This window comes from Garra rufa, chromosome 9 (genome assembly GCF_049309525.1).
Source record: "Garra rufa chromosome 9, GarRuf1.0, whole genome shotgun sequence".
In the NCBI taxonomy this organism is placed as follows: domain Eukaryota; kingdom Metazoa; phylum Chordata; class Actinopteri; order Cypriniformes; family Cyprinidae; genus Garra; species Garra rufa.
Window position 1 is genome coordinate 26,953,221 of NC_133369.1, and position 60,948 is coordinate 27,014,168.

The 60,948-nt window shown below is 36.7% G+C and overlaps 1 protein-coding gene across 1 annotated transcript; it reads left to right on the top strand.

Moving 5' to 3' along the window:
• The first annotated feature begins 28,319 nt into the window (after window positions 1-28,319).
• pitpnc1b (phosphatidylinositol transfer protein cytoplasmic 1b) lies at window positions 28,320-50,962 on the top strand. The gene is made up of 10 exons (XM_073847178.1): window positions 28,320-28,753; window positions 30,955-31,103; window positions 37,242-37,330; window positions 37,506-37,513; window positions 37,649-37,720; window positions 40,935-41,027; window positions 45,926-46,081; window positions 46,176-46,239; window positions 46,404-46,490; window positions 49,105-50,962. The coding sequence occupies exons 1-10, from the start codon at window positions 28,706-28,708 to the stop codon at window positions 49,263-49,265; spliced, it is 927 nt and encodes a 308-aa protein (XP_073703279.1). The 5' UTR covers window positions 28,320-28,705; the 3' UTR covers window positions 49,266-50,962.
• The last annotated feature ends 9,986 nt before the right edge of the window (window positions 50,963-60,948 follow it).

The following is a 60,948-nucleotide window of genomic DNA, read 5'->3' on the forward strand; positions in this document are numbered from 1 at the left end:
GCGCGTATCTGTGCAGTGAGAGTGCAAGAAAAGTCGAAGTATGTGCCGTTTCGCTGAGGAACAAGTGGGCTTATGAGCGCTGGCATATGTGCGCGGTGCAGCAATGACAGAAGGGTCAAAGCCCCGCTCACGCCGGCCGTATCCATCCTTCCCCACATATAGCGCATCAAAGTCCCCTCACCCGGAGCCGGCGGTTGCACTGTCAGTGCCATGTCTCCTCGCTCCACGCAGTCAAGTCCGTGCAGAAGCACAGCAGGATTCATTAAACTGTTACTTACTGTGTTTTTCACGCGCCTGTCCCCCCTCTCTCCTTTCGGCCCTCCATTCTCTTCACATCATTCCCCTCGAGGTATCCTTTTTGCGGCTTCTCCGGGGAAAATACACCTAGAAATATATATATTCTACATGTATTCAATTTTCGCGAGCTCTCTCTCTCTCCACCTATCTCCCGCTCCCTCCTCTCTCTCTCGCTCCTCTCTCCCACTCTCTCTCCCTCTCCCTCTTTCTCCGCTCTTTTGTTAAAATTCAGTATATGCGCCTCGTCACCTAGCAACCGTCAACCGTCAACCTCCCTCTCTTGCTCTCGCGCGCGCTCGCCGGCCGCCTCTCTCTCCCGCGCTCTCTCTCCATCACTAGCGACACGTGTTGAATGCTAAACTTAGCGGTGTGGAATAATATTAATAACTGGGTGGCTCGAGGTCTCTTCCTCTCCCCTCTCTCTCTTTCTCTCTCAGCCCTCTTCCTGCCCATACACACGCACACTCGCGCACACACACCTCCTCCTTTCGCTCGCGCATATCATCATGCAATATAAATATTTACTAGAGCCACTCAGTCCTCTGTTGCATGCCCCCCGCAGCCCCCTTCCGTGTCTCTCTCCCCTCCCATCATCCCGTATTGCGAATCAATGGTGCCGTATCGCCACTTCTGCTTCTCCGAGCAAAACGGAGAGGTGTGCGTCCGTCACGCTGTCCGTCCGTGTCACTAGACACGCGTGTATCCATACAGCAAAAAGACAGGAAAAATATACGCACCGACCGTGTGCGTGCGTGCGCGCGCCTGTTCTGGAGAGTGAGTTAGTGTTGCTTATGCCGGAAAAATGATCGGTGGATGGAGTTAAGTAGCCTGAGCTGCAGCAGGCTATCAGTGGAGCATTAACATGTTAATACATGCTTATAATTATTTACTTTGATAATTTAAAGGGGTCATGACGTGAGAAATCTGTGTTTGCTTAATTCATCCTGCAAATTTCAGAACTTTGTATGTAATATGCATTTATGTAATAACCCTCAGAAAACGGCTCCGAGGTGCAAGGTGACTTCACCTGGACGCAGTTTGCATAAACACCCCCTTCAGAGCAAGACATGGACAAATAGTCATATTCTCATCATAGGCCCCGCCCACTGACATTTAGTCAATTAATGGCTGACACATGTGCCGCGTTACCCGTGTTTTTCCAACCTTCTACCCGTGAAAGTTCACTGGAACTGCAGTCAAACCTGTGACTTCCCACCAATGAACTGTACTAGATTGATGTACTCCCAGTTCCGCACGCTGACGCCTCTGAGCCCGCGAAACAACAATGGCAGCCCCTATGGATGTGGTGTTTATGCAAGTGCTACACTGTGAAAAATAGACTTTAGGACAATATAACGTTGCAATCAAATTAATAATAATATAATAATAATAAATGCACTCAGGCAGCTCGGTGCGACTTGCCTGGAATGCTACAAAGTCGTGAGTCATGGTTTGAAGTCGTGATCCAAGTGTCGAGTCCAAAGCAAATGTCAAGCACTTAAGGCATGCAAACACATAAGGATAAAGACTTTGAATATTATTTAGCAAGCCTGTAACCACCTAAATCAACGATTTAAAAAAGCATTTTGGCAAATCCAGGTAATTTACCATAGAAATATGTTTTCTGAAGTTTATAACTGTTATAGTGCCAGACGTGGTCTGATCTTTCGTGAAGTTTTGAGTTTTCTTTTAGGCTTTATAGGTACATTTGGAGATGCCCCTTTTCTAAACGACCCCGTTATAGCTTCCCAAAGAGTAAATTGCAACTTTTTTTTGATAATTATTGACCTCGAAAGTCCAGAGAATTGCACTGCATCTTGATCATTTAACAAAGAATTTGATTGACAGCAGTGGCTCTCTAGAGGCAAAGTTGTCCTGAAATGAAGAGTTTTATCATATAATACAGACATCGCGTGTATGTGCGAAAATCCGCACAATGTACAATCGTTTACGCCAGGGGTGGGAAACCTTGATCCTCGAGGGCCGGTGTCCCTGCAGCGTTTAGCTCCAATCCTAATCAAACACACCTGAACAAGCTAATCAAGGTCTTCAGGATACAGGTTGGTATTTTTTTTTCAGGGTTGGAGCTAAATTTTGCAAGGACACCGGCCCTCGAGAATCAAGATTCCCCACCCCTGGTTTACGCCCTTGAAAAATGCTATATCACCCCCCAGTGGCCGATTTCTTTCAAATTTCTTACAGACTTTTGGGGCAGTGAGTCAAACAGGCCCACTGAGTTTCGTTCCAATCTGCCTCCATTAACCATGTCTAGTAGGTGCTCAAACTTAATCTGCCAATGGTGGCCATGTTTTTATTTTTATTTTATTTTTTGAGAAATGCAAATGTCCTTATAGACACTTGTGCCACTTTGGACCAATACCATGCACATTGATTTTCATGGTGATAGGACAAATGGTTGTGTAGTTATAGCAATTTTTATGTTTTTCCCTCTTACATAAGTGTTCAGAGTTCGGCAAAGATATCTTATTCCGTTCAGGAGTTATAGGCATTTTACTAAAAGTAACATAAAAGTGACATTTGATCATTGTAGCGGCCCCGTCAGGATGACTGGGGCGAGCCTTGGTAACAATCACTGCCGCTATCTTTTTTACACTGGATACAGTACACAGATGCATGTTCGCTTTCTGACATAGTCTACAAACTTTAATCTGTCGTCAATAGGACAAATGAAGTGACGTTTGTTTTGACACGTTTGGTTTAAACAGCTCATTCACGTCTTTGTACAGATATCAGAAGGATCCCAGCGAAGGAACATGTGGATAGTTTATTTATAATGGCATCCCAGATCATGTCAGAGGATTTTTTACAAAACAAGCATCTTGTTTTGTAAACGAGGCACTGGAGAGTTCACAAAGAAGCGGTACTAGATCTGACTGCTGCTGCATTACAAACTGTAAGTAAATGGTTTCATAATGCTTTGTCTGGAAATGACTTTTTATTTTGATTATGTTGTCAAACACTCACATACAACAGTGAGGGGGCGGGGCATTGATACTGTGTCCAATGACTTTAGCCAATCAAAACAGTGGCTGATTTCTGACTGAAGTCTTAAAGGACCCGACCCTTAAAACAGGACGTTTTAGACAGGGTTGGAATGGGGATTGAAAATAATCTTTTTTTCCACATCTTTTTTTTTTTTGTGCAAAAAAACCCTAATTAACATTATACGTAAACCTCAAGTCAAAAAATACATGTCATGACCCCTTTAAATGTTTATTTTGCTGTGTGAGCTCTCTTTTTTGTATCTGTGGTCCTGTAGATGTGGTGACTCGTCAATCGATTAATAAACCAATAACTCAATAGCCCGTGATTAATACTGACACTCTGTGTGTTTCATTTAGTGAGCTCAGATGATAAATGGTCAATGTTTTTTGCAGAAGGTCACTACTTACTGAATCCCAGCGTGACGCAGCGCTATTGATGAAATACCATTCAGCCATTTAAAGCGCAGTCGCTTCCAACCCTGCTCCTGGAGGCCCCCCAACGCTACACATTTTGGATGTCTCCCTCATCTAACATACCCATTTAAAGTCATGGAGTACTCTACTAATGAGCTGACGAGTTTAATCAGGTGTGTTTGATTTGGGAAACGTCCAAAGTGAGTACTGTTGGGGGCCCTCCAGGAACAGGGTTGGGAATCTGTGTTTTAAAGCATAAACTACTGATCCGTTTCCTCATCTCCTCCCAGAATCATGTCTATGCAGGAGTATGGATTGAATGTAACAGTTAAAACACTTGGTCATTCAGAGTCTAAGTGTAATACAATCAGGGCTGGAAATTCCCTTTTATTGTGACATAGGCAAATTTAATGTGAATTCAGGTTCTAGTCAGATTTTCTTGGTTAGATAAACATTATTTACACTACCAGAATAAAAATATATTTTGTATTTTTACATTAACAATGTAATTAATAGGCTATTCTATTCTATTCTATTCTAAAAAAAAAAAAAAAAAAAGTAAAAATCTCATCAGTTTAATGTTTTTAAGCATTTTACATTTATTCCAAAAAAAAAAAAAACTCAAGGCAGTAACAATTTTAAAATATATATTTTATTTTAACAATTATATATTTTATTTATAAACTGATGTTCAGTTGTTCTTTTTCATAATACGCTTTTTCAATTTATCAGTCATCAAAGCTCTGTAAACACTGGTCGCAGATGCAGAGATGTACCTTTAATTTCAACAAATTGATTGCTCACTAAAAAACCTGCAGGTCATTTTTTTCAGACCATTTGAAGTTCGATTTTGACTTGACAAAGTGTTGATATGTAAGTGTGAGTTGTCTACTTACTTTTTTAAATTAGTCTTCCCATTAACGCCATTATATTGTTTTAATTCATACTGTTCAGACTGATTTGCGAACGTGGAGCACGCACAAACACAAGAGACAGGATTTTTTTCATATGAACCCATCATAGCCAATAATATCCAGTCATATCCAACCATTTAGTCACGTGACTTTCCCCCATTCATTCTTAATTACTCCCCATCAAACTCATTCCTACGTTTTAGGGGGTCTGTTAAAACTCAATGGGCTCATGGCAAGCGAGAGAGACACGGATTCCCGCTGTAACATTACCTGCTGGTGTCGCTGTTGGACAGTTTTACTATAGAAAACAAGTAATTTATATGGTTTTTATATGATTTTTGTGATTTTTTATGATTAATATTTGAGTTGTTTTATATTTGTACTATGATTTTTTTATCATCTAATTTTTGAGGAGACACTGCCTCCCTTAGAAACAGTACAAACAACAATTGAATTTTAGGTTTTTGTTGCAATGAAACTCTGACAAATCTTTACGCCTCAATTTAAAAGCAGTGCTCACCAAAAAAAAAAAAGTGTTCTTCTGTGGAAAACAAAAGAAGATATTTTGAAAAATGTCTCTATACAATTAAAGTCAATGGGTCCGATTTTGTTTTGGACCCCATTGAATATAGTTGAAACTAAAAAATAACAAGAAAAAATTGGGTGAACTGTCTATGTAGGGTGATCAGATGTCCCTGTTTTGCGGGGACAGTCCCAGGTTTTGGTGTCCTCTCACTGACTGGAGCTGTCCCCGAAAATGTCCCCGTTTTACAGCATGTTCAAAACAGCCAGGAAATACACTAAAATATTTCACGAGTTCACACTTACATATAATTAGCTGGAGTATAGTAATGCATATTTGGCGTGCTGTCCGGAGAAGGGCTACAAGCTTGGGAGTGGCCCGAACCCAGAGTACCTCCCCCGAATGGGAGTAGTGAGAACTCGTAGTGAGGAGATGGGGTGGTGGAGGGATACTGATAAGCCATCAAATGGATAGAGGTGAGTCAGCTGTATTTAAACCTATGGTGTTGATTGACTTGAGTGAGCTCCTCTTGTGATGGATAGACTAGGTATCTGACACGCTCCTCCTGAACCTTGTTAATGAAACATCATTTAAAAAATAAAAAGACATTTTTGGGGACAGCTCCAGTCGGTGAGAGGACACCAAAACCTGGGACTGTCCCCGCAAAACAGGGACCCTACACAGATAGTTCTCCCAATTTTTTTCTTTAGTTTCAACTTTATTCAATGGGGTCCAAAACAAAATTGGACCCATTGACTTTAATTGTGTAGAGACATTTTTCAAAATATCTACTTTTGTATCACTTTTTTTTTTTTTTTTTTTTTTTTGGTAAACACTGCTTTTAAATTAGGGCGTAAAGATTTTCACTATTTCTGTTCCATTGCAACAAAAACTGAAAATTCGATTGTTGCTTGTACAGTTACTGAGAGAGGCAGTGTCTCCTCAAAAATTAGATGAGAAAAAAAATCATAGTACAAATATAAAACAACTCAAATATTACAAAATATGACAAAAATCTTATAAAAACCATATAAAATCACATGTTTTCTACAGTAAAACCAGCAGGTAAAAGTTTCAGCGGGAATCCGTGTCTCTCTCGCTTGCCCTGAGCCCATTGAGGTTTAACAGACCCCCTAAAACCTGCAGTGAGTTTGATGGGGAGTAATTGAGAATATATGTGGGAAAGTCACATGACTACATGATTGGATCAAAACTCCTGAAGTGTTTCCAGCTAAGTGTGCCTTACGCATCAGATTTTTAGCCAACGTTCCATGGGCGTGTCTGAGGCTGAGAGTACTGCAGTTCTGACTTGAAATGTCTATTAAGTGGCACTATAACTCTAATGCTCTGTGGCGTTTTCAAAAAACGTATCATCTGCACTACACCTAAACCTTCCCGATAGTATGAGCAAAAGAGAATTCGACGTAAAAAAGCAATTGCAAGTATGCTTTTTTTTTTTTTGTCTTTCAGCTCTTTCATCGTAAGTCATGTTTTCACGGGATTCATACCCAAGGATTCTGCATACTAAGTCCAATTCTGTGCTTGCCGAGCTACCGAGCAAGCTTGTTACGTCTGGAAATCAAAACATATGAAGCTGTAGTCATAACTGTGTACGAAAACGATTACAAGTGCTTGCTGTTTTACCGCCTCTAGTGTTCCTTTCTGTTGGAAACTGCAGTGATATGTACTTATTGGTATGTAAAGGATGAAAAAGAAAAAGATGTGACGCGTGACCAAGTATAGTGACCCAAGTCGTCATCGGATTGGTTAGATTATATAGGATTTCCGGGAGACGCGTCGCTTTCTTTAACGTTCCACTTGGAAACAAAAATGTTGTGGCGCCAAACCCCCTTACGAAAGAAGAAAGCCATCATGTTTACAACCGTGATGCCGAGTGCTTATCAGAATCAACTAAACACTGGATTTTAAAAGTAAGTGAAAAATTTTAAGTTCACGGCACAGAATCTTTAAAATATGTCCGCGAGTTTTACACACTGGACTCTTATTGTGGTGACATTTCCACCACCCTAAACATGACGCGGCACAAAGCAAAACGTGATTGGTTGCTTTACATGTCAGTCATATAGCCTCTTGGGCGGGCCTTGGCCATTCAAAGCAGCCAAAGATCCCAGACTCTGGGATCTGGCTACACGAGACTAGAACTGCAGTACAAAACCAATGTCACATAAAACGTATCATATGTACGTTCATCTGTTCCAGGGGGGGAAAAAACAAGCACTCTTCTAGCACAACTAGGTGCACATTTTACATTAAATATGTCACAAAATGAAAATGGTGGTATGTATTTCACGTCTTCCCACAGGTACGTTTTCATCATGAGATCATGTTATTAATATACCATATATTAATATATGGAAGCCACAACGATTAAAAAAACTATAACACACAAAATATAATTTTGTCCCTGTTTTTTAATTCGTAAGAAGTGAGATTTCAGTGATATTTTGACAACTGGACTAAGAAATGTCCCCGTTTTTCATTTTAGAAATCACCTTCCATTTAGGCCATTTAAATGGGCTTGTGCAACCTACCTAATCAACACAATGATTTTTGTGAGAGAGCAAGGGGACCAGTGTTCTAGTTGTCAGGTTGCACATACCCACAAATCATTCATCAGTCTGATTCCCATTGGGCAGCGACAGATGTCAGTTGAATGGTTTGCCACATAAACTGTCAAAGCGAATGAGTGTGATTTTGAAGTGAGGGCATGTTAACAACTTTCATTCAGTGGAATTTATGTTCACACCCTTTGCACCCTCTCTCTCTCTTTCTCTCGCTCTCTCTCTCTTTGTATATGTGTCCTGTTGTTTGAGTTATAGCTCAGAGCACAACAGATGAGTAAACATTGATAGTCACAAGTAAATCCCATCAAATCAGATTGGGGAACGCAAAGGCTACGCTCCCTCCTGCCCTCGCTCTCGATTCCTCTTTTTCTCTCTCTGTTGGCATTTCTTTCATTCTCTCTTCGTCTACTCACCAAGATTGATTAGAGTTGATAAAGAAAAATCCCATTTAATCAAGTAAATAGTAGATGGAGAAACTGAGCAGCGGTCCCAGAGGAACGCGCAGGGCCTTATAGGAATCATATCGAAGGTTCGTACAGGCTGTGGGATAATAATACGGACTACGACATGGCATCTGGCATTAGTGTCGGATAAAACAAGCAGACATGAGGGAGAAGTGCAGAAGAAGCTAATGGGAGAACTAAAGAGAGAGACTGCCTGAGGGAAGATAGAGAGAGTGAGAGCCCTATTCAGCAGCGCCACACAGACTTTCTTTTCGCACTGGGAGACCTCAACGACGATTGAATTTTTTCTCGGTCCGAGCTGTAATAGAAAATAACCAAGTACTTTTGCGCAATAGCTGTCAGCGACCTTCTGAGAAGAATAGGGCTAATCCTTTACGGTGCCCTCGCAGAACGGCTCCATTCAAATCCGCTACATTTCATTCCTTGAATAAATTTTCTTCCTCTTAAAGATTTTTTTTTCCTTCGAGTGAGACTGAACCCTGTCTCTGACTGGGCTTGAGTTAAACACAGACTCGAAATTAAGCTTTCAGCAAAGAAAAAAAAAAAGCATACAGTATGTCACATTCGTTTTCACAGGCGAAAAAATGATGGGCATTGTAATCCTGAGCTAATTAACGTAACAAGCGCAAATGCACATCACCGTTTCAAGTATCTGCATTTGTGAATATCTAACGACTTTGTATGAATAATTCTTTTTTAAGGCTTCTCGCTCGTGTTTGTACGGTATAGTTGGAGGGTTCAGACAGAGCTGATGGAAGCCATGAGAGCCTTCAGTCCCTGAGGTCATTTCTCTGATCACTTATAATTCCATTTAAACAGTATTACTCTCACCGAACAGCTTCATCCACGGCTAATGATGGCATGATGCCTCATGTTTCAAAACCCCTCTTTCTCTTTCTCGAGAGGTATTCGACAGGGTCGGATAGAGATTCGATGAGAAGATTGAAAAGCCCTTCATCATCCAGAACACCGGGGGTTTGGGCTTTATCCCAGTGTGCGCTAAGTTCTCAGATATATCAGTTAAAAGGCCCAACCAATCAGTGCTCTCAGCTGGCAAAAGATGCAGCACTCCAGCCATTATGAAGTGTACATTGTTCTGTCTGCTCTACTTTATCATGTTTAAGGAATATTCAGAGTTCATTAGTAGTTAAGCTTAATCCTCAGCATTTGTGGCATAATGGCGATTATCACAAAAATGAATTTCCACTTGTCTCACTTTTTTCTTTAAAATACACTTTGCCCACTGACAAAGAAATTATCAATCAATAAGTTTAATGATAGGTTTATTTGAACAGTGAGAGACAGAATAACAACAAAAAAATCCAGAAAAACGCATTTCAAAAAAGTTATAAATTGATTTGCATTTTAAACTGACTTTAAAGCAAACCTGGTGGCCAACTACAAGAAACTTCTGACCTCTATGATTGCCAACAAGGGTTTTGCCACCAAGTATTAAAGGGATAGTTCACCCAAAAATTTTATGTTTATCTGCTTACCCCCAGGGCATCCAAGATGTAGGTGACTTTGTTTCTTCATTAGAACACAAACAAAGATTTTTAACCCAAACCGTTGCAGTCTGTTAGTCATTTAATGGCAGTGGATGGACACCAAACCTTTGAAAGTAAAAAAAAAAAAGACATGCACAGATCCAAATCCAAATTTCACCCTGCGGCTCGTGGCGATACATTGATGTCCTAAGACACAAATCGATCGTTTTTTTGTGAGAAACTGAACAGTATTTATATAATTTTTTACCTTTGATATACAGCCATGTCCAACAACTGTCTTGAGCGCGTGCTCAGCATCTGGCGCGTTACATGTGTATACACTCTGGAAGCGATCTGTCAAGTGTATATACGACACTCATTGTTTACACAGTGCACAGAGATTGTGTGTATAGCGGTTATTCAAAATGGTAATTACTTGCGCTTATCCTGATTGTTCAAACTAGTGCTGGGCGATATGGAAAAATCATGTATCACGATATGGATTATTTTATATCACGATAGCGATATATATCACGATATACCAAAATAAAGTATGTTTTCAGTTATTCTCTGAAAAGTTTGACAAAAATATCATTGCATAATTTTTTTGCAACTTTATTTTGATTCGTTATTTGAAGTGACATTTAACTGAACTGTCACAAATGAGAAAAATACATTTTAGTGCAGCAATATAAATATATCAAATGACAACAGATGTGGTGGAGGTAGAGCTACAGTAGCCTTCACATTTTTTATCCACATCATAGTTAAATAGTATTATCAAAATAAACTATTTTTTTTTATTAAAGTGCACAGAAATTTCAAGTTTCTGAGCAGAAAAGCACTCAATTATAAAAAATAAACAAAACATTTTTCAACCTTGTAGTGCAAACTTTTACAAACCAAAATAAAGTATCACGCCTGTTTCACACATACTCCGTCTGCAGTGCGTATACAGTCCGTGTGCGTTACGTATGCGGTGCAGAAGCAGCACGGACTCGTTTTGCTTCCACACAGAACGCGTTTGCAGTCCGTTCCTGATCCGTGGGTGTTTACCACAAACACACCATTTATCCGTTATTTTAATTTCAAATCCAAACGTGCTTTTTCAGCATTGGGATACTCTTTTATCACAGTACACTAATACAATAATACTAGACATATTCACGTTTAAACTCAACGTATTATAAACAACGTAGGCTATTATTCAATGCACTTGACTTCTAGATTTGTATATTAAGCTGCTCAAGCAAGTTGCAACACATTTAAACACAGTAGGGCTGCAACAACGAATCGATAAAATCGATAAAAATCGATTACTAAAAGCGTTGGCAACGAATTTCATAATCGATTCGTTGTGTCGCGCGACGCAGAGACATTTGGTTGTTATTATATATATTTAAAAAAAATTGAGCGCAGAGCGGAGTGGACACATTCGGTCTCTCTCCCGCACTGATGCCAGCAGGGGATGCACTTTTTTCCAGGGGTTTCAGTACAGCGTAATCGATATTGCGTCACCAGGCAGGCGTGGCCTATTTGAGAATTTGCATAGGTCACCGATCATGCGCAGTTAGGGAAAAGCAATTTGCTTCAAATACCTCCACTATTGCAGGGCTTTCGTGCACTTCATATTCATATACAGTATCATGAAATACCTGTCCACGTTCGCAGGGGTTTCGTGCACTTCATAATTATATTCATATACAGTATCTTGAAATACCTGTCCACGATCGTTTATATTCATATACAGTATCTTGAAATACCTGTCCAAGATCGCAGGGGTTTCGTGCACTTCATAATTATATAGATATATAATATATTGAAATACCTGTCCACGAACGCAGGGGTTTCGTGCACTTCATAATTATATGCATATGTCTTGAAATACCTGTCCACGAACGCAGGGGTTTCGTGCACTTCATAATTATATGCATACAGTGTCTTGAAATACCTGTCCACGAACGCAGGGGTTTCGTGCACTTCATAATTATATTCATATACAATATCTTGAAATACCTGGCCACTGGTTTCGTGCACTTCATAATTATATGCATACAGTGTCTTGAAATACCTGTCCACGAACGCAGGGGTTTCGTGCACTTCATAATTATATGCATACAGTGTCTTGAAATACCTGTCCACGAACGCAGGGGTTTCGTGCACTTCATAATTATATGCATACAGTGTCTTGAAATACCTGTCCACGAACGCAGGGGTTTCGTGCACTTCATAATTATATGCATACAGTGTCTTGAAATACCTGTCCACGAACGCAGGGGTTTCGTGCACTTCATAATTATATTCATATACAATATCTTGAAATACCTGTCCACGAACGCAGGGGTTTCGTGCACTTCATAATTATATGCATAGTGTCTTGAAATACCTGTCCACGAACGCAGGGGTTTCGTGCACTTCATAATTATATGCATACAGTGTCTTGAAATACCTGTCCACGAACGCAGGGGTTTCGTGCACTTCATAATTATATTCATATACAATATCTTGAAATACCTGGCCACTGGTTTCGTGCACTTCATAATTATATGCATACAGTGTCTTGAAATACCTGTCCACGAACGCAGGGGTTTCGTGCACTTCATAATTATATGCATACAGTGTCTTGAAATACCTGTCCACGAACGCAGGGGTTTCGTGCACTTCATAATTATATGCATACAGTGTCTTGAAATACCTGTCCACGAACGCAGGGGTTTCGTGCACTTCATAATTATATGCATACAGTGTCTTGAAATACCTGTCCACGAACGCAGGGGTTTCGTGCACTTCATAATTATATTCATATACAATATCTTGAAATACCTGTCCACGAACGCAGGGGTTTCGTGCACTTCATAATTATATGCATACAGTGTCTTGAAATACCTGTCCACGAACGCAGGGGTTTCGTGCACTTCATAATTATATGCATACAGTGTCTTGAAATACCTGTCCACGAACGCAGGGGTTTCGTGCACTTCATAATTATATTCATATACAATATCTTGAAATACCTGTCCACGAACGCAGGGGTTTCGTGCACTTCATAATTATATGCATAGTGTCTTGAAATACCTGTCCACGAACGCAGGGGTTTCGTGCACTTCATAATTATATGCATACAGTGTCTTGAAATACCTGTCCACGAACGCAGGGGTTTCGTGCACTTCATAATTATATGCATACAGTGTCTTGAAATACCTGTCCACGATCGCAGGGGTTTCGTGCACTTCATAATTATATTCATACAGTGTCTTGAAATACCTGTCCACGATCGCAGGGGTTTCGTGCACTTCATAATTATATTCATATACAATATCTTGAAATACCTGGCCAAGATCGCAGGGTTTTCGTGCACTTCATAATTATATTCATATACAGTATTTTGAAATACCTGTCCACAATCACAGGGGTTTCGTGCCCTTCATATTTATATTCATATAACGTTACAGTGTCTTGAAATAACGTTACCTGTCCACGATACCGTTGTAAACCATGATTTATTTTCGTAAATAGACGCTACACGTTTTACATTTCTATAACGGCTGTTTATTTCTTTTCGAAAATCGTTTAAATTTAAGATTTTAAAACATAAAAATAACCTGTATGACTGTGTTGTCCTTCATTATCCATCAGTGCTGATCCTAGGTTTTGAAATGCCCGCGCAAAAAAACTGACTTACTGCGCATGATCGGTGACCTCTCTTAATAATTTTTTTTTAGAAAGGGGCGTTTTCCCAACGCCCTCAGGGACGCCCATTTTACGTCGTGGTAATGAAACCCCTGGAATTTAGTGAGTCCCATGCCAGCAGAGTTCGGCACCTCATAAGCTGTGTTTCCATCCAAAAATGCGAATTTAACTTATGCGCAAAACTGGAACATTTGAGCATAAAGCACCGTTTCTACATTATATATATATGCTGCCCCGATTTATATCAAACATGTTTGATATTTAAGCCTACTTTGGCTAGCGTACTTTCACAGCAGCCAATGCTCGATCGCAAAACAGCTGGTGTACGGGTCGTTGGATAGTGGAGATGGAGAAAACTACTTCTATAGTTTTTGTAACACTGTCTGTCTGTATAATGTGTCGAAAACATACCACAACCGTAAGGAGAAAGAGGAGCTCTGCTGAGGTGAAATCGTCTCAGTTTTGAATAGGGCTGTGACGGTGGCACGTTGTTTTTTTATATATAGCCTACACTTCAGTCAGCTAACAAGCAGCCTAAAAACGCTAAAATAAATCAAAGAAATAATATATTTAATTAAGAAAGTAGCCTAAGAATATTATATAGGTTATTAAACAAACATTCCTTGTAAAAATGTCCGACAGCTCATCAATTTTTGGCCGACTGAATTTCCAGTCCGACTGTCTTTTTTTCTCTTTCTCTTCCTCATTACACAGCTGCTGATTTTAATAGCAAAGTGATTACATTTATTTTCGTTCCTTTAGTTTATAAAGTTAATTTAGAGATATATTTGGAACACTTTTTGTTTGTTAAATTCAAGTTTTTGTTTTTTAAAGTTATACCTAGCAAACAGCGGCAGACAGATCAAAAGCCTGCTTAATTCATCGCGATTTAAATTAAAATCCATTGATATAAAAAACTTAAAACATATCACAATATTAGTTTAATCATTCAATCAATATAAATCCAAAGTTTGTGCGGAGAGAAGCGCGCTTTGCAGCGCATGGAGACGCCAGTGCAATGTGGAATTTCTTTTTTGCTCATAAAGGTAAGAGTAATTTACCACCGGGCCGGAACTGTAAAGGGTCTACCTTAGTTTGTGTGTACTAACAGTATCAACAAAATGTGCTCTTAAAGAAAACAAACAGAATACGCTTGATATCTTTGGTTTAAACAGGAGCGCTTCACAATAATTCACCGAAACCCAGGTAATTGCCTCACAAACACAATATCTATAGAAAGCTTTAAATTATTATTTTACTATAAAACGAAATAATTAATATCGAAAACAAAACTCTTTCATTAGCTAATCCATAAAGATGCATTAGGCATTAATGAGCAGATGGCAGGATCATCAATTTCATCTTTGCAACACTGAATCAGAAAATACTAGTTTATTAATAAGTAATTCCAATATTTTCTTAATTTTTGCCTTGACACATTCATGGTAATTACTTTTGCTGGGGCTTTGAGGCCAGTTTTGCGTGCATTTGAATGCGGAACTCTTCCAGCTGGTCGCTGCTGATGGCAGGACACTAAACACCGCCATGGCAGAATGAATGTAGCAGAAAGTTAGTCAAGTTATCCCGTTCCAGCGTGCAAAGTCACATGACTTTTTTAATGCGCATTGAGGAATTTAATTTGAGAGGCTTCTTGATGGGAAATGCAGCATGTACACCACAGCAAGCCGCTGTCTTGACGGATAGTAATTTTAGTTTATTTAGTCTATATATTTGGCAGATGTAAAGCATACATGTGTATGTTTTTGTGTTAGTCCATTTTTATTTTATTATTATTATTATAACAGTTCAAGGAGCAACATGTTCGTGCACTTTCTAAAGATTTTAGTTCTGTTTTTGAATAAAGGGTTGTAAATCCCTTGTTTTTTTTTATCCGATTCATCGATTAATCGAAAAAATAATCGACAGATTAATCGATTATTAAAATAATCGTTAGTTGCAGCCCTAAAACACAGCATAGGTAGGCTATAGCTTCCTTTTCATATTGAAATTGGGCTATCACAAATATTTTAAATTAAAACTTACCACAGACAAGCAGTCGGCTCTCTGTGCCTTTCTTTCGTATTAAATCTTTATTAAAAACCATATTTTAAAGAACTTTTCTACCTGGACAAGTGCATCTATTATGTTGCCTTGTTTATTTAAAACTGCACTATTTTAAACCTAGCCAAAAAGCCACGTGTTGACTGTGAAACACAGTAGACTGCATTTATATGCATTTATGGTACATTTCCGTGTCAATCCATGTTCATTTTTACAGCGAACAATGCGCTGTCACTTTAATTCAGCGCATGCAGCGCAGCAAAAACAGACTCTGTCCCGAAAGGATCGCTCCACTGCTGCAAACGCACCGCTTCTGGAACGCACTGCCGGACAGCAACCGCGTGCAGTGTGAACGATCTGATCCGTTAACATGGGTGCGGAAAAAAATACGCAACGCATACGCACTGCAGACGGAGTATGTGTGAAACAGGCGTCAGCGTCGGGCGCGGAAACAGTCTTTTGGCAGAGTTTGCACATGACTGTCTTCTGCTCCGTGTCGGAGCTCTTGAAGCCAAAATGCAACAAAATCACTGACGTACCCCCACGTGTCGGTAAAAGTACTTCTTGTCTGCTGCCTGCGTAGCAGTTTCAGTTTGTTGCGACTCGATCCGGGCATTCATCTTCAACCTCTTGCGTCTCCATCTTTAGTCACTCACGAGTTAAAGCATGTCGCAACAACGTAAAGCGTCACGTCGCACAAGACGGAGTTTCTTTGTGAAAAAGTTCGTTCTTATTCTTGATTATCACTTATAGGGTAGAGTATGCATTGCACAGCAACAAGACACTATAATACATTTGTCATAGCCTATTTAATGCAATATTTTCTTTAGTAATTGATAAAATTAGGTTAGAGACGATAGAAACGATAGAAGAGAAATAGGACGATAGACACTTTTCTATCGTCCCCACGATATATATCGTCATATCGCCCAGCACTAGTTCAAACCGATTTAAAGCTAAAAGATTATGATTACTCGCACAAATTTATCTGGAACTGTTGACTTTTCAATACTGTGGTTAAATTAACTTTTCAATACTGTGGTTAAATTAACGAAAAATATAGCAGAAACAGGTGCAGACATTTCCCAACAGCACAGCAGTAATGACTTTATGAAGTACTTTACCTTCAAGATAGACAATATTAGAGATAAAATTTTAACCATACAGCCGCCCGCTACAGTATCGCATCAGATAATGCGTTGTAGATCTCCTGAGGAACAAATCCACTCATTCTCTATTATAGGAGAGGAAGAATTGTATAAAATTGTTAAATCATCTAAACCTACAACATGCATGTTAGACCCTATTCCATCTAAGCTACTAAAGGAGGTACTTCCAGAAGCCATAGATCCTCTTCTGAATATTATTAATTCGTCACTATCATTAGGATATGTCCCCAAAACCTTCAAACTGGCTGTTATTTAGCCACTCATTAAAAAAAACACAACTTGACCCCACTGAATTAATTAACTACAGACCAATTTCGAATCTCCTTTTTCTGTCAAAGATACTAGAAAAGGTAGTATCCTCACAATTATGCTGCTTCTTAGAGAAAAATGGTATCTGTGAGGATTTCCAGTCAGGTTTTAGACCATATCATAGTACTGAGACTGCTCTTATTAGAGTTACAAATGACCTGCTCTTGTCAACCAATCGTGGTTGCATCTCTCTATTAGTGCTACTGGATCTTAGTGCTGCGTTTGATACTATTGACCACAACATTCTTTTAAACAGACTTGAAAATTATGTAGGCATTAATGCTAGTGCACTGGCTTGGTTCGAATCGTACTTATCTGACCGTCATCAGTTTGTGGCAATAAATGAAGAGGTATCATTTAAATCGCAAGTGCAGTATGGAGTACCTCAAGGCTCAGTACTAGGGCCATTACTTTTTACGCTTTACATGTTACCCTTGGGAGATATCATCAGGAAACATGGCGTTAGCTTTCATTGTTACGCTGATGATACTCAGCTCTATATTTCTTCGCAGCCCGGCAAAACATATCAATTCGAAAAACTAACAGAATGCAAAGCTGATATTAAAAACTGGATGGCGAATAACTTCTTACTGTTAAATTCTGAAAAAACAGAGGTGTTAATTATTGGACCTAAAACCTCCACAAGTAATGACCTAAAACACAGTCTAATACTAGATGGCTGCTCTGTAAATTTGTCGTCATCAGTTAGGAACCTAGGCGTCCTATTCGACAGCAATCTCTCCTTTGAAAGCCACATTTTTAGCATTTGCAAAACCGCATTTTACCATCTTAAAAATATATCGAAATTACGACCTATGCTATCAGTGTCAAATGCTGAAACATTAATTAATGCGTTCATGACCTCAAGGGTAGATTATTGTAATGCTTTATTGGGTGGTTGTACTGCACGCTTAATAAACAAACTCCAGCTGGTCCAAAATGCAGCAGCTAGAGTTCTTACTAGAACTAGAAAGTATGACCATATTAGCCCGGTTCTGTCAGCACTGCATTGGCTCCCTATAAAACACAGACCTGCAAACTCATCAGAGGAAAAAAGGTGACAGTGTTGGGGGGGCGGGGGGGGGGGGGGGGTTCAGTATAAATTATATTATACTGAAAAACATTATTTTTTCCTTCTTAGCCTGGACAAGGGTTTCACAAACACACGCACGCAAACGCCATGGAGGGAAACTGAAAAACATTCACAAACTATTTAATATATTTTACAGTTCAAGATAAAACTTAAAAGATGTAGTTATTAAATTATATGAAATATTTAAATATATAGGAATTATCGATTCATATTGAGTGCATTATTTAATTTTTATACCATCAATATTTCACGTATTTGTAGTGAACTATATATAAGTATTTAAATAATTCACCCTTATAGGCTGTTTGTGTGTGAGCTTAATGTCTTTCTGCACTTGCTATAATATATATATATATATATATATATATATATATATATATATATACACACACACACACACTTAAGGGCGGTAAAAGTACTACAATTTATTATACTAGATATTGTATAATAAAAAAAAAGCCGTCTTGAAAAATATAGGGAGTTTAAAAGGCAGCTGCATAATAAATAATCCTCTGCTGCCATCTATTGGTTATATGGATAATTCCATATTATTTTTTAAAAAGACGTTTTCTGCGAAAAGTCATTTTGTCCGATGCAGTTTTTTTATGAATGAAAAATGAGTCCTTGAAGTACATTTTATTTCACAGCTGTAGAGTTGGAAAATAATAAAGGCTTTAAAATATTGTGATAAGATTTTAAAAATGTGTTCATGACTTTGAAGGCAAGTTAGTGATTATCAAGAATACGATTAAGATGTCCTTGAAGAGAAGTATGGCTTGCTAGCTAACGTTAGCCTAAACACGTCATGATAGTGTTTAGCTGTCGGCATTTAAATGTACAACTATGCAGATACGGAGAGTACGGGATTACCAAGCTCCGCATTTAAATGATGTGTTGTTAAATAATAAGAAACTGAATGTTCACGCCGCTAACATTGTTTATAATGTTGCAATTATCATTTTTCTCAGTTTCTGATAAGAACGAGGCAGTAGATCAGTCTCAAGAGTGTCCACCTAATATATATAGCACATATAAAATGAGCTTTAGCGGAAGTTTACGAGCTGCTTATCTTTATGCAGAAGTTCTAAAGAACGCTCCGTGCATACGGTCATTTCAATTTCCATCAGAGTTTCCACATTAGGTCAGGTGTCTCTTGACAGGCGCGAACACAGATGGCAGTGTGTTTCAAGATACTGAAGCAAGCGCTGAGATTGGTCCAGGAAAAATGTCATTTATAAGAATTGTCCAATAATGGCCTACATGGCACGCAAGCCCACCCCCACCTCCATCTCTTGACAGGCGCGAGCTCAGTTGAGATTCCGATCGGCCCAGATGTCAATTAACGCAAACCGGTTCTACACGATTCACGTGAATGACCCAATTGACAATGAAAACGGCGATTGTCGCCGAAAAGCGACAAGTTTGCAGGTATGAAAACATTGTATAGATTTTAAAATCTTGCTAATTACTTATAAAGCCCTCAATGGTTTAGCTCCTCACTACTTGAGCGAGCTCCTATCGCATTATAGTCCCTCACGTCCGCTGCGTTCTCAAAATTCTGGCAATTTGATAATACCTAGAATATCAAAATCAACTGCCGGTGGCAGATCATTTTCTTATCTAGCGCCTAAACTCTGGAACAATCTACCTAACACTGTTCGGGAGGCAGACACACTCTGTCAGTTTAAATCTAGATTAAAGACACATCTCTTTAACCTGGTTTACACATAAAAACATTAACACATTCCTATAATTCAAATCCGTTAAAGGATTGTTAGGCTGCATTAATTAGGTAAACCGGAACCGAAAACACTTACCATAACATCTGATGCACTCGTTGCATCGTAAAAAGAATGGCATCTACGCTAATATTAGTCTGTTTCATTCTTATTCCGAGGTCACCGTAGCCACCAGACCCAGCCTGTATCCGGATCAGATGGTCACTGCAGTCCCCCGGATCCAGTCCGTACCCAGCTTAGATTATGGATCACCACCTGGAGATGACTTCAATAGCCGTGGATGTCAACCAGATGAGCTCCAGAGACGGATCATCACTAAAGACCTTGCCAACCTAGACGGCCATCGGCACTACACCACAGGATCCTGATGAGTTCTCTACAATCGGACATTGGTACAAACTGCTGGTTTCGTCTGGCCAGAGGAGAACTGGTGCCCCGACTGAGCCTGGTTTCTCCCAAGGTTTTTTTCTCCATTTCTGTCACCTGTGGAGTTTTGGTTCCTTTTCCAGCGATATCGTATACTATTTGAACTGAACTGACGATGATATCACTGAATTCATTGATGAACTGCCTTCAACTGAAAATTGATTATTTACAATAATGCGTTACTTACACACTATGGTGCTGTTTAAATACTGTGCAGTTGCTTTGACACAATCTGTATTGTTAAAAGCGCTATATAAATAAAGGTGACTTGACTTTTCACCAATTTCCCCTTCCGTAACACATGTAACGTGCTGGATGCTGAGCAGAGTTGGACATTGCTGTGTATCAAAGGTAAAAAATTATATAAATACTGTTCAGTTTCTCGCAAAAACCGATTGTTTCGTGTCTTAGGGCATCAATGTATCGTCACAAGCCACAGGGTGTAATTTGGATTCGTCTGTGCATGTTTTTTTTTTTTACTTTCTAAGGTTTGGTGCCCATCCACTGCCATTAAATGACTAACAGACTGCAACGTTAAAAATAAAATTTTCATTTTTGGGTGAACTATCCCTTTAATACTTGGTGGCAAAACCCTTGTTGGCAATCATAGAGGTCAGAAGTTTCTTGTAGTTGGCCACCAGGTTTGCACACATCTCAGGAGGGATTTTGTGCCACTGTTGTCACTTTATCATAAGGCTGCTTGGCGATGGTCTTGTAGCCCATTCCAGCCTTGTGTAGGTCTACAATCTTGTCTATGACATCCTTGGACAGGTCATTGGTCTCGGCCATGGTGGAGAGTTTGGAATCTGATTGACTGATTGCTTCTGTGGACAGGTGTCTTTTATATAGGTAATAAATTAAGATTAAGTTAATCTCAGCTCATTACCTGTGTGATGAAGCTTATTAGAATGCCTATATTCAAACAATGAAAGAAAAAAAATACCCATTTTTGAGTTTATTGCACAAGCAATGTACTTTCCTGAATATCAGCACGTGTGCACGAGCACAAATGTGCTATTAATTTTATACAACTGTGCAGAGCAACATGGTGTTGTTCCTTAAATGAATCTGTTTTTGAACTAATCCAGTGAGCCAGTGATTCAACGGTCCATTCAGATGGACTCACTTGTTTCATTTCTAATTGAATTAGATGTTTTGAACTAATCATTTGAATTGAATGATTCAATAAATAATTTATTCAAACAGGGACTTGCTGCCACCTACTGGCGGTTTTATTATCATATGTAACCCTGGACCACAAAACCAGTCTTAAGTAGCATGCTTATATTTGTAGCAATAGCCCAAAATACTTTGTATAGGTCAAAATTATTGATTTTTCTTTTATGCCAAAACTTATTAGGATATTAACCCTTTAACGCGTACGATCACACCCGTGTGATTTGTCTTGGCTGGTCCCTGAAGCGTACGATCACACCGGTGTGATTCGAACGTTCGCCGCATCACGTCATCAGCTGCTGAATTCAAATCGGTTTTGGCGCGTTGGCTGGCGCTCAGCCAGATCGGACGCGCTGAGTGCTTGTCATATTATCACAACTATTCAGTGTTTTCAACCATATAATGCTTATTTTAGGTTTCAGACATTTAAATACACATACGTACTAGCAAATCCATACATTTATAGTTTGTAAAATACACGCTGATGTCTATGGAAGCGGCAATAATGATCCAACAAATATATTCTGACAACATGTTTTATTGATATCATATACAGATTATGTAGGTAACTATAAAGTTCACTCTCCTCTTCTCCCAGCTCACCAGAGACTTACTTTAATGTCTTTCGGGAGGAGAGGATGAATTTGCGTGTTGTCAATCCCACAGCTCGGATTCAGCGCGAACAAACATGGCGGCGCCCATCACCCGGTACAGATCAACTAACGCGGTCATTATAAAAGTGTTTGAACTTTTAAGTACATTTACTTGCACATATTTCGAAATCGGAATATCAGATATTTCATAATATAGTGAGCATGCTTGTGAATATTAACAATAAAAAAAGAAAAACTAAATAAAAGCGATCCATGTGTCTTACAGTGCTATTGTGGCTGCGGCATGTCACATGACGCGTCGCCATGGAAACAGTAAAGCGAAACATTAAAAAGTGCCTCACATGGGTCCAGGGGGTGAATAAAGGTCTCTTGTAGTGAATCGATGCATTTTTGTAAGAAAAATATCCATATTCAAATTGTAATAATCTAGCTTGCGCTAACTGTCGTACACAGAAGCCGTCCCAGACGGATGACGTAGGATATTGGCGGAGGGTATTCGAACACGTGACGAATGTGTAAACAAACACCAGTCATGAATTAGAAATACATAAAAAAAGATTTGTAAAGAAAAACGTTGGAGGATTTCGATATATAAGCCTAGAGGAGAGTGTTTTTTCTTTTCTAAAGTAAGGACACTTTGCTTCCTTTGCTCCTGTAAACAAACATTGATTCTCGTGAGACTCACAGGTGCATGCGCAACACCGATGTCCTACGTCATCCGCCCAAAGTAGCTTCCGTGTACAACAGTTAGCAGAAGCTAGACTAAAGTGAGCATTACATTTTAAATATGGATATTTACTTACAAAAATGCAATTTGTGTGGAGCCCTTTTAATTATGGATGGATGCGCTTTATTCAAATTGTTTTGGACTGTAGAAAAGAAACACCAGCCCACTGCCATTATAGAGCTTGGAAGTGCCAGGATAATTTCTAATATAACTTCATTGGATTCGTCTGAAAGAAGGAAGTCATATACATCTAGGATACCTTAAGGGTGAGTAAATAATGGGCCAAGTTTCATTTTTTGGTGAACTAACTCTTTAACATAATCCAAGCGAGAGCTCCTTTTCTGTGTGAAGTTGTCTAACTTTTTAACTAATCAAGATGACAATGTAAAGCCGTAAAACCTAAAATTACCGTAAAGTTCTTTGTTAATTGTTTTATGTAGGGGATTGTTTTAACATCTCAAAGTTTCAACAGAAGAATTACTACACATGCTTTTATAAAATTATAAGCGTTACATTTCCTTTCCATTTTTGTTTTGTTTTTAAGCAAAAAAGGGATGAGCTGATTGAACTTTACTTGCATTTAACCCAGAATAATCCTTTAATACTCAATACAGAATTGACAAACTGTATCAATCCAATGTCTGCATGAAATTAAAATTCACCTATTTTCCTAATGCGTGATAGAAATCTTATCGTGAATGACTGATCCATGCATATTTCATTTTTAATTTTTTGGTCCTCATAATTTTTTATCAAAATGTCTTAGCTGGATCTATCTTCCAGTAAAAATGTTGCAGTGACTTCTTTCTGGTGTCATATGTTGAACCTTTCCAATCAAACCCTGCCTCCACAAACTCACGTTCATCTGCTTCCATTTTTGAGTGCAACTCAAAAAACAATCAACAACCGTTGCCGAGAATCAAGTCCACGCCCTGCGTTTTTTTTATTTTATGGCAAGCCTTTATACTTAAATCTTCATCAGAATACAAAAGAAAAGATCAGTAGCTACTAAAAAAACACGCCTGGCCACTTTAGATGCCATCCCACAGTTCTAAACTATGATTGGCCATTTGTGAGGTAGTAAAAAACCTGCTTGGTCACAATATATTGGAAATGGAAGCACTGTCAAGAAATGACAGTTGTGGACATTCATTTGCATTCACGCAAATGTGTAAGTACAACAAAGGAAGAATTTACAATTGTCCAACAGGTTTGTGTTATAATGGCAATCCGGTGCTGGAATGCAGCCAAACATCCATTGCAATTTTGTCCTTTTACAGTAAAACAAAAAACAGAAAGTGAAAATAGACTAATACGTCCAGACTGACTTGCTGATTTTGGTATCTACTATTAATCAGTCCTTTGCCTTACAAAATCCCAGGATTGAGAGCAGCAGATGTGGAGATGATGTAGTGTCATAGGTATAAAAAATACATTATAAATAAAAAATGTCTGCACACTCCACTGACACAGTTGTTCAACCAGCTCTCACAGATTCGTTCAGAACACAGCAGGCTAGTTTGTGTTCAGTTCTCCCTCGTTCCCCCTCAGTTTTCTTTTTTCATGGTTTCTGTTCTACTGCGCACAGGCAACTGGTATATCTCTACCAAAACTAAGACATATTGACTCTGCCGCTGCATACAAGATGACTGGGTTTTGGTTTAGCCTGATCCGGTTAAGCTGATAAAACAATTGAACAGAACAGAAACCAAAAGACATTACCATTTGCTCAGAAGCTGAGCCGGTTCCTTTTGTTTGAGGACTGAAGGTGTTAAACTATTGTGCTTTGATAAGACAACATAGTTATGCTAAGAAAAGCAAACAGGGCTGTTCAGTGAAACCAAAATCACTGGAGCAGAAAACTATAATGGTTTGCTGGGGGCATTCAAATTGCAAATGGGGCCTGGATCTGCTGAGTGAGAGTATGGAGGGGGAGATGAGGAATTACATAGACTTCCTCCTGTAATGCTTAATTACCTCTCTCCTGTACTTGAGGTAATCTTTAATCAGATGAGCACCACGGACTCCAAGTGGGTGTGTGAATGCCCTGCAACCACCTCTGATGAAATTCACACGCACAGGTTTGTTTTTCCATAATAGTAGGGAATTTCTATAGTTTTTGTACTGAGCTAATGACATTTCTGATTCCTTATCCACTATCCCTAAACCCAACTCTCAACTTTCATACAATTTTCATGAGAAAATTCAATTTAAAGAGTCTGAATAAGTCTCATGTGGTATAAGCATTAAGTAAAAGTACATGCAACTTTTCCCTTGCATCATAAAATGTTTTTTCAAATTAATTTTACAATTAAAAAAGTATCTTTACAGACTATATTCATAAATATAATTATGTTTTTGAGGAGTCATACCACATGACACTATACAAACTGAGCTACCTTTTCTTGACATTTAAAGGTCAAATTATCTAATACTTTAAGAGACTTTAATTGACCTTGATTAATCATATCCTCTGTATTATTTGTTTTTTTTTCATGCATGTTTGTACATGACAGTTGCACCACATGACTTTGATTTTGCAGACAAATCTGTTTCAAATATAAGCAGTGAAGCAGCTTCTTCAGAAAATTAATAAATGATTATGCCAAATTTCTTTGTTTTTAATAATTCAGTTCTTTAAGGGTGTATTCACACTTGTCATGTTTGGTTTGATTAAAACAAACTGCGATTGCTCTGTTAGTGTGGTTCATTTGAGTAGTTGTGAACGCTGCCATCCGAACCCTGGTGCGCACCAAACACTGCTTCTGTTTGGAAACGCACAGAGACCCATCTTTTAAGCGGTCTCGGCCTGCTTCCAAACAAACTCTGGTGCAGTTCGAATGAAATATGAATACGAAATGTTTCTAAACTAACCAAAAACAGGAAGTAATGACAATATGTGATGCTATGTGACATGATTTCACGAAGGGAACAAGTTGCGTATCCAAAACAAAATGAGCAGAGGGCAAATGTGGAGAAACGAGGTATAGTGCCTTTTATGAGCTCTTTGTGAGTTTGCAGATGGTGAAAATAAAATCATATGAAACTGTCAAAAATGCCAGTGTAAATGCTAAGTGGACCAGGACCAAATATTATTTTCCTTTTTGGTCCGGACCAAATGAACCAAATGAACTTTAAAGGGAACCTCAGGTATCAAGACGTGTATGGCTTAATATAATATAAATGATGACTCTTACTGAAATATGTAGTAGAAAACCCATGAAAAATTTGTTATTTAAAAAAATCACATAGTTTCATACATAATTTAGACAATGAGGGGTGCCATTTTTTTCGATTATGTGAAATAGTTGCACTTGGTGAGCTACTGGCGCTACCTGTTGCTGTTTTTACCATAACACAACTCGAAATACACAACATGGAAAATAAAATACCGAAACGATGCCACATTGTACGGCTTTTGTTTGTAATTATCAGTCGAAGGGCAACAAATTAAATCTTCACTGCTTTTAGTGATAAGAAGAGAAAAGAATGGGAAGATGCCTGTGGACAATTAAAACTTCTCAAAGACTTCTCTCCACTTTAGCCCTGATGCCTTTGAGGCTTTTAGTAGACCACAGCTACTGAAGGAGCTTACAAATGGCAGAGACAAGAAACGTTAGATGCCATCCTGACAGGATGTAAACATGCCGACACCTGTCAAGAGTTTCTCAGCGAGGATTTCACTCGATTTCCGAAGGCATTTAGACTCATTTTGAGGAAAAAGGTACGGCATTTGGTTTAAACCTACGATCATATATCCACTGCCACCTGTAAGCTCTTTCAGTAGCTGTGGTCATCATATGAGTATTTTCTTTTCCAAGTTGTGCTGTGATAAAAATAGCAACAGGTAGCACCAGTTGCTCACAGAGCGCAACCATTTTACGTCATCGAAATAATGGCACCCCCTATAGTCCAAAATATGCACAAAATGATGTGGATTTTTTTTTTTTAAGTAAATTTCATGGTTTTTTACCACATATTTTAGTAAGAGACATCATTTATGTTATATTAAGCCATACAAGTCTTAAAGAAGTAGTTCACTTTCAGAACAAAAATTTACAGATAATGTACTCACCCCCTTGTCATCCAAGATGTTTATGTCTTTCTTTCTTCAGTCGTGAAGAAATTATGTTTTTTGAGAAATAAAAAATTCAGTATTTCTCTCCACATAATGAAGTTGAAGGAGAAAATGAGATGAGTTTTTTGACATACCCTAACTGTCATGAACTGGAATAAACAGAGTTCACACAGAGCTAGACAAGACGAGCGTTTGAGATTAAAAAGTATATAAAATGTAAATATTTTTAGAAAATAATAATAATAATAATAATCTTTTCGCTAGATAAGACCCTTCTTCCTCGGCTGGGATCATTTAGAGCCCTTTGAAGCTGCATTTAAACTGCATTTTGGAAGTTCAAACTCGGGAGCACCATAGAAGTCCATTATATGGAGAGAAATCCTGAAATGTTTGCCACAAAAAACATTATTTCTTTACGACTGAAGAAAAACATGAACATCTTGGATGACAAGGGGATGAGTACATTATCTGTACATTTTTGTTCTGAAAGTTAACTACTCCTTTAACACCCACGGTTCCCTTTAATAAGGCTTTAATAAAGTTGTACCACCCTGACATTTTATTTAACTTTTGTATTTTTAGACAACATTTAGTATCAACTGTTTGGGGTCGGTAAGATTTAAAAAAAAAAAATTGAAATAAGTTTCTTATGCTCAGCACAAATTAATTTATTTGATCAAAAAAATACAATAAAAACAGTAATATGGTAAAAAAAAAAAAAAATATATATATATATATATATATATATATATATAACTATTAAAAATATAACTAAATAACTATTTTAAAATAATAAACATTGTAAAGTATTTCACAAAGTAAAATCTTAAAACTACATTTTCAACAGCCATTAACCCAGTCCTTAGTGTCACATGATCCATCTAGAAACATAAAAATAAATATTTCTTCTTATTCTTATTATTAATATTATTAACAGTTGGGAAGCTAAATATTTCTGTGAAAACATTTTTTTAAGATTCTTTGATGACTAGAAAGCTCAAAAGAACAGCATTATTTGAAATAGAAATATTTATCTATTTTCTAACAATAAACAAGTCTTTACATAAAATTGATAAATTTTATGCATCCTTGCTGTATAAAAGTATTGATTTCTTTAAAAAAAAAGTTGTATTTCAGAACAGTAGACTTTGGAACAGCAGTGTAAACCTCTCTCACACACACACACAGACTTTCTGTCTGGCGGAAAGGACGCTACAGACTACAGGTCAGTGCATTTTGTATTGTAAACAGAGTGTGATTGTTTAATCTGGGGCAAAGTGAAGTTATACCGATATATAGAAAGAGCAGAACAGAAACCAGAGAACGTGAAACTAGGACTGTGAGTACAAGAGATGAAAAAGATGGAGAGCTAGCATTGGGAAAGTAACGTCAGGTGGAGGAGGGAAGGGGTGAAATGAGTGAGGAAGGAGAGAAAGAATAAAGATAAGCACACAAGAAAAGAATGCACACAGAACGGAGACGAGGGGAGGGAAGAGGGAGGGGCAAAGAACATGGCAAGGTTACACATGAAAACTGCAGGCTGTTTTCTTCTTTGACACACAGTAAGAGAGAAGTAGAGAGAGGAAGCTTCAGATTCGCTCGTGTCTCTGCAATATCACATTAAACCGCAAATTAAAAACAGAACGGAGGAACTTAATGCTAAGGAAGTACTTTCATGACACAGAGAGCCAGGAAAGACAGACAAAAGACAGAGAGACTATGAGAACAATAAAATAAACACGGCGGCTACACATTGGCAGAGTTTACAGGACCAGCTCTGACATCAGTGAAGTGAGAGAGGAAGAGGGGTGCAACATTGCTTTACGGAAACGGCTTGACAGTTTCATGCGCTGACACGGTTTGAAAATAGGAAACAGACGCTTAAGAGAAACAGAAAGGGAAAGGGATCAAACAAAGCCCATTTAAACCAAACCATGTTGATGAAAGAATACCGGATATGCATGCCGCTCACTGTCGATGAGGTAAGTTTGTAACTTTTAACGTGTGTTTGGGTTTAGCGTTTATGAAAGTCAAGTTTTATTCCGCTCTGTTTACGCAGATGAAACCTTAATGTACCTCTGTGTACATGTCTGTGGGTTGTATTACATAATCTCTCCAATTCAGCCGTTTTCTTTACCTGAACGGGTCTGACCAGTTACGTCCTTTTATTCTGAAGGCAGGAGTGAGTTATTCACCTCAAGGCTAGGAACAAAACACAAAGGCCTTTTCCCACAAACAGCTTGGGATTTCTACAAGGGGGGGTCAGGAATTGTTTAGTCTGCTAATGTTTCACCTTCAAGTAGCCAACTTGTGCTCGTTCTGATCAGACAAGTCCACACAAGCACACCTGACCTAAAAGTCTGCCACAGAAATAGTCTATGGAGTACATCAGCACTAGACCGCATAGTTTCCAGACAGGAGCACCGCCCCCTTTTTCTGGAGAAGCTTTGTTGTGCGTACGGACAGCATTTTTCTCTAAGCCTCACAAGGTCTCTGTAGTCATCTTCGGTGACAATGATAGTTGGAGTGAGTTTTCACATTAACAGATTTCTAAAGAATTAGTCCTCGGAAAAACAGCGGGAATGTGTCGGTGCTGCCAACACAGTTTTCCGGAGACTGTACGGAAAAAATGAGGCATCCAGAACACTTTAGTCTTTAGAGAACAAAACAAAACAAAACATAACATATGGCAGATGAGAGATCAAACACTCTACGACAAAGAGTGACGTTAAAGTGGAAGGGTTTAGCATTTATGGGAGTTTTAAACTCATGAAATATATGTGATATACACATACATATACATATAACCCTTTTACGTAAAAAATTTAATTTAAATACGTAAATTAAAATATATATTTAAATAATTAGTGTTACACAAATGTATATTTTACATATGTATATATTAATATATTCGTGTGTGTGTGTGTGTATATATATATATATATATATAAACATACAATATTAATATATTACAGACACACACACACACACACATTAATTTATATACATATTAAAATATAGATTTTATATAATACTATATATTTTAAAATTATTTAATTTACATATTTATTTTAAATTATACACACATAATATTAATATTATTTGCACACACACATATTAATATCTACATATGTAAAATTTATATAATATATCTTTTAAAATATATTTAATCTACATTTTTAAATTAAAATATAAGTATATTTTTTTAATATTTCAATTATATATAATCATAAAGTTCATATTATTCATAATTTTGTTATTGACCCTTTTTAAACATGTACATTTTTTATTTAAATGTGTAAATTAAATGTATATTAAAATAATTAGTATTACACAATTTATATTTTTCATATGTATATATTGATGTGTGTGTATACACATATTAAAATATAGATTATATATATATATATATATATATATATATATATATATATATATAATATTATTTAATAATTTATAGAATTATTAATTAAATTAATATTTAATTAAATATAGTTATAAAGTTCATACAATACATAATTTTAAGTATGTAAATATTCACTTTAAATATGTAAACTAAATTTGTTTTGAAATATATAGTATTATATTAAATCTGTATTTTATATGTATATATTAAAAATACAATTTTATTTCATGGATCATGGATGAAAAAGTTCTCAAAAGCTTTAAACTAATGACATTTTATACAGTACAAACAATAAAATATCATAACTAAAAATAACTTTCCATATGATTAGATTTTAAATTTTATTTAATGTTTTGATGGCAAAGCTACATTTTCAGCATCATTACTTTAGTAATGCTGATTTGCTAATTTATAGATGTTATATTACAATTAACATATTTCACGGCTCATTATGAAAGAACACAATTTCCCAAAATGCTGCAATTTATTTTTATGGCATACGGAACAGGGAATAAGTTGTCGTAATTAGTCCAAAAATAATGATGTAAATATTTACACTTTGTCTCAAAAATTAATTTTAAGGGTTCTGTGAATTAAACTTTCTGTCATTCCCTTTTAAATTCCAATTCAATTCAGATTCCAGCTCATGAGCTCAAAGTGAGTCATGTCTTAAATCTAGACTTTTGCTCAACTCAGCTAAAAACAAGTCCAAAAAAAGAGAAGTGAAACATATGAGGTCACCAACCGAGGTCAGCAATTTCTTTCTCCCTTCTACAGTACAAAATCGGCCAGTTATACATGATCAGCAAGCACAGCAGTGAGCAGAGCGGAGGAGGCGAAGGGGTGGAGGTCGTGCGTAATGAACCCTGCACAGACCCCAAACACGGAGCTGGACAGATCACAGAGAAACGCATCTACCTCAACAGGTGAGATCGCACACACTTCCACACACACATACGTGCACGCATAAGCGCTCCTGTTTCTTTCACGGTTTACATCACCCACCTGCCAACGTGCCAGCGATCAGCTATTATTGATGACTGCAGCTAACACCTTCATGCATGCAGCAGAGCTCCATCCATCGCTCACTTTCCCTCCAAAAACACCACCCCTCTTCCTGTCGGGCTTCAAGCTGGATTACACATCAACATAAGCGTCCGACAGAAGATCACGTACACATTCGATCTGATATCATCCCACGCCGTGAACATGCACACACACTTATTGTAATTGCCTGTTTTCTTGTGTTCTTTACACTCTCGCCCTACAAGGACAAAACACACACGCACACACTCAGTCATTAGATGCTGTTGTGAATATGAATTACTGCACCTCTAGCAGTAAAACAAAATTTTCAAGCCATTAATGTGTTAGCAAAGACCAAAAGGGCAGAGCATTAAGTTCCTAATGGTCAAATAAATCTTATCGTGGAGCATGTGAGTCTAATTCAAATGCTGGTATTACCGCAGACGAGATCATTATGTGCTGTTTACAAGTGCATCATGCTGAAGCGCTGCATTGTAATTATGAATAATTTAACTAGTATCGTCAAGATATGAGCGTCAAAGGATTGTAATGTAACGGCAGTTGTTTGGTGGGAATGTGCTGTTCCGCGGGACACGCTGTGGCAACGTCTGTCACTTCAGGAATGGGAAAGAGAGAGTGTGAGAACGCGAGGCCACTTCCGTGGCGCTCGACACAACTGGCTGACCGTGAATGATCTACATCTTCTCTTCTCCACCCCTCTCTTCTCATCCTCTGTCCACCCATCCATCACTCAAGTCCTCAGGCTGTAAATCTCAAACGCTGTCTCTGTGCTGCCTTATCTTACAGTGCTGAGTTCATTATCTATCTCGCCTGCTCTCTCTCTCTCTCTCTCTCTCTCTCTCTCTCTCTCGGTAGTGGGGTTTCTTGGACTCTGACTGTGTTTTTGTAAGGGACAGATGGCACCAGACACCTCTGGAAGGGAGACTTATAGCTATTGTGATGGCGGTTTGACCTCTTGACCCAAAACACAAGCAAACATGGATCTCTACAGTGGCCCACAAAAAGTATCTGGACACTTGGGACAAACTTAGATACAAAATATCAAAACAAACAGCTACCGCGAACAAACAATGCAAGACATTTTAACAGAACTAACTTTGAAACATTAAACAGTATATGCACTACCATACTTATTGTTATTTTTGAAGAAGCCTCTTACGCTCAATGAGGCATTTATTTGATTAATATACAGTAGAAACTATAATATTGTGAAATACTATATCTTAAAATAACTGTTTCCATATGATTATATTTTAAATTGAATTTAATGTTTTGATGGCAAAGCTACTTCTCAGCATCATTACTTTAGTAATGCTGATTTGCTGATTTGTCCTGTACAGAAATATATTGGTAACACTTTACAATAAGGTTCATTAGTTAACTACATTAGTAAACATAAACTAAGAATGAACAATACTTCTATAGCATCTATTAATCTTAGTTAATGTTAATTTCAGCATTTACTAATGCATTATTAAAATTACCAGTTGTGTTTGTTAACATTAGTTAATGCACTGTGAACTAACATAAACAAACAATCAATGTGTTTTTATTTACTAACATTAACAAAGATTAATAAATAGTGTAATAAATGTAATGTTCATTGTTTGTTCATGTTAGTTAATACATTAACTACTGTTAACAAATTACACCTTATTGTAAAGTGTTACCTGTATGATTATTAATATACATTAGGTATCAAGATTTTACTGCATTTTTAATCTAGGTTCATTTTATATGCACAATTATAAATTGTTTATTCATTTCAGAATGCCAAGTTCTGTCATTAAACCTTCTGATGGGTCTTTGATACAAACTGATGATATTCACAGTGTTAAACTAATTGGCACAAACTGTTTGGCTTAAGTTGCATAGCGCAGCTAACTACCTTGCTGCTTTACATTTAAATAACTGGTTAGCATTCACTAGAGCATTTTTCAGTGTGCTTTCAGAGTTCGTCAGAAACCCTCCACCTCCCCAGCTCCACCTGTGTAGATCTGCTACGGGTTATTATATATGCTAGGGCTGGGTAAAAAATATCGATTCTCCGATTTTAATCGATCTTCAGTTGAACGCAACGATATCGATTCGGGAAATCCCCGAATCGATTCTTAATGCACGTGCTTCACGTAAGAGGATATGAATATTCACCTCTCGTCCTGAAGGTGTCACTAGTGTTCCTGCTGAGAGAGTTTTCTCAAACGCTGGTGATCTAATCACAGCGCAAAGGAGCTGCCTTAGATCAGATCAGAACATGTTGATCAGCTGCTTTTTTTTGCAGAAAAATGATTAGGCTGTAGTTAAGAACTGTTAGTTTTATGGACAGTTAGAATGCTTTGTATACGCAGACAAGGGCTTTATGATGGGCCTGTTTTGAACGTTTTGAATTTAGAAAAATGTTTTATTTCTTAAACATGTTTGAAGTTCTTAATAGATTTCACTGTTGCACATTTACAGTCTTTTTATTTTTTTACAGTAATGTGCATTTTGCAGTTTGTTTACATGGTGTACAATGGATGCACATATTTATGACTTCTTGTTACAGGGTTCATTTAAAATAAAAGTTGTTTAAAATAAACAACTGTGTGCACCCTATTATTAATGTAGATGTGTATTTCAGTAATAAACTTAAGTAGGAGAGTTTCAGTTACCAGCATTTATATCAAAATATGGATCACATGTCTGCAAAACTAACATTTTAAATGAAATATTGATAGCGAATCGATATCGAATATCAGTGCCTTATTCTGTGTAAGAAGCCACATCATCTCACAGAAAGATTTATTTCAAACCCTCGACTGAAGTTATGAAGTGAGTTTAGAGTTAAAAACTTGTTATTAAATGTGGTATTGTCATGTGCTTTCAGATGTAGCAGCATTTACTACACAGAGCCGTAGTTTACTGAGAAGCTACGCATCGCGTGATTAAATCATCTGTAATAATGAATGCAATATTGCGTAGCTTTTCAGTGAACTACGGCTCTGTGTAGTAAATGCTGCTCCATCTGATAGCACGTGCTGGAGATTTACTACTGATTACACAACTGGCTTTACTGACCAAATGTGCATGACAATCACCTTCGATTAAGTATTGTTCATTGTTAGTTCATGATACTAATTGCACAGTAAAGCATTAACTTATGCTAACAAATATATCATTTATAACATACTTTTGAAAGGCAACTTTAAGCATAACAGAAGCGTCCAAATACACTGTGCATAGAAAAATATTAAATATAAAACACTACTAAAACTACTAAGAATTTTTTGCCAACCAGCTTCACCAGAAATATTGTGCTAGATTGTCAATTTGAGTAGTCATACTTGTGATCACATCTAAATTTAACTATTTAATTTGCAGGGCCCACAAAATAACTAGTCCTGAAAGTATTGTGTCTTTCAGTTGGGCTACCAAATGTATCACCGCCCTGCCCAACGGGCCATCTTAAATACAAGGTTCCCGCGGGTGCAAACAAAGTTAAATACCCTACTTTCAATGGTATCCACCTTATTTTTCCTGTAAGAGTGGGTGCAGCCATTTGTAAATTTTATGGGTTTGCCTTCCAGCTATCTTCCAACTGGTTTTGCTGCTTGATATTGCAAATTGGTGTGTCTTACCATATTATTTTAATGCATTATCTTAATTAACACACTGGTTTGGTGCAAACAGTTTTACCATTTACTGCATGTTGTTATTCTTCTCATCATTTCCCTATAGCAGCTAATGAACCGGAAGTCTCGCCCATAGGCTTACTTCTGTGCTGAAGAATAAGGTGGACAAGAAATGTTTTAATTATAATTTCAAGACATCTTCAATTTGGCAAAGGACAGATAAGAATTGTGATTAAACTTCAAGTATTTCTTTCAATAAATAGGAGTGCTACACATTTTAGAGTCAAAACCTGACATGGGTGTTTTTACATGAATGGAACTCTGTAGGCAGCTTCATTTCACCTTACCTGTAATGCCTGATAGCAGAGGGTTTAAACCGCTACATTCTGCTGCTCCAAATGCGCCACCTGCTGGCAGAGAATGAACATGAACAATCATTTTAGTTTAGCGCCTCAGTTCAGTACTTTCTCTTTACTACTATAGTACAAAATAAACATGAATGGACATTAAAAGGTAGACTATTTTATATTTTATATTATATTTTATAAACCGCGGAAAACGTGTATAGCTTAAACAATGCCACCGAACAATACATTTAAGAACCATTTGGTGTCCATAAGCTCATCAGTCAAAAAATTAACTATAAAGAGGAGCACTTTGCAAAATGTATGTGCTATATTGCATATTCAAATTTTGAATCTGCAAGGAGTTAAAGATAAAATTCAACACATATAAAATTAAATTTAACTAATAAAGAAAAATAAGCATAAACGATGCGGACATATAGGTATGGTCCATGATATTAGCACATAATCTGTGTAATAAACAATTCTTTGTGACTGTATATGGTTCTCAAGTTGGAAAAGATATTTAGTTCCCACTTTAAGTGAACCTTAGTTCCCAGGACATCTACAAGATGAAATAAAATGCAAATAAAGACAATAAAAGATTAGGCATAAACACATGACAGTATGACTGAAATGATAGAGTTAAAAAAAAAAAGATGCTTATTCTGTGTTGTTCTGTGTTCTGTGTTATTCAGTGGCTCCTTAATAGATTTTTTTGTCTAGAGCCCTAAATATGCCATTTTAATAAGAGTGTCAGCTGTTTTTGTTCAGACTAATGCGAAAATCAACCCATATTTAGTACAACACAGTTGTAAATGTTAACTGGAAGAACTGACAAGAAGCTAACATTACTTGTAAAAATCTTAACAATTGACACAGTAAGATGTTTCTTAAAAAATCTGACTTTTTCCATGTTATGTGCAATAAATGGGTCCCCAGTGCATTTACTAACCCAGAAAACATGAAAAAGGAAAAACTAGTATTTTTTTCAGCATGTTTCCACCCACGGCGCCGGCAATGGTGTACCAGTTCTAACACCATAGCAAAAGTTAGAGCAAAAAATGCTAACTGTTGTGTCACTGGCTGCACAGACGAGCAAACAAATCTAACATAAAAATGTGATTTCATTCCCAGCTGTTTACGAAGTGTTTTTAACATTAACTTGTGTGTATTTGACAATTTAAGCTCAATAAGACTTAAAAGAGAACTGTTTAGCACTCACATGCTGTGTGACAGACATTTTTTCTGAGCACATGCTTCGGATGTGTGTGCTCAGAAAACCCTATATCAGAAGTTCAAACTAATTTGGCTTTAGAAAAGCATAATTTCAGCGCCAAAGCAAACAGATGTTTTTTTTTTTTTTGCAGAGCATCTGAAGTACGATCTGTAAAGGCACAGCCCTATTCTGGAAAAGGGGGCGGGGAGAAGCAGCTCATTTACACTTAAAGAGACGAAAACACTGTTTCTGCTTCCACTCAAAATTACATTTACAAAATGATATACGTAATAAATGATCTTTGGGTTATTTTGAGCTGAAACCTTAGAGACACATTCTGGGGATACCCGAGAATTATATTGCACCTTGTAAAGGGGCATAATAGCTCACCGTTGAAAATAGTTTAAAGGCTGAAATATGATGTTTATCATTTTATAAGACTTTCTGTTTGTGAAAGCCTGTATCTGAATTGTAAATCATGTTATTGTATGGTTTAATGTTTTACCATAGACATTGCCCTACCCCGCACATATGGTATTAATTTTATTTGTGCAGCTCTTAAAAAGAGTCATAAAAAGCTTTAAATTTGACTTTAAAAAATCTACAGATACCCTGCAAATAGTGAAATAAAATTCCTTCCATGATACTACATTAATTTTTTTTTAAATTCAGGATTGTTTGTTTTTTATTCTTTGCTGCATTATGCTAGCCAAATCAGTACTACCTTGCATATACCCACATGTAAATTAATGCTGGATTAAGCCGAGGGCTGTTTATGTCTTTGTTTATTATGTCTGTGGTGTTGTAACATCTTCTCATGTTTCCCTTTTTGTCTCCGTTCAGCAAACTGCCAACCTGGATAAGAAAGTTTGTCCCCATGGTTTTTTATATCACAGAAACTGCCTGGAACTTCTACCCTTACACCGTAACAGGTCAGTTTAAGCATTTTGTTACAAGAAATACACCAGTGTTTGAATATTAACTTATCGTCACATGGCACATACATCCATGTTGTCTGTTCAACGCACCAGTAACCAGCTGTGACCTAACACCCTATTTCTCTTCTGCACACCCCCTCTTTCTCCGTCCACTGGTGTTTTACTATAGAGTACACGGTAAGTATTCTCACATGTCAGCTCACACTCATGCAGTTTGCTCTGGGCTAACTGGCCACTGAGCATACAACATAATCACCTCCCTCTCTCCCCTTCTCGTTTTTCTCCCTCTCCTTTCTTTACTCTTTCCAAAAGTGTTCCTTCCTACCGAGGTTCCATGTCAAGATTGAGACGCGCTTTGAGAATGACAACGGTTGCAATGAAAATGTGAGTGAGAGATGGCAACACACATACACACACACACACACGCTCTCACACAGTGTGTGTTCTTACAGGAGATAATCCTCTTAAAGGAGGACGATTCATCAGCGGCACACGTAGCTGCCGCGTCCTTGTAAAGGCCATTGTGCTTGTGTCTGTCTCTGAAGCACTCAGTAGTAACAGTCAAGCAAAATCCAAACACTCCACCTACCTCCTGTGACATACGACACCAGTGCCTTTAAAGCTGGGCCCCAAACTACTCGTATAGGTCAAAAAGATTTGGTTCAGGCACGTGTAGCAAAACTAGGTCTCTTGTATTTAAATCAACAGAGCAGTTTAGACCAGAACTCACTGTGATGTGCCTTCAGCTAATGAATACCACATTTTTATTTTTGGTGCTCTGTTATATATCTATTAGTATATATATATATATTAGTATATTTTTTTTTCCATTTAGCAGGGACATATTAAATTGATCACAAATCACAGTAAAGAATTAACATTACTAACAAAAAATGTAAATTAATACATTATGTGACAGTGAAAACTGTAGTAATGACTGCTGAAAATTCAGCTTTGCCATCACAAGAATAGATTACATTTTAAAAGATATTAAAATTTCAAGAAAAAGACATTTTAAATTATAATAATACTTTACAGTATACTTTTACTGTATTTTTGATCAATTAAATGTAGTCTTAGTGATCATAAGAAACTTCTTTCCAAAACAAACATTTTATTTTACAAAAAAAATACATATACATATATACACTACCAGTCAAACGCTTTTGGACGTTAAGATTTTTGATGTTTTTAAAATGTAGTCTCTTCTGCTCACCAAGCCTGCATTTATTTGATCCAAAGTACAGCAAAAACAGTAACATTTTGAAATATTTTTACTATTTAAAATAACAGCTTTCTATTTGAATACTGTATATTTTAAAATGTAATTTATTCCTGTGATTTCAATGCTGAATTTTTAGCATCATTACTCCAGTCACATGATCCTTCAGAATCATTCTAATATTATGCTGCTCAAAAACATTTATTATTATTTTTATAGTATTGCTAATTATAATAATAATGTTTCTTGTACAGCATATTAGAATGATTTCTGAAGGTGACACCAAATACTAGAGGGAAAATTCAGCTTTGATCAAAGGAAAAAATTACATTTTAAATTATAATCAAAGAAAGCAGTTAGTTTAAATAGTAAAACTATTTCACAATATTACAGCTTTTGCTGTATTTTGGATCAAATAAATGTAGGCTTGGTGAGCAGAAGAGAATTCTTAAAAAAAAAAAAAAAAAACATTAAAAAAAATCTTACTGTCCAAAAATGTACTGTCCAAAATAAGACGAAAACATTACAATAAATAAAAAAATAATAAATAATAAATATATGTGTTATATTAAATAGACACACATACTGTTTTTTAATACAAAATTTAAAAAATAAAACACCAGACTTTTGAACACTGTGCATCTGTTTTTAAATAACTTCTCACCATGACATCAAATGTTTTTGGTTTCTTAATGGAGCTTAATAGGAAAAATTGCTGTTCACAGGAAATACAATCTCATGAGTCGCTCCGAGGTCTTTCCATACATCAATAACCATAAAACTGCACTAACAACTGCACAAGCTTTAGATTTTAAAAACTTTTTTTTTAGCTGGCCTTTAATGACTCCTGCTTTAAAGTGAAGAAACAGACAATTTATTTAGCCGTGTTGTCATTCTAGAGTTCTTACTTAGCATTTATTGTGATGAGTCGAGTTATTACTGGTTTGCAGTGTGTTTGTTTGCAAATAGCGAATGAAAGAGCGAGAGGCAGTTGTGCCCCGGAGTGCTCTCTGTTATTAAGAAATGAAAAATACGACTTAAACAAGATCCAACCTGCCACAAAGCGACTCAAAGATTTATGAGTAAGTCTGCCTGTAAGAAAGAAAGTCAGAGGGAGATGGCGGGAAAGTTCTGTTATTGATATGTTGTAACTGATACCATTTCCTCCAGCTGACCAAACTTTCCCTCCACATATACGTACACTCTCAAAAAGGATGTGTTAATGTTTGACTATTTTAACACATTTTGAGTCATTTTGTGTACATAATTGATACAAATTATGTAATTATAACACATATAACACAAAATGTGTTGTCCTTAACTACAGAGGTGTTTTAAGAAACAACACAGGGTGCAGACACACTCCCTCATTCATGCACACATGACTTTCCACTTAAATTTGTACTACATTCTAAGTAAAAAAAACAGATACAGTATAAAAGCCATCAATGGGGCGTTTCCCTGGTACTAACATGTACCTTTAAGGTACTAATATGCATGCTTCAGGGGTAAATAAGGTACTGTACAAAGGTGTACCTTTTGAAAAAGTCCCAGCTTTTGCACTAAACACTAAATGAATAACAAGACACAAGCACACAAGCACATTCATACAGCAAGTTACACAACTCAAACGAATGAAAATAATACTGGTGCAACTGTCAACACATCAGACGAGAGGAACAGTAAACATTCCAACAGCTTTTCTCACGAGGAGACAGATAAAAAAGACAAACAGAGGAAAGAACGGAGGAGAAAATAAGCAGGAATTTGTAAAACACTTGCAATGTTTTTAAGCATAAACAACATGAAAGACTAGAGAGCATCTGAAATGGAGAGACAAAATAGAGAACCCCACTTATTTTCTTAATTGCTTATTTTTCATTCATTCTCTGAGACTCCATTGCACCTGCAATGCTGCACAGTCCAGGCAGGCCTCCTTTAAGTTAAGACTTGTTATCTGCTTTCTTTCTCCATTGGCCTGCAGTAGTTTGCATAATTCAGTACTTCTGCCTATAGTAGGCTTGATTTTGCTCTCTTTGTTTCCATGTTTTTTGCATTAATTCAGAGTCTCTGCCTACGCCCTACGGTCTTGTGTTATGTAGTGTGTCAAGGTTCTGTAATGGGCTACAGAATGTTTAACCGCTTGCATTGTGCGGTATTTTATATGAAGATCGCTCTGAGCACTGAAACAGCTTCCCATTGTCTTCAATCAGATGGTGAAGCTGGTGCATTTGTATTCTTCCATGTTTACAAAACTTGAAGTTGCAGTGTCATTTTTCACTTGGGCATTAGGGACTAGCTGGAATAAGAAAGCAGTGTGTACTTTGATATTTTGCTGGATTTGTCTGACCATGCCGTCTGATGTCTCCTGTGCAGGTGTTTGGTGATGACCCCACTCAGAAGGACAGCATCTGCTTTTTGGATATTTTGAGCGATCCGATCCCTGACAAGCATTATAAGAAATCAGAGGTACATACGCATTCATACATGCATAAATACATGGCAAAACAAAATCAGGGTTGGGTAAAAATTTTCTCATTTTCAATTCATGAGTTGGAATGCGAATTGAATTGGCCACACGCCACAGGATGCTAAATTAGGATTTGAATCGGAACAGCAGGAAGAGGAATGTATGGAACCGCAATCTACATAAGAGGGATTTCATTAGTTCAACACAAGTTTCGTCAAACATATATAAATAATTAATTTGTACTAATTATGCCTATTTATCTCCCTGTATGTAGGCTACATTTTTTTCCCTCAGCTCATTAGACTAAACTGAGTCTAAACTGATTGCTGTCACATTAAAATAACATCAAAATATGTTTTATTTGACATACAGCAGGGGGTTTCAAATTTTTTGATCGAAAGGAGTGAGACACCCTTATGTATAAAGAGCAAATTACACTTTTTGAGAAAAATATTAAAGACATCATGTTGTTTCATATAAAACAATTAACTGGCTTTATACTGTCAGTGTACTAAAATCATCAGAAAAGTAGAAATAAAAGGCAAAATCAAACAGTAAAACTTCAAAAACTTTTTTAAACTGGAATATTTTTTTTTACTACATTGTTTTCAGAAAATAATGTATGTACTGTAAGTAGCATTTCAAATAGGAGCCGACCGATTATCGTCACCGATATTAAGCATTTTTTGGTTAGATTCATCATTTTCAAAACAGATTTGCAGACAAAACAATTTAAAAGCATTTAAAGAAAAAATTTGTCAGAGCCCTTGACATATATTTGACATTCATTTTCATTTTTACACCAGACATATAATCAGTTCAAAATATTGGTTATCGGTCTACTTGATCTGTAGGGTTGGGAATCGAAAATCGATTCCGATTCTGGAATCGGATACTTAAGATAAAGAATCGGATACTTGTTATAAAATTCAAACTTCGATTCCTTCTTTCGATTCCTGGGTGCATTTTTTCATCTAGTAATCTGCCAGGACCTTTCGCGTGTGCAATCTGCCAGGACCTTACGTGGTAGTGTAAAAATCAGTCTACACGATGGAATGCGGTAAGCGTTTAAAAGTGTGGCTACGCTTTGTAAAAACCGAAGAAAAAGCTACCGCTGCACGCAAACTTTAGGAGCATACTTGATTTGTAATAATCGGTATCGGCATCAGCCCTAACACTAGAGTTTTCATCACCTAAAACCAAAACAGTACCTGTTCTTGTCTTAGGACAACTTTGATTAACTATTTTGATCCACTTCAAATGTATATCGGTTCAAAATATTGGTTATCGGTCTACGTGATCTGTAATAATCGGTATCGGCATCATTCCTAAAAACACATATCAGTCGACCCCTAAATTCAAACACTATCTAAGTTTCTATGACCCTGTTTTTATGCGCATTTTGATGCATCCCATCAGAAAAGAGTGACAGAAATGTCAAATTTCGGGGAAAACATCCTGTAATTCGCAAAAAAGTTTTTTTACACTCTGTTAAGGAGGTTTTAGAAGCATTTCTATGTTTACTGGTATTGGTCATTGTCAAAATGATTTGCAGATAAAATAATTTTAAAGCATTTAAAGAACATTTTCATCAGAGCCCTTGTTATATATGTGACATTCATTTTCATTTTTACACCAGACATATATATCGTTTCAAAACATTGGTTATCAGTCTACTTGATCTGTAATCATCGGTATCGGCATCAGCCCTAAAAATCACATATCGTTCAATCCCTAATTTCAAACACTATCTATGTTTCCATCACTCTGTTTTTATGCGCATTTTGAAGTATCGCATCAGAAACGAGTAATGGAAATGGCATATTTCGAGGGAAAAAATTCTGTAATTTGCAAAAACTTTTTACACTTTTATGAGAACGTTTTAAAAGCATTTTTATGGTTATTAGTATCGGCCTTTTTCAAAAAAGATTTGCCGATAAAATAATTTGAAAGCACTTAAAGAACATTTTCATCAGAACCCTTGTTATATATGTGACATTCATTTTCATTTTTACACCAGACATATATATCTGTTTAAAATATAAAATAATCGGTATTGTCGAAAAACACTTGTGCAAAAAAGAGATAATGCGAATAATAAAAGAAGGAAACACATTTACAGAATAAATTCCTCCGTGTGGAATATTGCCACTTGTCATGCTTTAAAATGGTCCAAGATTATGTTTTTTTTAATGTAACAATTTTAAGGAAATTTTACACTTTTTGTAACAGGAGAAAATCATGCATGCACCAACAGGGACACAGGAATATTACATTTCTGTCGAAAAACACTTGTGCAAAAAAGAGAAAATGTGAATAATGAAAGATGGAAACACATTTACAGAATAAATTCCTCCGTGTGCATCAAAAAAGTCATGTGACTTTGCGCTATGGGATGGCATAACCTGACTAATCAGCGGACCAATCTCCTTGGACAGCATCTGAAATTTAGTTTTGGCCATTCAAATGCCCGAGCAAAATCTGTTGTCAAAGTATTTCTGTATAATTGCCTCCCAGAACTGCATTCCCAAACAGCAGGCATCCACATCCAAAAGCAATGACTGGATTTACAGTGTTTCGTCTGCTTGCTCTGAGGTGCAAGTAATTTATTATATATAATGATAATTAGATTCAGTGGCTTCTTCAACTATTCTTAGTGATCAGGAAGTGACAATTTTGTTCTCTTTGCCTCGTTGGATGAAAACAGTGTTGGATGAAAACATTCACAAATGTTTTATGCGATATTCCAATTTTGTGCATTCATTTTTGAATAAAAATCTAGCTAGTGATTAATAATATAATGTAATTTTTCTGGAAATAGCACATATGTTGGGTGTATGATAACATTTCTAGCAAATTCATTCAAAAAATAAACCATATTATTAAAAACTACACTTACAGCAGATATAATTTCTTGTTTTCTTTCAATTTAAATGGCAAATCTGCACTGACCAAGATTTGAATTGGAGTTCAGTTCAGAATGGCAAACAACTTTGACTCACAAATAAGCATCTGTGTTCCTCAGGTCTTTGTGGCCTGACAGCAGTGCAAACGTCTTGAGAGCTAGCATTTAAGTGACACAGCAGAGACATGAGTACTGTGTGCACCCAAGTACAGAAGCAAAAACCGCAAGACAAGCAGTACAAAAAAACCACATTCCTCAGTGTGCTCTACTTAGAGATACAGTTCATTGCAATCTGCCGCTTTTACAGTGGACAAACAATACATCAGAGGAAAGCATGTTTCCATGTTACATGCTCAGATTCAGTCACGCGCAAACCTTAAATCCATAGCTGTCATATGCCGAGTTAGGAATAAGACAAATCCAAAGGATTACAGTTTTCAATGAGAGAAAAAAAAAACAGCTGAGATAGACCAAAGACAAGCTCAGACTTGTTGACAAAAGGCAGTTAAACCAAACTATTGTATCACTTCTAGACACAAAAGGCACCAAAACAAAACTTTAAAGTAGGGATGGGCGAGTCATCGTTCCAATATTATATTATATTATATTATTACAAGTTGTTAAAAGACTGATTATGTTATAATCTATAAACTATCATTATAAATTAGTAAAAACAAGCCTGATAATCCAGTTTTGGTCTAATCATTGTAATGATGGCTTTCAAATATAAATATTTTGATTTAATTTTTAACGCTTTTCATTTAATGGAGACAAGAACAGCATTTATAAACTGATAAAATTCTAATTATTTTAATTATTAAATTAATTATTCAAATATTGAATGATAATTTTGAATGAATACATCAAAGGTAGATCAGTACACTTAAAGCAAAGCATGATATGGACTAGTGTCTGTGAATATTAAGCCACAAAAATACGAATTCTGCAGAAACTGTGACAGAAAATAAAAAGTAATTAATGTAATGACAGTACTAATCATAAAAAATATGATTAAAAAATATATATTTTTTAAGGAATATCTACCAGAAGAAAATATTCACCAGAAAAATGTAATACTAAATAAAATAAATATTTTATAAATGTTTTATTTATTAAATTATAAAATCAATGAATTCTAGATGCTTTAGATAATTAAAATTCCTTTCAAATTGAATTCAGAAAATTAGTGGAAAATACCTAATTTGGTAAAAAATAAAACTGAATTTAACCAAAAAAAAAAGTATTATTTAAATTATTTTTTTTCTTGATTTTTTTTTCATAATTTCAATTAATTAGACATGCTTTTTGTTTAATAATTTTATTTTAACCATTGAAACAGAGTGTAGAAAAATCTAAAGCATTTGGGAAAAAATAAAAACAGATTTCATAGGATCCAAAACATTACAATATGCATTAATATTGAGGAAATAAAGAATAAGATTATTCACTTGTCATGCTTTGAAATGGTCCAAGATTATGTTTTTTCTTCTGTAACAATTTTAAAGGAAATTTGACACTTTTCGTAACAGGAAAAAATCATGCATGCACCAACAGGGACACAGGAATATTACATTTCTGCTCATTAAAATGAGTTAATTATTCATAACAGCTTGTATGACAATTAACTGAATATCACTTCCACAGATCATGCGCTAAAAGATATTGTTAAAAACAGACTGGCTAAAAGCACTCTTTTAAAATACCAGAATAAAATAGCAGCTACTTTTCATGCTAGATTAATTTAGGTCAATTTTCGATAATAGTTAATCAAACATATCTAATAGGTCTCAAAACCGTAAGCATGAGATTTGTGCCTCTAACACTTTAAAAATGGGACACCACATGATCAACTGTGAAATATAATGTCACCCCTGCACAGTAATTCATGCGCAGCATGCAACACACACACACACACACACACACACACACACACACGAACAAGCAATGATCTGCTCACTCAGCAGGTAATGTGTATCTACTTAAAACAAACAGGATCTGAGCAACTGGGTGTCAGAGAAAACAGGCCGGGGACCCCTAGTGGATGGCTGGAGGAACACCGCTCAACCCATCATGTGCTCTTACAAGAGAGTCACCTGTAGCTTTGAGGTGTACGGCTTCCAGGGACGAACAGAGGACTTCATTCACAGGGTACTGACCATAACATCTCACACATTACACCATTCTGTTTTAGTCATGTAATCCCATCATGTGTCATATTACGGTATGTTATGATTCATCATAGAACATTCGTGACATTCTGTTGGTGGGACACAGACAGGCGGTGGCATGGATTGACGAGTGGCATGGTAAATGAGATGTACTGCAATGCTTCATTACCATAATTAACCACATGCTCTGTTGAGTACACAAAAGAATCCTGATCCTTGCTTGGCACTCGATCGCAGTACGTCATCTATCTTAATTCTTCGCAAATACGCAGTGAACACATTACAAATATTTGTGCATGCAGGAATGACACTCGAGCAGGTGAGAGAGTACGAGAGAGAACAGCAGGAGGAAACCAACAGCAAACTCAACAGTGACATTACCTGCACAGGTATGCTCAAATTATATTACCAGCAGTGAACATTTAACTCAGTCTACTTATTTATGATTTAACACCGTATCAGCAGCAATGGCTATATTCATGGCAAAAACAACAGGATGATTATATCGGTATATAAATTAAATTAAAATTTTAAAAGTTTTTAATGCTCATCAAATTTCCATTTATTTCATCAAAAATGCAGGAAGTAATATTATAATATATTATTAAAATAATTTTCTATTTTAATATACTTTAAAATATAATTTATTTTAGTGATGCAAAGCTGAATTTTCATCAGCCATTACTCTAGTCTTCAGTGTCACATGATCCTTCAGAAATCATTCTAATATCCTTTTTTTTTTTTTTTTTAGAAACAGTTGTGCTGCTTAATATTTTTTTCCTGTGATTTTTTTTTCAGGATTCTTTTGATAAATAAAAAGTAAGTAATAAATAAAAACAGCATTTATTCAAAATAGACATCTTTTCTAACAATATAGTCTTTACTATCACTTTTTTTATATCAATTTAACACATCCCTGCTGAATGAAGTATTAATTTCCTACAAAAAAAAGAAAGAATAAAAATTTACTGACCCCAAACTTATATTATATAGTATATTGTTAAAAAATATATTTTTTTAATAAATGCTGTTGTTTTTAACATTTATGCCTGCTTTATTACCGTTTTTAACTTTTTCCAACTTTGATAATAAATCAGAAGATTAGAATGATCATATGTGACTGAAGACTGGTGTAATAATGCTAAAAATTCAACTTTGCATCACAGAAATAGATTGTATTTTAAAGTATGTTAAAATAGAAAATGACTATTTTAAATCGCAATATTATTTCACAATATTACTGTTTGTATTTGTATTTTTTTTTTATATAGTAATAATAGCAATTATATCGATTTTATTCAGTTTAACGTATAATGAACATTTGTAATGAGGACTCTGGGAAGCGTGTAAGATCCACGTGCGAGCTTTAATGAACAGATCGTAGTCAAGCCAGGCCAATCCAAGGTCAATCTCCAACAAAACAGATATATCCAGGGCAAAACAATAGCGTAATCCACAAATACAGGCGTTAGTCAAAATCCAGAGAGGGCAGTAACAAATAAACAAGGAAAAACTATGGCAATGAAACAGAACAAAACAATGGCAAAATAACTATGACAATGAAACAACCATGGCAAAAAGGCAATGAAACAAGAGAAAACGCTTAGAGTCCACACAGCAAAACAATACTTTGCGATGTCTTTTTGGTAATGGCTGCCTTTTATGCCCACCAAACAGGAAGTAACCAACGAGGCAGCAGAGGGAGCAGCAACAGTCAGTGCATGGGTGAGGACTCCCTCTGCTGGCCTGGCGTTACAACATTCAAAAATTATTACAGCAGAAACCTTTTTTAAAAATATCCATTAATATACTTCCTGAATAAAAATGCTTGCGTAAAATCACTTAAAAATGAATAGTCTATTAAAATGTGTTTTACACGAAAATAAAAAAAATTTATCTATTTATGTTTAAATGCCATATCAGCAACAATGGCTATGTTCATGGCAACATTAACAGAATTATTTCAATACATCACTTACAATAATATTAGATTTTCTTAAGAAGCAATCACTATACAAAAACATAACAAAGTAACAACACCAGTACAAATAAAAATCACTTAGAATCTTTCAGTTTAATCAATGATAAAAATTCTAAAATTCTTCTTGTTAAAAATGTATTTTAGTATATTTTCTGAGTAAAAAAACACTGTCTAATATCATTTAAAATGGGACATTCGATCAAAGAAATTCTTAAATATATAAATCACAAATCGGTTTTCCTTTCAGTAAATATGGCGTTGTGAGTCTTTAGTGACCAATTCAATGAAAAAAAAAAAGTAATTATTTTTAATTAATTTTTATTATAAAATTTCCAGATTCAATTTTGAGTTAATTTTTAAAAATAGATTTTATCCTTTCCTGTTGCTTAAACAATCATGGCACATGGCGCTAGCAACGCCAAGGTCATAGGTTCGATTCCCTAAAAAAAAAAGAGCAACTGATAAAATATACCTTGAATTCACCTCATTCTTCAACACAGAAGAAAGCCTATGAGAGAGATTTCCGCTTCATTAGCCGCTATAGGGAAACAACGAGAAGAATAACATGCGGTGAACAGTAAAACTGTTTGCTCTACAAACCAGTGTACATAATGAAGATAATACATTAAAATAATGTGGTAAGACACACCAGTTTGCAATATCCAGCAGCAAAATAAGCTTTTTTGTGCAGCTAAAAATAGCTGGATGCAGACGAGACCGGAAGACAGACCCATAAAATTTACACATTGCAGCGACCGCTCTTACGGGAAAAACAAGGTGGATACATCTGAATACACTCTTTGGATAAAAGTGTCTGCCAAATGAATAAATGTTAATGTGATGTAGATTTTCAATGTGAATTTACTGTCCTCTCTCAGCGTCCACACTGCCCTCTGTTGGTGAGCGTTTTATACTGCATCACAACTGTTACAGTTTAGTCAGCACTGTGATGCAACTTGATTATTAATATGGAAAACTGATGCAACATGTTACAAAAACAGATTTTCTTTTCTGCTTCGCAGACTCTGCTCCTCCAGTGCGACCCAGCTTCACTCGCTCCATCTCTGTTACGGATGAATCGTCACTGAAAAAGATGGGGGTAAAGACTGTAGACATTCCCAGCTCTCCATCCTGCCCGTCCTCCCTCAAAAATCCTATGAGATTAAACTCTACCCCGGAATAACATCCGTCCTCCATTCTCACACCACAGTGACCACTGCCAGTAACGACATTTAGCAAAAATCAGGACTTCCAACCAAAACTAGAAAGACATTCCACATTGTCACTCTCTGCTCTCCATTCCAACTGGACTTGTAGTGTTCCAGAGATTGGCATTTGACAAAAACATCGTGTAGATATATTGTAGATAATATGTAAAAGACTCTGGCTCATCATGAAGTGAAACCACGGTGCCTTAATTCACGTTTCTCATTAACCTCACCGAAATGGATTGAACAAATGGTCTATTCCACTGCGTATCAACATGAATGTACACCAACGGAGGTGAAAAGCCTCTATTAACATAATCAGTAGACTGTTTCAGTGAAACCCGATCATATGGATTATAGCAATCGTGAGTGACTAGCTGAAATTTCTAGTGGGTTACGGGTTATTGAGACTAACCTTTGACCCTGTATCAATACATTGACGGAATGTAACCGATTGTTTAGTCGTGCAGCACACAGCAAGAACATTATCAATAGTACTCTGGGTGATAAAACTAAAGACTACAAGGAACTAGGCATTATGTGTTATTTGACATTGATATAACACCTTTCTTTGTAAGACGCCACTGGTGACAGTGCAAAACCATAAGCTCATGTACATTAAAAAGCCAACGTTGTTAAGTCAAGCCGTTCAAACAAACCGAGGAATGTTGAAAGTGCCATATCATCGTATATTTTTCATAATAAATTTAAGGGATGCATGATACTCTGGTTCTACTCTGGTTATTAGCCAAAAATTTTTGATCATTTTTTATATTTATCTGTTCTATTTATACATTACAGCATTTGTTCACCCAAATATTAAAATTGTGTCATTAATTACTCACCTTCAATTCGTTCCAAACCTGTAAGACCTTCGTTCGTCTTCAGAACACAAATTAAGATATTTTTTATGAAATCCAGCATTTTGACTAGACTAAAGATTTTTCTGGTCGACTAAGTAGTTTATTTTAAGCATTGGTCGACTATTAGTTGCACAGTTATTAATAAACCAATAATGAGCCTTTAATTGCCTACATAGCCTAATTTATCTGCCTACATAACCACAGCGCACCAGCAGATATAATAATTATGAATGTGTCAGGGAAAAACAGTAGGGGGACTGCATTACGTGTTAATAATTTCTTGATAAACCAGTGCTTTATTTTGTTTTCAGCTTATATGAAGTTGGTGACACAAAAGACCTGGGTATACTTCACATTTTACGTCTGGACGCGTCTCACATGCAATCGCATCCGCACAGCTTTCAAAGCATACTCATCCGTGGATGAGCACGGATTGCCGAGTTTAACACATGCGCAGTACAATTGTTTGGACTCTTGCCTCTCTGCTGCCTTTTTCTTGCACATGCGCTGTTGTACGCGCATGGCCGGAGTATAATTTGGCCTTGACTCATCATCTCCGCAGTAGTGATGCGCCTGTATGCATGTTTCATACAAATTACATAATCTGAGAATGTTTGTGTTGTGTTGTGTTTGAATTGGTTCATTTGAAAGTAGAGATTTCACTCTCTATAGATACATTTTTCATGTCTGTACAGCAAGTATACACAGAGTTTCGGGAAAAAAATGTTTTTGACACTTTACTAAAGCGCAATGTTTCGTTGTTATTCTGAGTGCACAGAAATAAACACAGAGTCTTTACAAATTCAAAAGATGTATTACTCCTATCTGTATTACCAAAAATGACAGGGTATTTTAAAAGCAAGTGACCACACTGACGCCTCCATCTGTCATGCAGTGAGCGCGCTACTGTTCAGCTTCCACACTACGCACAGACACTTCATTTGTATTCATTTTCCTAGGTTAACATTAGATTGAGCAGCCATGTAAAGTTGCTACTACACACATCTTTCAGATCAAAAGCCATATTTGAGGTCGATGAATGTCGGTGAGTTTTTGAATGTCCTGCCTGATTTACTGTATTACCACAAAGACAAGCCGTTAATGAACTGCTTAACTATGCCACTTCCTGTGGAATTTTTTTCTGCGACTAAGCGACTAATAAAAGCCTCTTCTCGTTGACTAACATTTAGTCGACTATTAAGGCCCGTTCACACCTAGAGCGATAACGATAACTATAAATGCAATGATAACTATATTTGCGTTCACACCAGTGAATGACAGCTGTCTGTTTTTGTTGCATTTACACAACTTCAACCAGTAGATGTCCTCTGCATGCACGTTTCGAGAGCATCTAAACAGTGAAGTTAAGTGGAATAAAAACAATACGGACTCTTTTCTACTGCAACTTCAAAGGAGGCAAGACAATGTTGTCCAAACTAGTGCTGAATTCCTGAGGTAATTTTATGTTTTATGTTACCCTGTTTGCTGTGCAACGTCTGTTTGCTTCTTTACAATGTCTCCTGCTATTTCAAATGCACAAGCCCTTTAAATTTGAATGAAGTCTGATTAGCTGTCAGTGTTTTATCGTTCATCAGCTGTAAAAAAAAAAATAGTTCTGAAAGTGATCCAAACGATATCGTTGCCCTGTATCGTTATCATTATAGTTGTGGTGTGAACTCTGCTATTCTCTTAAATTTAAAACGATTTTTGGAATGTTATCTTTATAGTTATAGTTATCGTTCTTGGTGTGAACAGGCATTTAGGGGGCAGCCCTAATTCTGACCCTGCATAGACAGCAACGCAACTACCACATTCAAGTAGGGCTGAATGATTAATCGAAAAGTAAACCGAAACCGAAACTCAGAACTTCTAACCAACGTCATCTTCTGATGTCGGTTATTTTTTTTTTATTTTTTTTATCCAATTGAAAACATACTACCGCGTGTGTAGTCGGCACTATACGGACATGTATGACCACTGCGTTTGCGTCTTTTGCAGCGTCTCACACATGAGTGGCACGTTTGAGTCAGATTCACATCTAATAATAAAATAAAATAATAAAATAACAAAAATCATTCATTAATTGTAATCGAGGTAAAATATTCAATAAATCAAGATTTTTATTTTAGGTCATATCGTCCAGCCCTCAAGGCCCAAAAAAAGGTAGTAAGAACATTGTTAAAATAGTGTGACAACAGTGGTTTGACTGTAATGTTATAAAGCTATGAGAATACTTTTTGTGCGCAAAGAAAACAAAAATATCAACTTTAATCAATTTCTTCTCTTCCATGTCAGTCGACACGCGTTCAGGAGAGTACCACAATACATGATACTCCTTTGAACGCATCTTCAAAGACTAACATGGAAGAGAAGAAATTGTTGAATAAAGTCATTATTTTTGCTTTCTTTGCGCACAAAAAGTATTCTCGTAGCTTCATAACATTACGGTCAAAAACTGATGTCACATGGACTTTTTTAATGATGTCCTTACTATAGTTGAGTTGTAGTTGAGTTGCTGTCTATGCAGGGTCAGAAAGCTCTCGGATTTATCAAAATTATATTAATTTGTGTTCTGAAGATGAACAAAGGTCAGGAACGACATGAGAGTGAGTAATTAATGACAGGTTTGGAACGACATGAGGAGATAGGGCCGATTGCAGAACAGCAGAACCATACGTCACAGCAGTCACACGGCAGCAGCGCCACGGCAGCAGGCTCAGACGGTAGTGGGCGGAGTCTCCATCTGAGATCGAAAGTGGGTGAAAATAATGATCAACTTATATTTTTCTATATATTTTTAAACAGTATAAACTGAGTACAAAGCTCAAACAAAAAACAAAACAAAACTTGAACAATAGAATGTTTTATTTAGTTAAACTATATTTTTTACCTAATCATTTCAGTATTAACCAATTTTTCATTGTACATAATACCATGTACTATACACTATACCCATCATAAACTGGATTTTCCCAAAAAATATTACAAAATCAAACAAAACATATAGCACAGAAGGCACACATTTAACAACAATAATAACCACACATTACTCACCTAACTAAATTAGTTTAAACCTAAAATAAATCAAAACTCTTTAAACATGCAATTAATCCAGAGGCATGATTTGTTCACACACTCATTAAGGAAATGTCCATATCATCCTTAAATTCAAAGTGAAGCATGAAGGGCTCTTTGGCCAGCAGACTCTCATCATTTGTTTCTGCCATTATAAAAGTTCATTATGTTGCTGCACATGAAATATAACGCGAATAACATTAAATAAATATTTTTTTATAAGGTTACACACTGATTATTTATAACTTAAACCCCATTTTTCTACCCATCCGTTGGTCGCGCATATACGCCATGTTTGTAGTTTTTTTACACTTTTTATGCGTATCTGTAGTTCTAATCAAATCCTCGTTCAACACGCAATGTGTTGTGGGCAATATAATAGCCGTTAGAGTGCGCATTAATCCGTACTTCGAATTCTAAAGGTAAATTGTAGTAGACCTTCCGGAAATCTTTAGAATACTTTTTAGGACATACCAATTCTATTTTCGAATACTATTTAGGACGGATATTTTGTGGGACCTGATTGGGCTGCAGCAGGAGACTCCGCCCACTACCGTCTGAGCCTGCTGCCGTGGCGCTGCTGCCGTGTGACTGCTGTGACGTATGGTTCTGCTGTTCTGCAATCAGTCATTATTGGACATGAGAGTGAGTAATTAATGACAGAATTTTTATTTTTGAGTCAACTATCCATTCAAGATTATTAAAAAAAAAAAATAATAATAATAATAAAAACTTACTGACCCAAACTTTTCCTATAGGCAGTAAGTATACTTCTAGCAAGTATATTTGATAATACCTCACTTATGGGGTAAAAGACCCAAAAAAGCATCAATACAAAGTGACTTTGTAAACAAAAGTCTGAGCGTAGGCATGTTGCAAGCTTTAAGCGTTCTAGGAACTGCGTTTTTGCTGTCATATTCACCTTTTCTCATCACGTATAATTGGAAAGATCCACGCTGCTTCCTCCTGTGGCTATTGCTGTATTCATTCATTCCTAGCATTTTATTTCCTTCTTTTTATCTTTCTGACGAAGGGATGTGGAAGGCAAAGATTGGATCCATGTTTCCTGAAGTCTTCTAGTAGCGCTCAAAGGACTCCAGGCTGTTCTGCTACAGCTCTGGCTCGCTCTATCTTTCAATTTCTCACTATCTTCAGCATTCTCTCTTCCTGTCCCTTGCTGCCCCTCCTTCACATCCCAGTTTCTATCTCTCTCAGGAGAACATTTCTGATGTATAAATTTCATTAGAAGAAAGCTAAGGCAGTACCACTAGCACAGGCAGAGTGAAAGATCAGCTCTCTCCATCAGAATAGAATAAACAGCACAATTGAATAAAATGCCTTAAATTGTAGGACCTACACAGTATTAATTACATTTAAACGCTAGTAATATTCTGCATGATTTGATTTGTATGGACCTCTTTATTATATTTTATGAGGTTTTTTGTGTCGTTTTAAAGCCTAAAAGCCCCAAATCCTCATCCACTTTCACTGGATTGAAAAGAGCAACTACGATATTCATCACAAAAATTCACCTTTTATATTCCATGTAAAAGTGGGTGAAAGACAGAATGAGGCTGTCAAGCATAAAATAGTGTAACAGAGATTTAAATTTTGGTTTTCCATACATTAGAATGTGTCCTGGGTAACTATTTTTGCCAAAAAAGGAGAGAATATTGGTGTTGAAATCAAGCATCTAATAGAATAAATTGTTCAATAAATTCATTATTTTTGTTTTCTCTATGCACAAAAAGTATTCTCATAGCTTCATAAACTTATGGTTAAAGCACTGATGTCACATAGACTATTTTAACAATGTTCTTACTACCTTTCAAGGCCCAGAATGCGGTAGTTGTATTGCTGTCTATGTACAACGTGATCTCATGATAATTCATATGTATTTTACGTAAAATGTGGTTCTACAAAATGTACATTTACTTACGTTTTTCCAAACACTAAAACGTACAAAACTGACGTATTTACAGCATCTAAACGTACAAATACAGACGTATTTTTAGCATTGTAACGTACAATAGTGACGTATTGAAAACACCTAAAAACAAATCCTTATGAATACTGAAATTGCTGCATTAATTTCATTATTATTGTTTTTAGTTGTCATACCAATGACCTTATGTTTTCAGTTGCATTATTGATTAGTTTAATCGTTTATTTAATAAGAAATTAGATAATTTCATTCAGCTCTGTGTGATTTCTGCTGCCAGCTCAAGACTACAGTCGTGGCCAAAAGTTTTGAGAATTACATAAATATTGGAAATTGGAAAAGTTGCTGCTTAAGTTTTTATAATAGCAATTTGCATATACTCCAGAATGTTATGAAGAGTGATCAGATGAATTGCGTAGTACTTCTTTGCCATGAAAATGAACTTAATCACGAAAATAACTTTCCGCTGCATTGTTAAGAAGGCTTCGGGGGCGTCCAAGAAAGTCCAGCAAGCACCAGGATCGTCTCCTAAAGAGGATTCAGCTGCGGGATCGGAGTGCCACCAGTGCAGAGCTTGCTCAGGAATGGCAGCAGGCAGGTGTGAGCGCATCTGCACGCACAGTGAGGCCAAGACTTTTGGAAGATGGCCTAGTGTCAAGAAGGGCAGCAAAGAAGCCACTTCTCTCCAAAAAAAAAAAAACCATCAGGGACAGATTGATCTTCTGCAAAAAGTATGGCGAATGGACTGCTGAGGACTGGGGCAAAGTCATATTCTCCGATGAAGCCTCTTTCCGATTGTTTGGGGCATCTGGAAAAAGGCTTGTCCGGAGAAGAAAAGGTACCATCAGTCCTGTGTCATGCCAACAGTAAAGCATCCTGAGACCATTCATGTGTGGGGTTGCTTCTCATCCAAGGGAGTGGGCTCACTCACAATTTTGCCCAAAAACACAGCCATGAATAAAGAATGGTACCAAAACACCCTCCAACAGCAACTTCTTCCAACAATCCAACAACAGTTTGGTGAAGAACAATGCATTTTCCAGCACGATGGAGCACCGTGCCATAAGGCAAAAGTGATAACTAAGTGGCTCGGGGACCAAAACGTTGAAATTTTGGGTCCATGGCCTGGAAACCCAGATCTTAAAACTTGTGGTCAATCCTCAAGAAGCGGGTGGACAAACAAAAACCCACTAATTCTGACAAACTCCAAGAAGTGATTATGAAAGAATGGGTTGCTATCAGTCAGGATTTGGCCCAGAAGTTGATTGAGAGCATGCCCAGTCGAATTGCAGAGGTCCTGAACAAGAAGGGCCAACACTGCAAATACTGACTCTTCGCATAAATGTCATGTAATTGTCGATAAAAGCCTTTAAAACGTATGAAGTGCTTGTAATTATATTTCAGTACATCACAGAAACAACTGAAACAAAGATCTAAAAGCAGTTTAGCAGCAAACTTTGTGAAAACTAATATTTGTGTCATTCTCAAAACTTTTGGCCACGACTGTACGCTTTAAACCCTTAAAAGAAATAAAATTTCTGCAACCGTTTAACCATTCGTGTAATATTAACTTCATTGCCGTGGTGGGAGTCGTGGGACACAAAAGGCGTTTTCTCCGACATGCTGTGACTAACAATAGAACCATAAAATACACCGAACAGACATCATAATTATAAAATGAACCAATTTTATTTGTGCGCTGTTATCCGGATCTTCAGAATCCATACGATTGCGAGGAACAGACCCAAATTCAAGCCTTCATCCAGCGATCTTCATCTCCATCCCGAGCAGCCAGTCCAGCAGCAACAGCAATAAACCCACGCTGAAGTGCTTTTTTCAAATTCAAATATTGCCGCATTAAGAAACGACAGGTTTTACGGCAGAAAAATCAAACGCTCATTGGTTCTCGCCTGCATTCGTCACAGATTACGACATGCCGTGTTTCTGGTGAGATGTGTTTGAATGATGCGCGGGCGCATTTACGGAGAGGATCAGGATAACAATCTGGATTATATTTTCAGCGATTAACAATTTAAATTTTGCTCTGCACCTCAAACAAACCTACTGTATTCCGACAGGGAGGACTGCGGCTGCAAACGCATCATCATTTGGATCACTTTTTGATACGGCTGTTGAGAGTTTTGCATTAAATAAATGATTGCGATTGCACTTTTACGTCTGTCATGTTTTTCTTTGTTACTGTACAGAGATGTTTAACGTTAGGTTTAGAGGTAGGAGTGGGATTAGCGACTATAAAAATATATATTTTTATGCTATATTGATGCTAAAATGGTAATTTCCCTGCATATTTTGGTCAGTTACGTTTTATATCCTTTTATATTCGCTATAAAATGGGTAGGTTTAGGTTTGGGGGTAGGTTAAGAGGGCTAAAAATCTAAATCGCTTATTAATAAAATGATAAGAATGTATATTCGCTATAAAATGGGTAGGTTTAGGTTTGGGGGTAGGTTAAGAGGGCTAAAAATCTAAACCGCTTATTAATAAAATGGTAAGAATGCATATTTGCTCTAAAATCTGTAGGTTTAGGTTTTCGGGTAGGTTAAGGGGGCTAAAAATATAAATAGCTTATTAATAAAATGATAAAAATGCATATTCGCTATAAAATGGCTAGGTTTAGGTTTGGGGTATGTTAAGGGGGCTAAAAATCGAAATCGCTTCTTAATAAAATGGTGAAAAAAGCATTGATACGAATATCTTAATAAAATAAAAGATACGTAAATATTTTATGTTTTTTAGCTAAAAATACGTACCTATTTGTACGTTTTAAAAGTTGAAATACGTCTAAATTGTACGTTTTAGCATCAATAAAAACGTACAAAAATGTAAGTTTTGTACCTCTAAACGTTACGTATAAATACCTACGTATAAACAATGAGACCAGGCTGCTATGTAGGATCAGAAAGCTCTCAAAATTCATCAAAAATATCTTAATCTTTGACCTATCTACAGCATATCTAGCCTCATGAATGCCATTTATATCTGACCGCCCATATTATCTCAAAGCGATAAACTTCATTGAGATACAGAACATTAATTTGCATGGAGTTCCACAACCGTTAAATGTCAACAGACAATACATATTTAACACTAGCCATACCAGACAACAGTAACATCACTTAGTTTCACATAGAAATCACTGTAAACTGCAAACTAGATCTCACAGAAGCAGATGTGCTGGTTCAAAGCCAGAAGACTGACCCAAGCCCTGTGAACTAACCCAGATACCAGTGCCTTTTTGGTCTGTCTCTAATCATTATTATCATCATAAAGTATAGGTGGGCTAAAAAGATCTCAAGGGTAATTTATGAGCAGTAATTATCTTGCTGAAGCCACCTCTAGCTGACACACGGGCACACGCACAAGCATCCCCTCATGCAAGCAAATGTAGAGAGATACGCATGCACGCACATACTCCCCCAAGAGGGTGGGAATGTTTGGGAGGCATTCATTGAAATTCAGGCCCTAAACATAGCAATCAGCACAACCATAAAGGACCCAAATTTAATTGGCCCACCCAGCCCATTAATTACATAGCCAGAACTGCACTGCAACACAGCATATGTTCCCTAATAAAGCCCAATGGATCTTAATAGAGACGTATTATTGATTCACAAGGTGGAATTAAACTTTTCTATATAAGCAGGAAACCCAAAAGCACACGTACTAATATAGGCTTACACACACGTACTCTTGCGTGTTGTCATGGACACAAATATAGGTAGAAAATAGTTAGTATGGTCATTATATGGGCTTTATGTGGATGCACACACACAAACACATACACAGGGCATGACATACAAGGGTCAAAATATGTCATTACATAATGAGACATCACCAACAAGCAGCCGAAAAGCCTCTCCACCCTAAACATGACCGTAATAGTAATGAGATCATATCCAGAAAACCAGGAAATCACCATTTTCATCCTCACCAGCATTTCTTTTATTAAAACATAGGCAGCACTGCCTATAACTGCTTTTTCATCTGTTTGCCTGTTTTTCCATTCTTTTTCTCATTCCCTTTTACACTTTTCATTCATTAGCATTTTTGCTTTTGTGTTATGTATAAAAACAAAAGCATTTTACACCGCTGTTACAAATGAGGACATCCCCAAAAGAAGGTTTTGTGAGGTTCTGATGAATGGATTTAGCTCACTTCTGCATACAAACTTGCCTGCAAAATATGATCAAGTAGGTACACACACACACACACACACACACACACAGGCACAAGCCTGTCATTTACTCTAAGTATTAAATATTTAACAAAGGTTCATTGCACACTTGAGGACTATAAATAAACAAATGATGCAATCATCACATCATCAAAGCTGTAAACCCCCACCGCTCCTCAATTCATCTTTAGAAGAAAGAGCTGCAGTTAAATTACTGCTCAAGTTTGCACGATGTACCTGCCAGCCTGGGAATACCGTCGAATCCTTTGCCCTACTCCATCAACATGACATCTCCGCGTGATTTGTTGAAGGCCTTGAGAGGTTTGACATCACCACAATCGATATCAATTATTCATGATTAATAATTCAAAGCGCTGGGAGCCATTCGCGGTTTTGAAACTTGCGCCAAAACAATAAACGCTAAATTAGACACACCCAATGTTTCCAAAATAAAAAAACGCTGCTGAAAATATCTGTGACAGCGATTAAAACCACTGGAGGCCACGGGGAACGCCAGCTGCCATCAAAAAAAAAGTGTCAAGACAAATCGCTGTCAGTTTGAACTACGAGCTTATGCTTCACGTGAACGTGCAAAATTGTTGACAGGTAGCGCGGCCACTTGATTGACAGGCGATCTGACCAATCATAATGCCGAATTGGCCATTTTGTCCGACAAATAAATTAGAAAAAGAGTTATTTTGCAATAACAAACATTCCTTTAACTTTATTAGTCTCTTGGATACATCTCCTAATCTGCAGGGTCCACAAAGTTAAAAAAAATAGATTTTTTTTTTAAGTGTCTGTATAATATATATGGCAGTATTGGGGCAGTATGTATATGTTATACCATGTTTTTTACTGGCATATCAACCGTACGGTTACACATGATTTGGATAATTATTATAAATAAACATTTCCGCATTTCTCATATATTTTGTTATATTTCTGTTCTTTACCCTCTACTCTATTCACAACAGCTTTATGGTTTCATCCCTACTTCCTTGATTGCTTGTTTGACTATTATCTGATGACTGACCAGCACCAATTTCCCTTCTGTGTCACTGACTGTAGTTTGTAAACTGCTGCTGTCACTTGAAAACTGGAAATTCCCATCCCCCCATAGAAACAGCAGACACAGAGATGGGGCAGTATAGCTGTGGAAAGACTGCTCTCTCATCTCTTCCTTTCGATAGATTTTTTCCCTATCAAAGTTAGCTCAACCGTAGAGATATCAGTTAAAGGGTTACATTTTATGGTAGGCTATTCAGAACAGAGCAACATAAAATCAGAAAATATAATACAATTATAGGACAAATGATACATAAATGCCATTATAATTTGTGTTTTATTTATTATTATATACAAATTATAATGACATTAATTATAAACAACCAATTGAAGTCTAGCCAAAATGAATTTAAGAAACCGAAAGCTCCATCTCTCGTTCAGCATGAATAAAAATGTTTCCCATGAGAGGCTCAGGCACGATCACTTGGATATTTCCTTATAGCAGCAGAAATTACTTTGTCATAAGGGTAAGAATAAGACATTATTTGGAACTATAAAGAGTTTACTTTTATTTG

Excerpts from the sequence above, each read along its gene's own strand:
- pitpnc1b (XM_073847178.1), top strand. The coding sequence starts at position 28,706 with ATGTTGATGAAAGAATACCGGATATGCATGCCGCTCACTGTCGATGAG. Across the intron at positions 46,240-46,403 it reads ATGGATTGACGAGTGGCATG|GAATGACACTCGAGCAGGTG; the intron begins GTAAATGAGATG and ends TTGTGCATGCAG. Across the intron at positions 46,491-49,104 it reads CAGTGACATTACCTGCACAG|ACTCTGCTCCTCCAGTGCGA; the intron begins GTATGCTCAAAT and ends TCTGCTTCGCAG.